At 35.7% G+C, this 68,747-nt stretch overlaps 7 protein-coding genes across 7 annotated transcripts; 1 reads left to right on the top strand and 6 right to left on the bottom strand.

Moving 5' to 3' along the window:
• Positions 1–25,396: 25,396 nt before the first annotated feature.
• On the bottom strand, positions 25,397–26,992 carry LOC117780934 (protein snail). Its single transcript, XM_034617629.1, has one exon. The coding sequence runs from the start codon at positions 26,864–26,866 to the stop codon at positions 25,655–25,657; it is 1,212 nt and encodes a 403-aa protein (XP_034473520.1). The 5' UTR covers positions 26,867–26,992; the 3' UTR covers positions 25,397–25,654.
• Positions 26,993–36,511: 9,519 nt separating this feature from the next.
• On the top strand, positions 36,512–37,295 carry LOC117780551 (mitochondrial import inner membrane translocase subunit Tim17-A). The gene has a single exon (XM_034617118.1). It carries the CDS (start codon positions 36,635–36,637, stop codon positions 37,166–37,168), a length of 534 nt encoding a protein of 177 aa, XP_034473009.1. The 5' UTR covers positions 36,512–36,634; the 3' UTR covers positions 37,169–37,295.
• Positions 37,296–39,981: 2,686 nt separating this feature from the next.
• Positions 39,982–40,825, bottom strand: LOC117781495. Its single transcript, XM_034618266.1, has 2 exons — positions 40,331–40,825; positions 39,982–40,270 (listed from the first exon to the last, which is right to left on the bottom strand). Exons 1-2 carry the CDS (start codon positions 40,640–40,642, stop codon positions 40,127–40,129), a joined length of 456 nt encoding a protein of 151 aa, XP_034474157.1. The 5' UTR covers positions 40,643–40,825; the 3' UTR covers positions 39,982–40,126.
• A 16,710-nt stretch (positions 40,826–57,535) lies between these two features.
• On the bottom strand, positions 57,536–58,761 carry LOC117780824 (microfibril-associated glycoprotein 4-like). Its single transcript, XM_034617491.1, has 3 exons — positions 58,609–58,761; positions 57,905–58,549; positions 57,536–57,847 (listed from the first exon to the last, which is right to left on the bottom strand). Exons 1-3 carry the CDS (start codon positions 58,737–58,739, stop codon positions 57,736–57,738), a joined length of 888 nt encoding a protein of 295 aa, XP_034473382.1. The 5' UTR covers positions 58,740–58,761; the 3' UTR covers positions 57,536–57,735.
• Positions 58,762–60,077: 1,316 nt separating this feature from the next.
• Positions 60,078–60,977, bottom strand: LOC117781056 (ficolin-2-like). Its single transcript, XM_034617776.1, has 2 exons — positions 60,353–60,977; positions 60,078–60,296 (listed from the first exon to the last, which is right to left on the bottom strand). Exons 1-2 carry the CDS (start codon positions 60,727–60,729, stop codon positions 60,179–60,181), a joined length of 495 nt encoding a protein of 164 aa, XP_034473667.1. The 5' UTR covers positions 60,730–60,977; the 3' UTR covers positions 60,078–60,178.
• A 1,399-nt stretch (positions 60,978–62,376) lies between these two features.
• LOC117780239 lies at positions 62,377–63,132 on the bottom strand. The gene is made up of 2 exons (XM_034616686.1): positions 62,890–63,132; positions 62,377–62,798 (listed from the first exon to the last, which is right to left on the bottom strand). Exons 1-2 carry the CDS (start codon positions 63,096–63,098, stop codon positions 62,564–62,566), a joined length of 444 nt encoding a protein of 147 aa, XP_034472577.1. The 5' UTR covers positions 63,099–63,132; the 3' UTR covers positions 62,377–62,563.
• Positions 63,133–64,269: 1,137 nt separating this feature from the next.
• Positions 64,270–64,895, bottom strand: LOC117780238. The gene is made up of 2 exons (XM_034616685.1): positions 64,702–64,895; positions 64,270–64,635 (listed from the first exon to the last, which is right to left on the bottom strand). Exons 1-2 carry the CDS (start codon positions 64,890–64,892, stop codon positions 64,401–64,403), a joined length of 426 nt encoding a protein of 141 aa, XP_034472576.1. The 5' UTR covers positions 64,893–64,895; the 3' UTR covers positions 64,270–64,400.
• Between the last annotated feature and the right edge of the window lie 3,852 nt (positions 64,896–68,747).

Raw genomic sequence — 68,747 nt, 5'->3', positions numbered from 1 at the left:
CAGACAGACAGACAGACAGAGCTGCCTGCTGCACAATCGCAATCAGTCACCCCCATCAGAAAGGCAGCCGTGAAACAAAAGGCGTGGTGTTGCTGCATGTTGCTGTTGCTGTTGTTGTTGCTGTTGCAACTGCAACTGATGCTGCGGGTGCGGGTGCTGTATGGACCTTGGCCTCGGTATTGATTTCATGTTGACGCTGCAATATTTTCTTAATGAAAACAAACAAAAGATGCGATGGAGTTGCCGTTGTTGTTGCCGTTGCTCTTGCCCATGGGCAGCTGTAGGCTGCAACGGCAACAGGCGGCAGCAAAGTGCGTGTTATTAATATTATTGGCCTGGCCCAAAGTCTGACTGGCCACACACGAGTGCCAGCTTCATATGTGGCTGTAGCTGTAGCTGCAGATGCAGATGTAGATGTGTGCTGCCTGATAATTGTGGGCAGCAAGTTCGTGCCAAATTCCACACACCAAAAACTAAGAACACAACAGCTGAGCTGCACGACTGTTAGATGCCCAGTAGCCAACTTAATCATTCGACATTTAAATCAATTGCTTTAATTTAACAATTCATACATTTGAATATTTCGTATATGTCAGTTTTGAAATTGATGTAATAATTGCAGACGGATAAAAAATGTATTTATTTGTTTTTTATTTGTCTACAATTATTACAAGAATTTAAAAATAACATTTACAAAATTTTCTTATGTATATTTAGCTATATTTATTTTTTATATAATATATAATTTAATGAATAATGGAAATTATAAAATATTTAATTCGGACAGTACAAAATTTGATAATTTAATTGCTCAAGACCTAAAGTCTCTCATATATGAGAATACACCGACAGTCAATTAGTTAGATATTGTCAAAAATGTATAATCCTTTTCTAGCTTTTGAGTACTCGGCTAAAAGCACACTCACACAGATCTTACAACTGTGGCCAATTTAAAACCAATTTAAAGTTTAATGAATTCATAAAGAAATCACTCGCTGGCTGCACTTTCAAAACATAATCTGCCGACGTTGAGGAAGAGAAGGAGACGATGGAAGAGAGGCAGAGACAAAGTTGAAGATTGAGGCAGAGGTAGAGGTAGAGGAAAAGAAGGAGTTGCATTCACCTTCTGGTTGTATGGCAGTTTGGCGTGCCAAATCTCATAATCAGTCAATAACTTTTGCCGCCTTTTTCTCGCACGTGGCGACCTCGACTATCGTATTGGCCAGGCCATAAGCGTTTCTTTATGTGCCCCATAATCGAAGTGAAATCAATGGCATTGCCTGCATACCATTAACACGAAAGTCGTCGTTGTGAAATCTCAAGGAAGTGTGGCCCAAAAGACATGCTCCTTTTGGCCAACATCTCGAGAGAGTCGACAGTCGAGAGTTGTGTGTATGGTGTGTGTGTGAGTGTGTGTGGTGTGTGGTGTGTGGTGTGTGTTGCACGAGGCAGCTGTCTTTGGGGCACAGTCAGAGTCCGCTTTGATTTGAGTTAAACAAATTTTCATTATTCGCAACAGATTTCAGCATGACAGTTATTAATTGCAAATATCGCTTAATTCATCGCTTAAAAACGCGACAACAACTTGCATAGTTAGTTCTTCTTCTTCTTCATCTTTAACTCCTTTTTCTTCTCCCACAAACAACCTGCAATCACGACACGATTCAAGCGTTACCAATAACTTCACTCCTCTCTCTCCCTTCTTTTTCTCATCTTAAGTTATGGTATGGATTGTCTGGATTGTGGGGATTGTGCGAGTTGTGTGTATAATTTACATGGTTGCATTCCATTTACACTGATCATCAGTTAATTTGTTGCTTTATTGCATACGAGTATGCTAAGGAAATAAAAGTGAAGGCGCATCGTTTGTTTTGGGTCTTTGGGACATTTTTTTATCCGCCTGCAAGATCGTTACCCTGAATTTCAGCTTGAAGATGTGACAGGCCGAGGAATTGGAGCCAAGGATTCACAAACTAAAGATCAATACACAATAATGAGCTCTATTGTATTTATAGAAATCAAATTACATTTTTTTAAATACTAAAAATTGTTTATTATGTTTTATATTCGCAAATACTTTTTGTTATTCAATGCACTTTACCACAAACTATCTTTTAATTAATTACCTGAGAAAGTGGGTCTCAATTTGTATAGGGATGTGAACCTGTCTTTTGAGTTTGAAAAATAACTGTGTTGTTAAAATTCAGCTAAGAAGCTTGAAGAATGCTCTAAATATTGTATCAGCTATTTAAAATAGGTTTTCTCACTATTCAACATTTAATTGGTTGCATTTATTTAAAATAAAACTGGAGAAATCGATCAAAAATATTGTAAAATGTAAAATAAATTAGGAAAACAAATAATACATGGATTAAAACCGGAGCTGCCAACTCGATAAAATGTAATTGAGACAGTGTTGCAAAACAAACAAAAATCTGGCAATTAATACAAATTGAAAGCAACTTTGTGACTGTCAACAACAATTTGCAAATTAATTTTCACAACTTTTGACTAACCATGGTAAACTTGGGGAAAAAACAGTAACAAAAACAAAAGGGAGACAAAAAAAAATTATAAAAAAGTGCAGTTTGCAGCATAATCAAATCATTAGTGAAAGGTTTTAGGGTACTTGATCGATGGGGCAGCTCGTTAAGCTCCAATAAAAGCACTTAATGAATAAAAACAGCTCAAATATTTTCACAACAAAACTGCAAACTGTAAACTACTCTAGAGTTTGCCAGATCCTGAGTCGACAGACAATCGGCTGTGATCTGTGTGTTGTGGTCTAGTCAAGTCTGGAGATACCAAAGGAGACCAAAGAGTCAAAAGACTCCAAAGATTGATTGTGTTGACTGATGGTGTTTTTTTGAGCTCAAACTGCAGTCGCTTCTAGGTTGCAATTGCCAATTGGCAAATTTGAATGTTGTTGATGTTGTCGACAATAGTTGCCGCAAGTTTAAAGCTCTTTTTTTCTACTATTTTTTGTTTTTTTTTTTTTTGTTCAACGGTGGCAACTGCCAACAACCGGAGGAGCAACGATATCGTGATGGCCCCGTTTTATTGATGGATTAAGGGCGATTACGCGATCGTTGTCAGTGGTCGGTGCCCAGATCAGACCAGACCATACCAAACCAGACAATAGTTGCTAAAGGGCCAATTCGTTTGCTTTGTTGTTTGCCAAAGACAAGACTCAATCCCAGATGACGATGGCGACATTGCGCAATCGATAATCATGAGATTCAGCAAGAGGATTGTGGATTGCGGGGGGATAATGGAAGGACGGACATTAGACATTGGACATTGGACATTGGAATTGAGCTGTCATGTCAGGCGGCAGTTAATCAATGCAGCCAAACATAATCAAATTAACTTCCAGAGAGAACAGCAACTAGCGGTAAAGGGAGGAGGACTGACAGAAGTCTGGATAATGTAGGCCAAAATATCAAAACAAGTAACGATTCTAATACCCTGTATAAGCTTAAAAGTTCCCTACTAGGCTGTTTAGATAAAAAAGAAGAAAGATGTGTTGAACTCAGTGTCAAATTAAAATCTTATTAAGTTTTGCATTTCTTAATTTAAAAAAAAAATTTGTTTACTAACCTTTTTGGATTAGTTATATTTTAAGTTTCGTAAATGATGGAATACGTGATAGTATTCTTAATGTTATAGATCTGCTATTTGGCATGTGATAAGAGTTAACTCAAATTTCATAAAGATCGGTTTAAATTTACTTGCAATTTTAAATAATATTATCTTTTCCTTGAAATCAAATAGAATCAGCTACTGTAATATACTGATAGATATAATCTTCATAATTTAACTATCTTTAGCATTAAAAAAATTCATAGCAATCGCTTGAAATTTACCTAATTTTTAGGTTTTTCCGAAATCAAAAAGGGTCAACTGCAATCATATACTAAAAGATAGAGTTTTCATATTTCATATGTGAATATCATTTAAATGTATGTATGTATCCTAAAAATTTCATAGCGATCGCTCAAAAATCAACGTAATTACAGCTTGTTACAGGGCAACTGCTAGTCGAGTCCTTGCGTTGTTTGCTGTTGTCTAACAATCTTTTGGCTAGCTTTGGGGCAACAAGTGATTTGATTGCCGACTACCCACTATCCACTATCCACAATTCACCATCCAAGTACCCACTGCCCACTGGCCAGGGAATCTTTTTTTTTTTCTGTTTGGTTTTCTGACTCAGTTCAAACAAGTTGCTGGCGGGGAGTTATGAAGTAATGCATTATAATTTGGACTGGCAATTGGGCCCCGTTGAGATGCACCTTATCCAATGTTGGATAGAGGCATGTTTGTTCACTGTGCTGTACATTTTTCCAACGATTTTTCTCCTTCTTTGCATAATTGTGGGAAACAACCAGCGGCCTTTGGAAGTAGGCTAAGGTTCATTATGGCATGCCGAGCCACTGACTCAGTTCAGTTTAGTACATTCGAGGCTCTGTCTCAGGTATTTGATAAATTATGCGCCCAGCTATCGACACAGCAAAGTGCAGAAACTCCTGAGATAGGTAGATATAGAGAGAGAGGGAAAAAAACTTCCTCCCTTTACATATGCGTATCGGAATATCGGACAATCAGCGTGATTAATACCCCAGTCTAAAGCTCAACCCTCTGTCTCCACTGCAAACCTGTTTCTCTGCACTTGGCGCCTTTGACGCACACTCCTCACACACACACACACAAACACACACACTCGCACACACACACACACACTCGCACTCACACTTCTTGCCTCATTAGCCTCGTGCGCGCCTTACTCAGTCCGTCTTGCTAATCAATTGTCGCCGTATTAAGGTCGCTGGCTCCTGGCATTCGGAGGAATCAACCGGAGGGAACTTAGCCGACTCGGGTCCGCTGTCCACCGAGCTGAAGTCTGAAGTGCTATCAGCGATGCTGTGACACTTTGGCGCTTCATTTAAATCATAAAACAAGTGAGAAATGCAGCAGTTGAAGCTATGTGACTTCTCAATGCGCTACAAACTGCCAATAAAGACAGCTGTCTGTTTTATTTTCTTGAAAATATATCACAAAATGATATCCAGAAGAAATTTTTAAAACTGCCCAGATTCTAAAATATTTTTCAAATTTTCTTTAAACATTTTTATATATATTTTTTAGCTAAAAATATTGCATACATTCTAAAAAATTACAGAGCTTTGTACTTACATCAGCAATAAAAGCACTTTCAAAGTTGACTTAATTAGTTTCTTATAAAAAAATACCATTGTGCTCTGCAGCTTAACTTTAAACCTATTTACAAATTTTCTGAAGATTTTTAAAACAGCTTTAAAAGCACATTAATGATTAAAACTCTTTTTAAGTTTTTAAAATTAGTGTTTGATTAATGTCCTATCGTAATAAGTAGATTCTCTTCTTTTTCTCTGCGGTTGAAAGCATTCAAAGCACATTAAAGCTCCTGTCTGTTTGAGTTTTAAGCTGCAATATATTCTCAAAATATATTTTGTTCTCACTTTTATCAGCTGACAGCTTTAAAAAGCACATTAAAGCTCAACAGTTGATGAATTGTCTTAACTAGGAATCTGTTTGAATTTAATTCTTTTAATTTCCAATTCAAGATTCAGTCGAATATTATTGGTATATCGATGGCACTCAATCTCAATTCGTAGGGTGTACACTGTACGCTGTACACTGCACAGTGTGTCCAGTGAGGCGGATGACAGTTTGCATTTTTTGGTCGCGTTGCTTTTGCTAAATGTGACACTGAGGCTACTGTTCGTAATGGTGTTGGCATTAAAATGGATTACACACTGAAAAGCTGAAAAGCGGCTGACTGCGCTTTCGCTTAGGCTCACTCCATCTCCATCTCCATCCATCTCCAACTCCAGCTCCATCTCCACATTGGCCTGGCCTAAACCGAACTCAGCCAATCTTAACTGAAATGGCCATGAGTCTTGGCCTGGCTTTGGCACCTGTGCCGTTTCAACTGCCTCAACTGGTTCTGGTTTTTATTAAAAAAAAAAAGGTGTTCCTTGTTGGTGCGTCCGTATAACACCCTCTCTCTCCCTCCCCCTCCCCCTCTCCCTCTGTCTGGCACTCTCCTAGTGTCTCGAGGCTTAGTGCAAAGCGGCATTTATTCACGGCATTTCGATTTCAATTACGATACAAATTGTCATTAATGTTGGAAAGTTGTTTTTGCACATATACAAAATATGCATAGAGGGGGCAAATTGGTTTTGCTTATGATTTTGATGGAGTGGATATATTTATGAATATAGTCATAGAATTACAAATAATCTCAACCTGTGTTACATTTGATTGACTTTCAGACGTTGCGGGTCATAAAGCTCTTCCCCTGCACTTCTCCTAACTTCACCATGTCTACAGATGCATTAAAAGCTCATAAAGCACTATGATTATTTCCACATATATACACATCAATATATATAAATAAGTATGTGTTCCATATGTGCACCCAAAAACCACACCTCAGAATCAACGAAACGCGATTTACTTGACTTGCTGCCTGAGAGCTACTCATAAATAAAACATTTTTTAATTTCCCATAATTTCGAGAGCGAGACGCATAAAATATAATAAAAAACAAGAACAGCGAAAAAAGCATTGCTATTTAACGTTAGTCGACAACTAAATACCCTTTCTGTGGCAGTTTTATGTTTTTGAGGCTAAACGATTCGAGAAATTTTTCAGATTGATATTTGGAAAACAGTAATTAATTTTCTTCGCTTTCAACTGAAAATTTATATATAATAAACAAATTTTTTAAATTTATTTTGATTTTTCCGATTCTATGATTCTATATGTTACAGAAATCTGATCATTTTAAAGAAAAAAGACTTTCAGCAAGTTATTTTTAAACCGAGGAAAGCGTAGAAAATGAATTTTAAAAAATTAACAAGTGAATAACTTTTTATCAACCTAATCATAAAATTAGGTAAATTTTTTAACTTATTAAAAAAACTTTTTTAAAGGGTATTAAAAAAAATTTACGAACTCGAAAAAAATCAAGAAATTACGTAGAAGCAAATGATATAGTTGAGCACACACACAACACCACCGAAACACATGATGATGAAAGGCATACGCAATCGAGACTAACCTGCGACTTGTCTTGTTCTTCTGTCAATGCGACCCAACCCAACCCAATACAATCCATAAGAACCGGACGACGATGATGATTCCGGAACTCGGGGCAGGCACGAGCAGCCAGCACCGTTATGCCTCATTGCCACACCGTTCTAAGTAACTAAGTAAGTATATAACATATGTATAACCCCAAGGCAACCTCAGGCCCATAGCCAGAGATCTGTGGCGATCCTCACCTTAAGTCAACGAATCGAACGGACAGCGCCTTAATCGTGAAAATAACAAAATAAAAATACAAATAAAATCAGCTTTGTTGTATTTGGATTTGGGACTGAACTGTCAGCGTTTCGTATGCGGTATTGCGTACTTGTTGTTGAAAATATGTTTTCGCTGATCGTAGCCCCTTTCCTTCCCCTCCCTACCTGGAAGATGACAGCAACGACTTGGTACTTGGAACTTGGACGATCGCCGGTGCGTTATTGAAGCGAAACAAGTGTTTAGTCACCCAAAGAACGCGCGTTTTGCAGGTAAAATGGGTGCTCCGATGACAAGACGGTCTTCCCCCGTCCCTACTCCCTTGTCTTCTGGTGTGGAGCACACCCCAAAACTGCCAGAGCATTCCTTACGTATCCACAGCTCTCTCACTGCGTGGCCTGCCTTATTTGGTTAGGCTTCATTGAAGGTGCACCTTTGTTACGCTCAATGACCGATCTGTTTGTCTTCCTCTTCCTCTTTCTCTTCTTTTTCGTCATCTACATTTGCTACTTTTTTAGCTATCGGTAGTACCTTCAACGATCTTGTTTGCCTGTTCAGTGTCTTGAATCATCGTTTTGGGTTTGTCTCTGGGTCAGTTTTGGTGTGTATAAAGCATGTGTCTTCTCTGTATGATCAGCAGGTTGGCGGAGAGGGATCGCAGCTTAATTTCCGCGAATCAACCACATAATTAATGTTGCCAGCGGTTTCCGGTGATTCTTAATGGGTTCAAGGAGTGCGTGTTTGGGGGAAAAGGGGTTAAAAGTATATACATGAAAGAATCAGGTGAAAAGTGTGAAGAGTTTATTTGAATTTAAGTTTGGTGTTTATTTTCCAAGTTATCCTGCTTAGTTTACCAGTTTTAAATAAGTAGATGAACAATTAAGGAAACTGAGACAAAGACAAGCTAAAGAGAACTAGAGAAATGGTGAAAATAAAGCAGAGGGAAAAAAGAGATATGTAGAATGAATGACAATTGTTTTTATTTCAAATCTTTACGAATATGCATATTCGAAAAAAGATCATGTCTATTTCCATAAATTCTTAAAACTTGGCAACCGCATTTGCCTAGACTTCGCAATAGTAATTTGTACAAATATATCAAATCGTTAAAGCATTCCAAGAACTCGTATGATATACATACACACGAACAAACACATTTTCTTATCTTTTTTTCTTAGTAAAATATTTTGTTAAACAACTTCTGAGTTCATTATCCCATCGTGATGAGTTTTCGGCACTTATCAAGACCAAGGTGCTTGTTAAATGTGCCAAGATTTCAGGCAGCGTGCCAAAATTCTATAAAAAACTTGATCTGCTTATATACTATACATTCTGCTTATGTATATATGTTCTACCAACATGGCAAGGTTGGTGTCTCTAGATATTATGGATATCACTGAGATAGAAGCGGTCATAAGAGCGAACAGGCCGAAATATACTCGACGGTTATTACTGATCAGTAATCAGTAATAATCGGCTGGCAAAATAATTAATTAATGTTGTTCTTTTATTAATAAAGTAATTGGAGATGTAATAAAATAATAATACAATTTAAGGCCAATAAGTTTATAACTGAAGTAACAATCACTTCTTTATTACTATGTTTGACGATCTTATTAAAAGTGATCTTCTTAGCTCCTTATTTTCGTTTCCGTAGAATTGTACTTAAGTATATTTTCAACAAAGTTCGAGGATCACTTAAATCATAAACGAAACTATATTAAACTTATATTTACAGTGTCTGGATCAATGATCGCTGATCCGAGTCAAAGATTTACGATCGTTTTTCATAATTTATGCTGCATTTTCTTGTTGAAACATTTCCGAATACCATTTCCGTTGTCTGACCTCATCCTCCTCTCACTTTCAATTGCAAAATGATCGGAAAAGCAGAGAGAAAGAGTGACAGAGAGAAGAAGAGAGGACAGGGAACTGCCAGCTGGCTGGAATTGTCTGGCAGATATACACGTATCTGGCCGATCGATCTGGGTAAGCGCATCTACCATAAACCTTATGACATTTTTATGTTAATGCAACTTTAAGGCGACTCGAGGCCTGTGGCGCCGCCGATTGTTGATCGTCGATCGTCGATCGTCGCCCGACCGCCTTGTTTTTATTACCTTCTAAATGTTGCGTTAAGTCCGCCATTAAAACGATTGCCGTATGTTTACAGATTTGTCGTCATAATTGCTTTTTAATGCCTTATCTATGGAGCTGAAACAAAACTGAGAGTTGGGTTGCTGCCAGATCATCACCATCACCATCACCAACGCCACCGCCACCGCCAACATCATTATTATACATCATGATCATCATGATCATCATGATCATTAGACGCGACACAAGTCGAGAAACGCAGCCGTCGTTTAATTGTTTCAATGAGCTTTTGATAGCATCTCGGGTTGTCATTGGAGCTACCTGGATGTTGAAGTAGTTCCCTTATCCATGATCTATACGAATTTACGCATTCGATTAAGGCGACATCATCTTCCTAACTTAAAAGTGTGTGGGAAACCATTTGACGAAAGATGCTGCGCATTTTGTATTTCGATTTTTCTGTTCCCAAAACACAGCTGGAATAATAGTCAGATCTCTAATTTACACTCCCTGTGTAGACTGTAATATTTTATATATATCTCAACACCTCTTAACCCCACAAGTCAGCTACCAGAGTTATCCAAGCTATCCGAGTTATCGCAACTATATCATAAATCAGTAAAAAAGCCGCTTTAAATTGCTTAATTATTGGACATGCACGGCCGTCAAATTAACCCATATGAAATAAGTCATTTCGCTGGGTGTAATACACTCGTATTAATTTCAATTACACACAACATACAATGCAATTATGCGTTATTTTTATACACATTGAAGAGAGGAAGGAAAGGAAAGGAAAGGGGAACTGCAAAACTCGCTTGGGTCTCTCTGTCATGTATAGCGAAAATCTGGCAATTTATGTGATCAGCGTCTGTGATTTCAATCAGCGCCAAAGTCGCGATTAGACTGAACTCTAGAGAGAGCAGGGAAGTGCGCGGAGAAGGGGAAATATTTTCAGAAAATTACTCAACACCTTCGCGGCGGAGAGAACTCCAAACAGACCGGACTTGAAGCAAAGCCAAGCCTCAGGGCGCTTGGCGTTTCAAATTTCCTGGCTCACAACTCTAGACCAAGTAAAAAAAAATGAAAAAAATACTTTAATTAAAGAACACCATAAAAGTGTCGCCCGTGCGATCGTAATTATGAATTTAATCTCAATTAGAGCGTTTATCTTGATTTTTCAACTGGTGTGGAGTGTGTGCAACTGTGTGTGTGTATTCAGACTTGTATGGCTGGCAATTTGTTTGTCCAACGTTTTTTCTGCTTTTTTGAATTTATTTGCATTATCCTGGTATGAAAAGCGGGTCTCTCGGGTCTCTTTTTGGTCTTTGGCATGGCGTCAAGTATTTTTTTTATATTTTTTATTTGCTTGGACATGTGCAAACACCTTTGTTGCATTTAACAGATAAACATTATTCAACTAACTATTTTATACACGCTGTTTAGCTGCGTTTCCACTTATCTATCAATTGCTAACAATTTTATTATCATTTTTTTTTCGCTTTCCACTTGGCATTTCAATTTGTCTTCGATCGATTAACTTGTATTTTGAATATGGTTTATGGGAAATTTAATAGTTGCAAAGTTGTTTAAAATTCATTTGGTGGGGTTAATAGAGTTAAAAATAAAGATATCAAGATGGTTGTAATTATATTAAGAAAACTTTTGACTTTGAATGAGCTTGAAAGTGTAAGAAAAAGCTCCGCTGCTGAGAATGAGGAAACTTACAATTTCATTGAAGAACTCAGGACTTTAAAGAAGCTTGTATATGTTTGATAATTAAAATTGACAAATAAAAGCTGTTCAATTTAATTTGATATTAATTACATACAGGCGAAGATTTCATGAGTTTAGAAAGTGTTTATTCCTTTCCTATGATATGTAGTTCTATAGTAGCTGGAGTGAAAGTAGTTGATGGTTTCCGTGAGTTCAATTGAACGTCACATTATGTTTTTAACTGCCTTCTGAGCAACTCTGTATTATATGTAGGTAATTTTGTTGTGTCTGCGTTTGAGTTTGATTAGTTATATGTCAAATAAAAATCATAATATATGATGCATTAAGTTGAGCAAAAGAAAGCTTGAGACTGTCTATCATTTATCAAAAGGAGTCCACCTACTCGCACTCGTGCCTAAGCTCAATGAGTACCCGTACACTCATTCATTCATTCAGTATTAAAAAAAAAATAAAAATGTTTAATAGGTCTGCACAAACAAACGATTATTGGCTTGTAATTTTCAACTATTAGTAACATTTTGCGACGACAACAAGCGCAACATGAAATGATCCACAAACCACAATTCTTCCTCTCTTTCCCTCTCTCCATCGCTCTCTCTTGCTCTCGCTCTCGCTATGTGCGTGTCTGTCTCTGTCTTTGTTCCAACTGTGCAAATTTGACGGCTAAAATCAATTTGAAAACGATTTAAGACGAGGTTCCTCCTTTTGGCCACGTAGGCGTTGCCCAACAGCTGAAGAGGAAGAGTAAGAAGAAGAGGAAATGCCAATATGACACGCTCCACAGTTGGCCAGTGTTGTCTTGGAGTGGGCTGATGGGTGGGTGGCTCAAAGGGGGCGTGGTGGGGAGGCACTTGAACTGCGTATCGTGTTACCAAAGCGGGCTAAAAAGGCACCGGCAACAAAAAGGCATTAACCAGCTATCGACGCCACGACGCTGACGGATGGGCCAATGCCAAAAAGCTCTCTGCTGCCTAGAGACCCCCAGTCTCAAGATCCGACTCTCCGAGACCCGGACTCTGTCTGAAAGATAACGCGAAGACGCCGACGCCGACGTCAAAGACAAATGCGTCTTGTGGGTTCAGGAATCGCTGAGATTATTACGATTTTCATAATAAATTGTGGCAAATCAGGCGCGCTGGCATTATAAGGCATCATTAACAACGACAACAACAGCCACAGCAGCAACAACAACTAGCTCTCTTTGGGGCATGCCACAGGTTCCCGTTCCCGTTCCCGTTCGCGTTTGCGTTCGTCTTTGAGGATGAGGCGCAAGTTTACACTGTAGGCCAAAGCGTTAACAAGTTGAGCCTATGACGTTGCACGTCGACAACAATGTTGTTGTTGTCGTTTTTGTTGTTGCCAACTCATAACTGAAAAACGAATGAGCGACCAAACAAGTGGGAAGTTCAGCCCAACGATCGCAGCAACGCACAGTGGGGCCAATAAAATTTTTAGTGCTAAATTTCGCAGCTAACCCTTTAACTTTTAGTTCCGCAACCACACCTGTAATGTCCGACCAACTTTCAACGGATATAACTTGATCAAAACTGAACCGATTTTCAAACGGAATGTCATTTTGATCATAGTTTAGCCTCTTAATTCATTCTGCAATTAAATTTATTAATTAAAAAAAAAAATTAGATCATGGGTTCGATGCTAGGGTCCCCTTTGATATTTGAAAAAAAAAAAAAATTATTTATCTAGATCATGGGTTCGATGCTAAGTCCCCATTTTGATCATTTTGAAAATTCAAAAAATTTGGTAATATTTCTCAAAATCTTGGTTGCGATTTTCAATGCTAACTTTTAAATCTCAACTTTCACTTTTAATACTCTAATATTAGTATAAAATAACACTTTAAATTTGTTTTTGATACCTTTCATTTTTTTGTAAAATATCATGTGAATTCTGACATAAATTTTGACTTGTAAAATTGTTAGATCCAAAGTCTGTCCATCTTCAAACTTCCATAACTTTGTCAAAACTGAGCCGATTTTCAAGCGGAATGCCATTTTGATCATTTTTTGGACTCTTGATTCATTCTGCATTTAAATTAAGTTACTTTTGTTTAAAAAATTCTTTGCCGCTAGAGCATGGGTTCGATGCTAAGGGTCCCCCTTTGAAATTTTGAAAATTCAAAATTTTTAATTTCAGTTTTCACTTTTAATCAACTCCTTATATCGAAATTAGTATAAAACAAAATTTTAAATTTGATTCTGAGATTCTTACTTTTTTTTGTAAAATATCAAAATATCTGACAATAGTTTTGACTTGTAAAGTTGTTATATGCAAAGTTTGACCAATGTCAAACTTCCATAACTTTGTCAAAGCTAAACGGATTTTCTCATTCTTATCACGGTATGGCCTCTTAATTCATGATGCATTCAAATAAAATTAAGTTTGTTAAAAAAAAATTTGTCTTATAAAATTTTGAGACATTAAAAACTTTAAAATTTTGCGTTTTTCGAATTAAGTTATATGCAGTACTCTATTTTTTCAACGCATCTGTATAAAGTTATCAATGCTAAAATTAGTTGCTTAGCTAATAGTTATTCATACATTTTGCGGTTATAGCATTGGCACCACTGTGCAATGCTGGCGCTGGCCAATGTTTGGCCAAAGATCAAGCCACCAAAGAAGGCGCCTGCCTGGTGGTGCCGTGAGCTCTGTGGTGCTGTGTGGTGCTGTGTGGTGCCGTGTGGTGCGTGGCGCTTTGTCGGCTTTTTATGCCTTTGAAGTGGCAGGCGGAGCGGCCAACGCGTCGTCCATTTAAGAGTCAAATGTGTGTGTTGATGACGCCATTGCAAAAGTGTGTGTATGTCTCACAACAACAACAACAACACTGAGAGCATCGTTGCTGCAGCTATTGGAGCAGAAATGTGAACCCACCTAGGAACCAACAGATAACCAGGTGACTTCAACTCCCTCTACTCGACTCCATCTCCATCTCCGACTCCGACTCCAAAAACTAAAAGCTGAAAACTCAGCCATGTGCCGCATTTACTTGTCAATTTGTTTTTGGTCAACGTTTAAATAATGAACTCATATTTGCAACATTTGCCTGGCTGTTGTGTGTTGCACATGCGGCGCATGTCATGTTGCATTATGTGCTTGCCAGTTAGGTTTGTTGTTGTTGATGTTGTTGTTGTTGCTTGTAGCACATCGAGTGAGAGTTGGGTCTCTGCACTTGCCGTAACTCTACTCCAGGAAGACTTTTGACCGACCGCAAAACTAGGAAATGTCATTGTGTAGCGGAGACAGAGAGAGAGAGAGAGAAGAGAGAGAGAGAGAGAGAGAGAGATAGGGTGTTGTCTGACACGGAAGCCAGTCCAACTATGGCTGCTTTTCTTGACAATGCGTAATTTTGTTTGTGCAACATTTTTAAAAATAAGCACAGAATCAGTCGAGCACACTCCACTGTAGGATATTCTGTGCCTAGTGTTTTAAATGCTACTATTTTCGGGGTTTCGTTTACTCCCTTAAAGGAGCGGTAATGATGATTCGACCAAAAAAAGGAATTACTGAGTATTCACTGTTTCTTCTGTGTCTGTGTGTGTTTATTTTTATTACATAACTTTTAAAAATTATATCGATAATCTGATGGAAATTCTTCGGTTAGGCATTAAAACGAAAAAACTAAATTAAGTTGGCTTTTGACTTTTAAATTTTTATTAATTCATTTTCAAAGTTAGCTAAAATGTATAATACAATATTAAATCTTTGTTTGATCGATCAAATTGTATATAAATTATTCTAGATTTTTGCAACCCCATTTAGCCTAAGGCTAAGTCACACTCACTTGGCAATTAATCAAAACTCCAGATCAACTTTACAGATAAGAAATAGGTTGACTTTGAACTATATATTGTACTTTTATATTCGTATTTAAGCACTCAAGACTTGAGCAAAAGTTGCCCAAAAGGCAACTGCAATAATTGGCGATTTTATCGGGCGTCGTTGGCGACGCCATCAAATGACAGTTTGACGGTTCTTAACTCGATGTCAATGTCTTTGGTGCGACTCATTGGGTTTATGTTTATTTGTATGTTTATGGCACTGCTCTATGGGCAATCTATGCTAAATTATTGAAATAAAGAAATCAGCGAGGTACGCTGTTAACATTTTGCCTCGGGGGCGTTTGCATTGTCAGGCAAATTTCAATTTGTTTAATGCGATGCCTGAACCTGGACTTGGCCTGGGCTCGCTGAAATTCTGAGGTTCTGTAACTGCAACTGCAACTACACTGTAAACCAATTGTCTAGGATCATGATATTGGTCTCAGAGCTAAGAATTATAGTCTACAAATTGCGTTCAGAATTTAATAATTGTATACGAATAAATGGTCATAAATACTCAAGACAATAATTAAAAATTTAATATTTTTATTGTTGTTTTATTTTGATTTATAAATTTCTTACAGTCTTATATATATAGATATATATATAACGTATGTTCATTGAATATGATTTTCCTTTTTTTAAACTGAAGCGGCAACGCTTTCCACGGAACAACAGATTTTCGAAGCTAGTTTTTCTTTCAGTGTAGGGGACTGGAAAACTGTGAACTGGAATGGGGCTTGGCCACTTGTTTGCATCAATTTGAATTTTAATTGAAAACTTGAAACTTTGTCCGAACTCGCCCCGGAATCTGAGCTTGATTCTGGCGCCAGTTACTTTATTTTTTTTTGCAGTTTGCAGTGGCATGTGGGTGCAATTGGATATATTGCCACAATAGACTCGATTTTTTTTCGCTAAATGTCTAACTGTTCACATATTCGGTTTACCAGTTCCGCTAACACAGGTTACACTCGCATTTAAGGTGTTAATTTGCGTTTGTTTCCATTTGCAGAAATGTTAATTCGATAATTAATTGCATTCACCTTTGATATGCTAATTTTAAACAAGAACACAAATCAATTTAAAGTCAAAGCACATAGACTCAATTTTACTTACTCGAAAACTATACAGAAATTATTAAAATTGCCATTAAAAGTCAACTTGAGTGAGCATGTCTTAATTTAAAACAAATAAACACGAGCTATATAGTCAATATAAAGTTGTGCATACTTATTACTCAGATGGTAATAAAGTTATACGCTGAAGGTCTTTATTGATTTTGAACATTATTAAATAATATAAATATTTTTGTTTGGATATCTTAATCCCAAAAAATGAGAATGAGGTGGAAAACTGCTGTCTGATTTAATAAATATTTTAAATATATTTATTACAAGAAAATTAATTTTATATTTAAACTAAAATTTTTAGTGTTATATATATTATTAATATTTTAGTTTATATCTATAAAATATATATATATATATAAACCATTTAATAATAATTCTTTACACCAGAATAAAAATTCTAATTTTTAAAAACAAAACTAAATAAAACCAGTTTAAAATGAATCAATGTTATATTTCATATATAAACCCTACTAGTTATTAAAGAAATCCTTTAATTAAGTTCATAATTATGTACATACCTCAGAGTCCATTGAGAGTTTCTGTAAATACTGCTCCCTTTTTCTTTCTCTGTAAACCCTTTAATTAATCTTTATGCACAGCCCCAGACAAACAACGTATAACCGCTTATCAAAACACGATCAAAATATAAATACACTGAAAAATGCAGCCAAAGTCAGGCACGGACATATAGAAAAAGAAAGAGAAGGAGAGCAGAATGGTCACTAATAAATGTCGGACACACCCAATAAATTCTGTAGAATGCACAATCCTTTTAAGAATTAAAGGGAATAGAGAAGGCCAAAGGGCAAAGGGCAAAGGGCAAGGGGAAAAGGGAAAAGGGAACGAGGCTAGCCAACTGCCCACATCGAAATGTGTAATGCGAGGATAATGAACCCCGAGTTTTGAGTTTACAACCAAAAAGTGAAGCGAATGAATTCAATAGGGAAAACTGAAAACTACGGGCCACAGCACTTGGCATTTGACCAACTGTTGTTCTTACCAAAATTGTTGAAAAGTGAGCTATGGCCAAATGCTTCATTCTCCCCCGCAGTCCGCAGTCCGCAGCACGACGAACTTCAGGCGCACGAACGGCACAGGACCGAAGCGTGTCGTGTTAATTGCCACTAACTAAGCGGGTTGAGAAAGAGCCAGAATGATAACCAAAGACACAGAGAGAGAGAGAGAGAGAGAGAGAGAGAGAAAACGTTATCGGGGCTGGACTTGAGGCAGAGGATCCCTGAAAACATAGCGCCATATGGCGCACAGTGTGGCACTAAGAAGATGTATCTATTTTGGCTAAAATGAAAATGAAATTAATTACAAACTGACCAAAATTTGATGAAGCCGCCGACAGCAGGGAACAGGGAAGAGGAACGGGAATGATCCTAGACCTAAAGCGATCTCAATGAAATGATCATTGGCCTCTAATTTAGGTTTGTTGAACTGAAGAAGCCGACACCTGATGTTTGATTCCGATATCGTGGATAGCCAAAAAAAAAAGGCGTTGTCTTCAGTCTACGTTGTAAAATTTACGGTTTCACTTTCAGTGTTCAAATCAGAACAGGTAACAAGAGAATCGATGGATCGATGGATCGACAGAAGGGAAGAACAGTTGTGCAGTTGTCGAGTAGATAAAGTTAATTACACATTGGACACGTTTTACCAATTTACAAACTGTTAGTTTATGATGTGTGGCATACACACTTCTCCCTCATAAAATGCATCTTAAAGAAGACAACAGGAGTGCAGAGGGAGGGGGAAATGTAGACGTCATCGTTGTGCAAATTGTTGTTGTAGCGGAAACGGAAGAAAGTCTTTCTTTACATTCCCCCAGTACATATATATAGCTCATGCATATTTCAATAGTTTCAGCTTAACTCAAAGCTATGCACGTCATCCAGCTGGAACTCAATAGATCATGAGTCGAGATCTATTTGCATAGCAACCAATTGTCTAGCTCCGAAGAAAGCACAATCTTTACTTTCTAGTACGGTAAAAAGGCGAGGAGAAAAGAGCTGAGCAGAGGAATCTGATAACATGTGGAAGGGTTCAACACGTGAATATATCTTGCAACAGATTTTAGCATATATTTTAATGGAATTTTATTGGATTGCATGGCATCGTGAACTACCGTTCTATGCACTTCTTGAGTCTAAATACAGCAATGTTCTATGTTGGGAAAGATTGTAGAATGTACACTGAACCAAATTTGTGTTACGAAATGTGAGTTAAAAAATATTTATGCAAAACTTATAGAAATGGACAAGCTCAAAATATTACAATTGTTTGAACACTGACCAGTTTTTAAATACTTAAAACTGCCATAACTTTGTTAAAACTCAAACGAATTCCTTGAGGAATGTCATTTTTTTCATGTTTTTATCTCAAATTTTATTCTGCATCGAAATTGAAAAATTATTATTTTTTCGGTCACTGTCCAATTTTATCGATCATTGTCCATATTTTCCGAACCAAGCCGCTTGACACTTTATCTAAAACTTCAAACTGCGATAACTTTGTCAAAGCTTAACCGATTTCGATGCGGAATGTCAATTTCGTTATAATTATATCTCTTATTGAATTCTGCATCAAAATTGAGAATTTGAATTTTTTTTATTACCTTCCAAATTTTTTTGATCACTGTCCATATTTTCCGACCCTTGCCTTTTGAACTCTTTACTAAAATTCAAACAGTCATAACTTTGTCAAAACTTAGCCGATTACCTTAAGAATTGTGAATTTTGTCATTATTTTCGCTCTAGTTTGATTCTGCATCAAAATTGAATTTTCTTCAGTCACTGTCCAATTTTATCGATCACTGTCCATAATTTCCGACCCAAGCCCTTTGACACTTTATCTAAAACTTCAAACTGCCATAGCTTTGTCAAAACTAAACTGATTTCGATGTGAAATATAAATTTCGTTATTATTTATCTCTAATTAAATTCTGCATCTAAAATTGTTCATTTATATAATTTAAAATTATTCCATATTTATCGATTTATCTATACGAAAGTGTCACTTTTGATAATAGTGTACCTACAATGTAAGCGTAGTCTTTCTTTCTTTCTCCCTGACTCTCTTGCAGATCAACGAATTGTTCTGCCCCTTCTCCGGCATAGATGGGGGGCAGGGATGGGGGAGAGGCAGGCCTGCTTCCAATAACGGAAAGAAAGTCACATACATAAATCATTTTTTGTCGTAGGCTTTCTGTGCAGTCCGTTTGTCTGTCTGTCCGTCTGTCTGTCTGTCCGTCTGTCTGTCTGTGTCTCATTTCTGGATCGATCGCATACTATTGCTAGTTATTTTTGGATCGGATTGCCGCATTGCTCATCGTTGGATCGCATCTTTATTGGCATCTTGTTGGCAATGTAACTCACCACATACGAGATGTATTTTATACTGTACATGCTATCGCATCGATTTGCGTGCGATGTGTGTCAAGTAGATGCAATCGTGGAGGGAGCAATGGAATCGATTTGCCTGCAAATTAACGAATCGGATATGCTCTGGGTATACGTGCTACAAGAGGCGCTACTTTCTACCCTTCAATCAATACACTTTATGCAATATTTATTTTTGGAAGTTTTTCTTTTTTTTATTTCGGTCTTTTATCAAATTCAAATTGAAACTCAACGATGCGTCCGAAAAGCAGGAAGTAATTTCTTTTTTGGCCGCTTATCGACACTAATTATAAAGATACGAGATATCTGACAAAAATCATAGCCACAATTAACCGTTTGCAGAAATACCAACTTGTCAAGGGCAATCAGTGTGTGGCAGAGTCAAAGCACAATCGCCTCTGGATCTTGCCACAGTCTCTCAGCATCTTTCTCTTCTGTTGCTGTTGCTGTTTCTGTTGTCTTTGGACTCATTGATCATGTCCCTGACGATGATGAGCCATAGGAAACACAAAACGACATGTCAACTATAACCACCCATCGATCGACGACGTTTGCAACGACTCAGCAACAACAACAACAACAAAGAGAACAACAACTTGCAACAACGACAAGTAACAACATTTATCAACGCTTGACGATCTACAGCAAAGCCAAAAGGCACGAAGTGCTAGAAAGAGAGAACCAAATCACCTAGAGATGGACTCGAGAACTTTTCGTTCCTCTAAAACATATATAGTATATCATATTAAAAGCTCGATGAAATTATGTTATTAAATAATAAGTTAAGTTTTGCATAGTTAATCAATGTATTTCTTTCGTTCAAAACAAATGAAATTATTGAAAAACCTCAAAAAACATACAAATTATTTTTAGATGAATTTATATTAATTTTTGAACTTCAAAAGCATTAATAATAAAATCAAAATAATTTTATCATTGCTGTCAAACTTGAAAATGTAAAAAATAAGTCAAATAACTAATTTCACTTATAAAAAAAAACACGAGCAGCTAGTCTAGAAAGTGTTTTGACAAAATATAAATAAATTTTTTTAAATATTTTTTTTTAATCCATTCAGTTTTAATTTTAAGCTTAAAGACATTTCTCATAATTTTTCTTAATTGTAATAATAAAATGTGATGCTAAAAAAAAATATTGAATGACAGGTCTTCCTTTAAAAATAGTTTTTAAAATATTTTTTTTTTTGTCATCTTGGTTGCCTAGTTTTATTAGTAGACTTTCTCAGCTCTCTTACGTGCTGTTTCAAGCTGTCATCTCTAGTTGAAGAATAGCAACAAGTTGATGTTGCAGGACTGAGACTAAGACAGAGACGAGTTGCAAGAGTGACTCAACGAGTTGCACTTAGCGACAACTAACGCCACGTTTCTTGTACTCGTATGAAACTCGAGCCTTGGGGCACAAAGAACTTGATCGTTGAGCCTAGAACTTAATGCGGTCTATGGCTCGCTTTACAGTTAAGGTCGCTCACATTGACTGACTGACTGACACTGGCTGAGATCAGTACGCTGACAGGTATGTAAGTCGAAGGGATTGGGAATGGGAAGGGGAATGGGAATGGGTGTCGAATGCTGGCCACGATCATTTTGCATATGCCAAAGCCATAAAGTACATGAGGAGTACTCAAGATGATCGAGACAGTTGTCCACGACTAACAACAACAACAACAACCACAACAACAACAACAACTGTCAGCTGCAATTTCTCCACTGGCATTTGATTTATGCGATGCGATCGTTGACGATCGTTGATCTTCGCTCACTTGTCCGCAGATAGATCATATCTCATTTTGCTCCACATCTTGGCGCAGCGATTAAGCAATATGTTTTTGGCCATGTTAAGAGTCTGGCAGCAGCAGCCCCCACATGAGACACCCAGCTTCACTGGTATTATACTTTTTTTCTCATTTTATTTATTTTTTTCATTGCTTATCTACAATCTACTCTGGCGGGGGTTACGAAATCCGAATCCAAATCGAAATCGAAGGCAAATGTGAATACGTATACGAATGCGAATGCGAATGCGACGAGTGCACCAGAGTTACCAAGATTAATGTTGATGCTTTTTCAATTACAACTCTGGCAGCATACAAATTTGGAGTAAAACGTAATCGTCGTAATCTCAGACGTCCTAAACGACGACAAAGACCACGACCACGACGACGATGACGATGGCGATGGCTGCGACTTCAGCTTCAGCTTCAACTATAGACTCAGACTCAGATTAAGAGTCAGCTTCAGAGTCAGATTTAGCCTAGGCCTGGTCTGTCTGAGTGACTGCCTAAGTGGCTGCTGCGACTGTTGTGACTCCACTCGGATTCGTACTGCATTTCCTAATGTTTATTTTGCATGAGCTTTGTATACCCTATACAAAAAAAGCAAACAAAATGGGCAGTATCATCAAAAGTAAAGCCAAAAAGTAATTAGAAATTTATTTTTAATGTATTTATAGAAATATATACATGTTGCTTTTAAACTTTATAAATTGGTATCCTCTGATTGATATTTATAAATATAAGTTGAATACTTAATTTTTCTTAAAAAAAGAGTAGACAAGTCTAAGATATGGATTTTAGTTAAAATAATAAAAAATATTTAATTTTTATTAAACTTTAATATAGTTATATCAAATTTTGATTTTCAAACTGAAAAGATTAGAAAAATTATTATAACTGATCAATATTAAAATACAAATGATAATTTTTAGGAACAGGGTATGAAGCTTTCAAGCGCTCTATCTGATTATAAATTAGCAAATTTTTCATAAAATTAAGACTGCCTGGAAAAAAAAAATTGAGTTTAATAATTATGCAAGGCTCCATATATTTACAGCATTAAGTAGTAGTGACTTTTGAAATACAGGGTATTTTTTTGTCGAGTACTTTATGCTCCATCTGATTTCAATCGGCATTAACAACAAATGTTGGAAAAATCATTGAAATTTAACTACACTTCAAAAGTACAATTCTTAAATGCTTTGTTTCAATTAAAATAAAAATTGTAATTTAATAAAAATGAACAAATGTAATTTAAATTTAAAAATATATAAATGTTATTGTTTATATATTAACTTTCGAGTTCATTGGAAAACTTTCTTATGCTACAGGGTAACTGCAAGTCGATCACACTCACACTGTGTGACATGCGCCCCTCACGATTGCCTCGACTGTCAGATCCCCCGCGTTGCTCTACAATGCCGGCAATTACAAATGCTGTGACTTGTATCATGACCAGCCATCGATTTGTATGGCCAAAAGTCTCGTATGTTTGTTAGCTGTTTTGCGAATTCGATCGCATCTTGTTCCCGATTGACTCGACTCGGGTTCCTCTGTCAATTGCAATTTGTTATCTGCTCCCCAAGCAGATCTGCAATAAGCTGCAGCTTCAGGTGGCTGCCAGCTCCTCTTCTTTCTCTTCTCCCTCTTTTTATTCCTCTTCCTCTTGTTGTTGTTGTTCTGCTATGTGTTTGGTTAGTCAATCAAAGGATTTGTCCTGACTTTGTGGAAGATGAGTTGACTGTGCGCCCTGTGATGTCTGTGCAATGATTAGCTACGAGTTTTGCGGCCAAACAGGACAATGCCAATGAAAAAGCCGGCCCAAAAGGATGCCGCAACAATAAGCCCAACAAAGGCGGCTCAGATCACACAGCTCAGCAGATGAAGCCAAAGAACTTCGACATTCGCAGTTGTAGGTCAGTAGGTGACGCGGCAACAAGGCAGACAACAAGGCGACAGGTATAAACACTGCAAAAAAAATTTGTAATCATAAAAATAACTCAATTTTTAAAAGACCTTTTATTAATAACTCTTATATAATACCGAATAAATATAAAAGAATTTTAATTATTATTAAAGGATTTATGAAATTAAAACCAATAATAATTATTTTATTATTGCAAAAATACTATAATTACAAGCAATTTTATATATTTGAAACATATTCCATCATTAAAATGATTATTTATTTGAAATAATGTAGATTGCAATTAATTATCGAAATCTTTGTGATGTCGATTCAATCATCTTATTTATTAGAGTACAGAGACATACTATAGTAAAATAAATTTTTGAAAACAAATAGTACAATTTTTTATATCGTTATTGTATTATTTTAAATTGTAGCACTTTGAATAAACTGAAAGAAAAAGAAATACACACATATAATTATGTAGCAAAATTTTACCGTGACCTCAGCCAATGAAAAGCGACAAATTGGGAAATGAGCAACAGCTTTAACTACCAAGAACTCCGTCTAATATTATTAACACTTTAATAACACATTTGACAAATATTTAAATGATAAAAATAAAATTTTTAATTAAATTTTTTTAATATATTTTTTATTTTATTATTATTTATTTTTGAAGATATATTTTCAAAATGTTCTGATTTTTTTCGCAGTGTGGAATGCTGTCGTTGCAGACAAGCAGACTTGTCTTGCTTTCATCTGTTCTCTAAAGGTGTGCAAGGTGTCTTTTTCTCATAGCGGTACTCCCATTGTCTTTGTCCTTTCCACATCTTCGACTTCTTTTTTTTTTGCAATTGCACATGCGACGCGCTCTGATTACGACTAAAAGTAAGAACATAGTCAAAGAAAATCTAAAAATGCAATGATAGTTTATTGTTTAGATATTTGTTGTGCTATGTCAAGGTGTAGTTCTAGGAATGCGTGTGTTGTGTGTGTGTTATTTATGGTAGAAAGGTGTTGGCATTGCTGCCAAATGTCACTAATGTACGTATCCTTTAAGAAATTCCTTTATTCCTTAAAAAAATTGCCGCCTGGCACATGCTTATAATCCCAGTAAAAACGTGACTACTAACACAACCTGTAGATGAGCTTATCAAGAGCAGGAGACACAAAGACACACAAGTAATTAAGTATAATCAACGCATTTGTTGCATTTGCATTATCAAACAGAAGAAACTAGACAAATGTTGTCCAAGTGTCTGTCGATAAGACTCGAGTCCCAATAACTGTCTATAGGATCTGTCTTGGGTCTAATTTCTACTGTCTGCCGTCTGTCATGTCAATCATCCAGTTCAAATACGGATTTCGATAAGCAGCCGTCCTTCTTGTCGTGATATTGGAACGTTTATCACCTGCTTCAAGGACATGTGCCGGGTATCCTTTGGGTAAATAACTTCAGCAAAAGGATTGCTAGCAGTTGAAAGAAGCAGGAAACCTTTTTGGATATTGTCAAAGGGCAGCTAATTAAATATTTGCGTTTGCAAAAGGTGCAAAAATACTCTCTGATATGATTTGATGAAATATTAGGGGCTGGTTAAAAGGAAGTTCCTCGAAAATGGAAATGGAAAGTGCAGCATTTATTGTTTGCCTCGGAAAAGGTGTTTTTTCTTCTTATAAAAAATATGATATTGTTGTGGTACAGATTGGATAGAGCACTAAAATTGCTGCTAGTCTCCTGCTGTTGAAATATGAGCAAAGCGGAAGAAGAAATTCCATTTCCGTGTCCCCAACAGGAATAAAAGACAATAGTCTTTATCAAAAAGTAGCAAGAGAATAATTATTTTGATTCTCTTCTAATATACAGAAGTGCATTTTTTATGATACATTTGTAAAACTAAAAAAGTCCTCAAATTTCATCTGCAAATTTTTCTGCTATGAATAACTAAAAAACTTTAGTTATATACGCCCTTTATTTTGAAAATTTGAATAGTAAGAAAACCACTTGAAATTTCTTTAGTCATGTTTTAAAATTTATTTTTATAAAAATATGAAATATATATTTGCTTAAGAGCTATCAAAAATCTAAACATAAACATTTGCTAAACATAGTAACTAGAAATAAATGTGTATAAATTAATGGTATTGTAGTTAAATAAAAACTAAGAGCTAAACTTATAATTTGGTCAACTGCTGTCTGATAAATGCGGGATAAATGTACAGAATACTTAGAGTTATGAATGAAATAAATAGTAGAGTATTTTCTATGATATATAGCACCAAAACCGAGTATATAAGTATATATAGCTTAAATGCAAGTTAACTATATTATTGTATGTATTATAGATCCTTGCCAGCGGAATGTGTCTGCTTTGGGCTTCAGCCAGTGTTGAGCAATGCCAGTCTAGACAATTGTGATGGTACAATTGGAGCTGTGCTTGTTGAGCAGGGACATGCGGGAGAAGGACTTGTGGCACTCCTTGCACTCGTACTTCTTCACATCCACATGGGTCTGTTGATGGGCCCGCAGATTGGAGCGATCGGCAAAGGAGCGTGGACAGTCCGGGCACTTGAAGGGCTTCTCTCCGGTGTGGGTGCGAATGTGTCCCTGGAGCAACCAGGGACGGGAGAAGGCCTTGCCACAGATGGGGCATCTGCAGGGCAGTGTGTGTGTGCGAATGTGCATCTTGAGTGCCCCAATTGTGTTGTAGAGCTTGCCACATTCCTCACACGAGTGCTGCTTCTTCTCCTGGTTGCACTCGGCGGCCGGACAGTGGAACTGACGATGCTTCGACAGACCCATCGATGTGGAGTACATCTTCTGGCAGTTGTCGCACTTGTAGCGATAGTTCTTGGCTGCCGTTAAGGAGGAGTTGCTGCTGCTGCAGTTGGAGCTGGAGCTGTTGGAGGCGGCATAGGAGTACGTGGAGGCGGAGGAGGAGGAGGAGGCCAAGCTGCTGCTGCGTGCCTCATCGAAGAGGTGGAACAGCGCCGGCAGCGGAATATCATTGCGCACGGAGAGATCCTCGGGCTCGGAGCTGACATCCGAGCCGGGACTCGATGGTGGCGTCATCTGTTGGTAGCTGTACACTGAATGCGGTGAGGCCATTGAACTGGCCGGTGATGGAAATGCGGCCGTATTCAAATGTGGCTGATAGCTGCTCCACAAGGCGGAGATGGGATTGCAACCGGCGGCCATCACAAATGCCGATTGATAGGGATTCGTTGTGTAACCGGCTGTGGCAGCTGTCAATCCACGCATGTGTATATCAGTTGGCTGATAATCCTGCTCCTCTGCGGGCGGCGAGAGCAGCGCCGAGCTGAGCGGAGAGCTGACACGGCGTGGTGCTATTGGTGTCATCGGTGTCATTGGAGTCTTGGACAGATTCAAGACATATTCACGCTTTGTCGGCAGCTCATATTCCTCAAAGTCTAGCGCGCTGGCTTTGCGTTTCAGCGAAAGATCCTGTGGTTGCTCCTGCTGCTGATCCTGCGACTGATGGACTGGCGCAAACTGTGAGCTCTTGGTCAAAGCCAAGGCCTCCGTTTGCGGCAGCTCCTCCACAAAGACAATGGGACGCTTCTTAAGCGGGCAGCTCTTGTAGTTGACGGCCATAGTGAAGATCGTTGTGTAAATCCCGAGCACACTTTATCGAGTTGTAGTATAAATAGTTGACGAGATCAAGGCGAGATCGTGATCGAGACGAGGCGTATAGAGACGAGACGAGAAACGAGAGTTGCTTACTCAACGAACGCTGAGGTTGCTGTGACAGGTCGAGGGCCGAGCGTGCTCTTTTATATGCACGGCCGCTCGCTCTCCGACCGTTTTTCGTCTGGCCCATTTGGTGGTGGTTCTTCCTCAGTTCACACACGAGCTAGGTAGCAACAACAACAACAGCAACACACACGAGCACACACACTTTTCCCATACCCTTATTGCGTGTTTCCCATTTGTCGCATTCTCTCGCTTCTCTTGTTCTCCCTCTCGCTTGCTCTACCTGCCGCTTGAGCTACTACCTGACAACGCTCTCTTTGGAAATTACTCTATGAAATCCCTTGAAACGCAGGCGCACCCTCAGTTCTCAGTTCCTAAGTTCCTGAGTTCCTCAGTTCCTTTGGTAATGATCCAGGCTGCCTGATCGACTCTCATAACTTATGACAGCTTCTCACTTACAGTGCTCTCTCCTCCTCAGCAACCTCATCGAGTTCACGAGCTTCTCCAGTTTCCCCCCCGGTAAATGTTTCTTTTTTTCATTCAACTCCAACCACCTCTTGTCAATCCATCGCAGGTATTGTCAGCATCCACGGAATTTTGAGTTTCGCTTTCGTTTGTGTTTCTATTTTTAAGTTCTGGCATTTTTCACGACTCAAATTGAATGATTCCCTCACTTTTCCCACTTTCCATCGGGGGTAGTTTCATAGTTTTCGAAACACACATTCACATCTGCCACATGGAGGTGCCTCATGCGGCAGGGGGAGGCAAATTGAACCTGAGCTCTGCTGGCTCTACAATTGTATTGACATTGCACATAAAAGTAATGCTATAAATAGTCAACAGATATTGTAGCCATCTATTAGCTCGAGGGGACACTTTGCACTAACTTATTATACCGTCTGCTTCAAATTATAGCGATCACTTAGTCGAGTGTTTAAAAGCAGGTTGGAGTACTCCCAAATCGGTTGTAGATTTCTCTAGTTTCTTTCTCAAAATTGGATACTTTGCGCTTATCACAACCTTTGGCAATACTGTAATCCTCAAATGGTTTTTATATTATACTAGATTGTTGCTTTTTCCCAAGAATCTTTGAGGCAGCCTGCTAGAATTTTGTAATCCAAAATGTGACTGCAAAATAACCCAACTGTCTTTCCTGTTTACTTAACAAACGTGGGATCCTCTCAGACTGAAGCAGAAATCTGTATTCCCACAGTGGCTGAAATAGTAACAATGTGTTTCTTCAGGACATTAAAAAAGTTATATTCATAGCTCTCTAGTAATATACTTCTCTAAAAAGAGGTTCAGTTTGGCGCTTAAAGAACAACGAAATTTTTTGAATTTCTCTATAAAATGTTAATAATACTAAGTCACTTGCTAATTTTTTTTAAAGAAATATAAATAAGGTAGTACTCTTCCAGCACTCTCCCAACCCTCCCAAATTAAACTAGCCTTATTTCACACACACAAACAACTGTCCCACATTTTCTTAGGACTTTCTCCCACTCTGTCAAACATGCATGTAACAGGGAGGCCTTCGATTTGTTTTTACCCATATCCTAGGGACTTTCAAGCCTCTGAAAAACAGTCCAGCCCGCATCCTGGTAAATTGATTTCCCAGTCATCAAAAAAACCAAATCACACGTATGCATATTCCCCGATCCTGCGGCATAGCAGTTTCCCAGGGAAATGTGTGAAAAAAAACCTAAGCAAATGTAGCAAACCCAAAAGTTTTGATAAACCCAAATGATGACAAAAACTAAGAGGAAACTAAGAATTCCAAGTGCAAAATACCAATTTCCCAACTGCCTCAACTGACCAATCGCAGAACAACAACTTTCCGCCTGTCTGGCTGTCATGGGTGTGATGGAACAGGAGAATACTGTTTGTAAGTGATGAAGTTGTATTTCCATTTTGTATTTTCCCTATGATGGATTTCCCTCTTCACTGTCCGGATGTGGATCGGCATTGGATTTAAAGTAATTTCCCAGCTTATCCAATTACGCAGTCAGCGAAACTCAAGCAAAATAAAGCGACGATTGGTCAGTGTGTCGATCCCGAATCCGAGACAGGGAATTTCTCCCAGTTCCCAGGGCGATCCCCGATATTTCGGTTATTACGTGTGTTATTCCACACAATTAACAAGCATGGCTTCTTCAGTCCTACTACCTGATTATTATGATGATCACTATGCTAATATTCTCGCGGAATTGCCCGCGGTACCTAGCGAAATAACCGGCGATTTCATTCATCGGTCGGAAAAGCCCAGACATCCTTTGGAAACCCTCTTGCACTTGTTGTCCTCAAGTACCTGATTGAATTCCCAAATGGTTTGTCCCTCTCATTAGCATTAGGAGTAGGTAGATATTTTGCTATCGCAATATTTCCATAACCACATTTCATTCATCAGGTAATGAGATCGGAAAAACCCCTTTTCCTGAACTCTCTGCCTATCTGGCTATGATTCCGTTAGAATCTCTGCAGGTGCTTCCAATGGGTATTTTTCTTGTATATATATATATATTTTTGCTGACAATGATCCCGTCCCATTTTTGCACCTTGTGTTCTCAGCCTGCATGTTTTGTTGGCACTCACAATGCTCCGAAAAGGTAATGGACTCTATTGTTGAGAGAGCAGTTATAGTTCAGCAGCTGATCGAAGTAAATGGAGCGCAAACAGAAAGAAGAATGAGTTCTATGTAATAAATAAAAGTCTTAGTTTATATAAATGCATGTAATCAATTTACTGTTAAATATTTTTAATCAACTAAAATCAGTCGAAAAAAATATATTATTATTTATTTAGCCACTCACTATAAAATTTACGGGGATAGTTTTGTTAAAGTCTAATATTCAATCGAAAATATATAGATTTAAAATCTAAACTGTACATAAAGGTTTAAGCTTAAGATTAAAGACACAAGTTGAATAGCATAAGAAGTGTTTAGTTAAATCTCATCACTAAAAAGAAAATATAAACTTTGTTAAGTTATCACTGTCCACGCTAGTGACGAAGTATCACGAAAAGTGTCCGTTACTTTACCTTAATTTACTTTTATAAATAATTTCTCAACTAAAACCTTTTTAGACAAAAATTAATTTCATTTACAATCAAATTTTAAAGAAAATGAATGTTAAAATCTAATGTTTTGATAAGGCTGAGTATGTAATCATTTAGTTCATAGCTTTGATAACACTATTTAATGTACTTAGGCTTTTATTTCCCCACTCTTTCTAGACTAAATATATATTTTAAATTTCATTGCTCAAACTCTTTAGTTTATAATCTCCTACTGCCTGAAGTCTTGCAATCAGGTTCAGTACTTTCTACGGTTATTACAGCCTGGCCCGGTGCACTGGCACACCTTTTGCCAAAAAGATAAATACGAATAGGAAAGAATGCCAGCAAAGAAAACAAACTATGACCCAAGATATACGATGTGTGATGTCGTTGACAATGAATGGTTGATTACTACCCCCAGAGCAGATCTTGGAACAGACTTGCTGATGTTGTTGCTTTTATTTTTGGCACGGACAAAAGAACTACCAATCCATAAATCGAAATCGAAGCCAAAAACCGAGACTGAAAGACGGAATGAAGAAAGAAGGCAAAGAAAATGAAATCACTGCCACGGGCCTTGGACCGGGTGCATTGCACAATCAATAGTAGACACAGGACCTCATGACACAATAAAGGAGGGACACATTGGAGTAAATGTTTTGAAAAGCCAGCGAAAGGAATTGCTTCCAGGAATCCCAAAGAACATAAAACGATGTCGGCGTATCAATGTCCTTAGCCAGAAGAAATCAAAAAGTTGGATCACCTGGCAACGCACCGAGATCTGTCTGTCTGCCTGTCTGTCTGTCTGTCTGTCTGTCTGTCTGTCTGTTGATTATTATGTGCGGGTGCCGTTTAATCCTCCACAGTGCGTGCTACCTGTGACCCATTGTTCTGGCCCAATTGTGAATGACCCCGCAAAACGGGGAACCCTCAAACTCCCCTCTCCCCCAACAGACAACCCAGACAGTAGAAGAAAGAAGCTCTGCATCCTACAGAGCTGCCACTTGCCATCTGTCCTTTCCTGCATTGACTTCGATTCCGACTCCGTCTCCGACTCCGACTACGACTTCGGGCCACATTCGTGCAGGTTTCGTGCCTATTCATGCTTCGTTATCCTGTCAATGCCTGGGCATTATCTACATTGTCTGTGTCAACGCGTTGTCTTCACTATTCTTCTACTTTTTTTAGTAAGCCTATTTCAGGTATATTACCGTGTCCTATTTTAGTACACTAAGCATTCTGTTTAGCCTATTAAATGTGTCTCCTAAAACCAAGTGTATAAATATTTTATAATTGTGTTGCGCCAATTAAATTCCAGGAGGTCTTCAGGAAGCGGAAAAAAGCTGAAAATAAGGCAATCCGTTAAGTGGGATATAAAGGGAATATTAATAAATAAGGCTCAGATTTATAATAATAGCATTTTCAAAAAATTTGTATCTTACGTGATATATTCATACTTGTATCAGAATTCCAAGTACATACTGTGTTAAAGTTAAATTTTAAGTGGTTTGCAAATGTCAAGAAAATAAAGTTTAAGAAAAGAAAAAAGAAAAAATAAATTGGAAATAAATATTGCCTAAATAAATCTAGTTGTTATGTTTGAGAAGATTTCAACAATTCAAAATATCTTCCAATAGAATTCTAAACAATCTCGTCCAATAAACAGAAATTTTGAAATGTCTCAAAAAGAGCATAAATAAATAATCATGAGAAAGACTTCAAAATTGTCTATTAAGGAAAGTTTATCGTAGACTGTCAAGAACTGATAATGTCATCAAATTTCATGCATTAAGCAGAAATTTTAAGCCCTAGTCGCATGAGAATTCCAAGTCTAAAATATCCAACAATATCAGAATTATCGAGCCCTAACAGAATTAGATTGGAAATTTCGTAATTCGTAATCCAGGACCTTAAATGTTGTTTACTTTTAAAGAATATCGCAAGAAAATCAGCTATGCAAAAACACATCATTTTCTAAGAAAAATATCATTAAAACTAAAGTCAGAAGTACAGCATGTTCTGAATCCAAACTGATGCAATCACAAAGCTAGTTTAGGTCGAGCATAACGCCCATATTAACAGCATTTTTAACACCTTTCGAGCAGCAGGAGGACAACGCTTGACAGACTGCAAAAAATATATATAGAAATACCCAAAACAAAAAAAAATAAAAGAGAAAAACTCATTACACCGGTCTAGGTCTGGGTCTCAGTCTCGGTCTCGGTCTCGATCTCGGTTTTGGGCCAAGCCCAACAATGCAAGCGGAAAACCAAGGAGTAGAGCTCAAGGATTGCATCTGCCTCGTCCAGGCAGGCAGCACAAATCAGAATCAGAACCAGAGAGAACTGTCAACCTAGAGAGCTCACAACTGATGATTCGGATGCGAATGCGGATTTGAATTCGAATTCGGATGCTGGGCTAATGTTGTTGAGGGTGTTGGTGTTGTTGGTGGCTTGGCATTGACAGCTGCTCCTTTGGCGCGACTCTCTCGTCTTGGCCAGGGATTTCTTTTTTAGTTTTTGCCAAGACGTGCATCTGTTTGCACAGCCCATGAAGTGAGAGAGATGGATATAGAAATAACAAGAGAAAGAGAGAGAGAGAGAGAGAGCGACTCGGACGTTGACTTGCATCTGCGGGCGCACAATGGGCACAAGGAACAAAACGTTCAGCGTCGTCATCAAAATAATCACAGCAGTCGAAGTTGGAGTAGGGAAAGAAGAGAAGAGAAGAGACGAGGGGGAAAAGAGACAAACACAATAGTGCACCATTCGCTTCCTTGCAACGTGTGTATTTTGGCGGCATGCCACCATCCGAGCTCGAGTCCGCATCCGAGTCCTCCTCTTCCTCGTACCTGAGTCCTTTTGTTATACGAGCATCTCGCCTGCCTTTTGATTTGGATTTTTCCTATTTTTTTCAATTTCATATTACCCTCTGTCTGGGGGAATGCAACCGCAATTGTTTTTGCATTGTTTGTGCACACATTTTGGCATGTGCACAACATTTCAATGCTTAGGTAAATGAGTTTCTTATCCCGCTTCTGTTTCTTTTCACATTTGCTCGCTCCATTTCTTATGCAGATGCGAATCCATTAAATGCAAAATTGCATAATACCAGCTGCTGATTTTCTGTAAAATATTGCAGGTGCTCTCTAGAAAAAGTTTGATTCAACTAAAAAAATTTAGAAAAATATTGAAATAAAATCATTTTAATAGAAAGATGATAGCCAGCAGGGACTGTAACAATAATTGTTAGAAAAAGAATTTTAAACATTCAAGATATTTGTGAATTAATATAATATTTATTTATGTTAACTCTCATTTTTCAATTTTAATAAACCATAACTTTTAATTATATAATTAAAAATATATATAATTTGCAATTTTTATTACAAATAGAGGAAATTATCAATATTTTAAACTTAAGTATTAAAAACAAAAATAATTATAATTTGTAACTAGAAGTATTTTGAGTCTCAAAAAATTAGGATGTGGTTTTTCCGGGAATATCTAACAGTTTCTTAATAAAATCATATAATTAAATTTAAAATTATATAATTAAAAAAAAACGTATACCATGCTGAAAATATATGTAGGAAAAGAGAGAAAACAATGATTTTATAGTGTAGTTTCGACCTAATGAATTTCGTTTGATTTCATACAGTTGATAAATATCTAATTATTCCAAAACTCTTTAGACAAAACACATTCCCATGAAATAACCAAATGAATTCGTGTGAAAAACCAAAAGACTGACCACTAACCACTAGAATATTCCAACATCCTTCGTAGAAATTGCCAATCCTTTGAATAGTTAACATAATGTGCCCACATTAACAACGAGAAATCAAAATCCGAAAAATACATATTCCTCAAATGAAGATGATCTTCTGGGGAAATACAATGGGCCCAGTTGACAAGCTCGCGTATTTACAATTACAAATTACACAAGTTTATCGGAGAAGGGGCGTTATTGGACTGACAAATGATCTGTGATCGGCTCTCTCCCTTTTCCCCCATTTTGGATAATCAATAAACGCGTTAAAGTGAGAACAATCAATCCAGCACGTTCTAACGATTTACATGTCAACTTGACAGACAGCCAGACTTATAAAGAGACCAAAGACAATGGCTCTGAGGGTTTTTTGGAGACTGGCGCTATGTGTGTGTCCAGGTGTCCCTTATTTTCTGATTTTGTTTTTTTTTTTGGTTTACTTTCATTTGTCAGCGGCGTTTGACACCTTGTTGTAAAGACCATTGCAAGTTGAGATATCCATCTATAGGCACACCATACCGTACCGTACACAGAGAGAAAAGATATTTTATTTCGTACAAAACTTTCTTCTAAAATTGAAATAACTAAAATCTCATTTTTAATAAGATAGCTTAGGTATTTACCAATGATTTATATTCTTAATGTATATTTTCGAAATTGCAGAAATTATTCCGTTGTATATAATCTTAAGTTTTTATGATATTTGAATTTATAAGCTTGATTTTAGACTCTTTCAGCTTGTTCATTGAGTCGCAGCTGAGATCCAAACTTGTATTAAAATCTTTCGTACTTATTTCTAGCTATTCCAGAGATTAATCTTATTCAAGACTCTTAGTTTTTAAATTAGAATTGAAATACTTGGCAATGACATTATTATGCTAATTTTCAATAGATGGTACTTGTATCAAATATACATTTGAAGTATTTAAAATAATTTTATACGCCTTTATTTTTCTCTGTGTATCATATCGTACTGAGAATCGCGCTCTATAGACACAGTTGGTTCGGCTTTCAAAGTCTCGTATTCCTTTTGCCATGCATTCAAAAAAGTAAAATATAAAAAACAAATTTGATTATGCTCGCGTGATAATTATGGAAATGGAAACTTATGGGGCAATCGAGGCATCGCAAGCTTCTGGACTCGATGACAATCGGTCTCATTGTTTCCGTTTCCCACCATTTCCATTTACCTATTGTATGAATTGCGTCTTCGGCTACGCGACCACTTCCCCACCAAACCACTTCCTCACCGAACCATCGAACCACCGAACCACCTCAATCAACCTTCCAGACAATCATCCAGCTGCGAGCTGGCAGTAAATTTTATGGTTAACTACGCTCGACATTTGTGCTATTTAACCTTTTGTGCAACGCTTATCGAAGCTCTTACGATCCCAAAGTCGAACTTCCCCCCCTTCCCCCATCACCCCTAACCCCTTTTGATTAACCCACGTGCGTTTTGTTTACCTCGGGACTGACAGACGGACTGACGGACTCACTGACTGGCCCTGTTTTAAGTGATTCTGTGTATATACGTAGTATGTTAATTCGTGCCAAGTGTTCCAATAATAAATACGAGTAATTTTGTTTGTCAACTCAACTTAACTCTACTTCAATCACTGTAAAAGGGGCGATCATAGTGATCATGACGATCATAGCACGATAATGAAATTCAACGCAAAGTCTTATCAAAGATTTATAAATATAACCATATTAACTATGGAAATTGAAGCTTCTAAAAAACAGTATTGTTTTATTTAAACATATTCAATTTATTTGCATTCTTTAAGTATTTTTTATACTCCTAATACTAATAATCTTTTTAATTCTTTTAGTTTAAAATTTAAATTTATGTTTATTTTTAGTTCATATAAAATTTTTAATATTGATATTACTTTTGATTCTTACTAAAAGCTCACATTAATTGAACAAAAGTTGTAAAAGCTTTATATTCCTTTAATTCGAAGTTTTTAGCTCTTAAATTTCTAATAATCTTTTTTATTCTTTTAGTCTTAAATTTAAATGTATGTTAATTTTTTCTTCAAATCAAATTTTTAATATTGATATTACTTTTGATCCTCATTAAAAGTTCACATTAATTAAATAAAAGTTGTAAAACCTTTATATTCCTTTAATTCGAAGTTTTAGCTCTTAAATTTCTCAGAAGTCCTACATTGTATCCTTAATCACATTGGAAACACTTAAATTATACATACAGTAATAATTTCTCCGCTCATTCAAAAAGATATAATTTTTTTGGGGTCTTAAAGTATGGTCTCGATTGACACTTAAAAAAATATTTTAATACGCAAGTGAATTTTGGAAACATTCACAATTTATTTCGAATGCATTTATGTTCTCTACGGTCAGAAATGTTTGTATTTAGCCTTGAAATCTGCATATATTTAGAATCCTTTATGTTTACTTGGGCTATATTTTTAACAAGATTTTATACAGCATATATTTTGCATATATATAGAATATTCACTTCTTCCCCATCAACGTTATTCTGTTCCAACTCACATTAGCTATATTTTGAAACAGTTTTAATTATCTACAATCACTTAAACTACATTTAAATGAAAGATTATGAAGGATTTCAGTTTAGATTATTTTGAAACTCGTCTCGTTTTTGAGGTAAGCTTTGAGACTTAACTCGTTTGTAGTTTAAAATTGTATATTGTCGATTTAATTTCCATGTTACAAGCACGTTCCACTTTCCAACCACTCAAAATCAACAAACACAAATAATTGTCAAATTTATTAAAATTGTTAAATTTCGCATTTTTACTGCCGTTGTTTGTGCAGTAATCAAATTAGGTCATCCAAACTAAACACAATATGGAGGAGTATTCCCGTGAACCTTGCCCATATCGCATTGTCGATGACTCTGGCGGAGCTTTTGCCATGGGCTGCATTGGCGGCGGCATCTTCCAGGCCCTCAAGGGATTCCGGAATGCCCCACAAGGATTGAGTCGTCGCCTCATTGGCAGCATGGCGGCTGTCAAGTCACGTTCACCGGTGATCGCTGGTAACTTTGCTGCCTGGGGCGGTATGTTTAGCACCATTGATTGCACCCTGGTGCACTTCCGCAAGAAGGAGGATCCGTGGAATTCCATTATCAGTGGTGCTGCCACTGGTGGCATTCTGGCAGCTCGCAACGGTCTGGCCTCAATGGCTGGCAGTGCCATCATTGGCGGCATATTGCTCTCATTAATCGAGGGTGTTGGCATTCTCTTAACCCGCATCTCGGCCGAACAATTCCGTAATCCTGTGCCACCAACGGATCCACATGATGCCAATATCAATATGATGGATGCGGATTCGTCCAGTGCATTTGGCTTTGGATCACGCACTCCAAATGTTAATACCTAAATCTAAATTTGTTCATAGTTTTCACGTAGATAATATTATGACATGTTGCTCAAGTTGATCTCAATGCGAGCGTAATGGCAATATAACGTATACTACTCCATATAAATAGGGTGGAGCTTTTGGTCAAGTTTAGCATTTTTATTTTAAGCCAAGAACGTTATACGACATTTTTAATATAGGTCTAACCCTTATGAAATGAATTTCTGCATCACTACAAATGATCACAATATTAACATCTAAATAATTGAAAGAATCTATTACTGAAAGCTCCGATCAAATGAACTAGATTTGAAAATTAAATTTTTCTGTAGATTTTGAAGCTAACATGAGAGTCAAGGGGAAAATATTGAAAGTATGAAATATATGGAAAGGACATGAAAAATATTTAAATTTCTAATATTGATGCAGAATCAAAAAAGAGGAAAAATAATGAGAAGATTGAAAAGATATAATGACGAAAATCAATAACTGAATTTAATTATCAGTTAAGACATTGAGTTTAAACAGCATTTAAATCCATTTAAATTGAAGTCAAAGAAAACGAATTTATCAACATTAATTTTTGAAATTCCTAAAGTGTTAAGATTCGGATAAAGCATGAATTTCAATGGGAATAACAAAGAATTATTGAATTTTAGTAAACAACTGAATAAAGAAATTATGTGGAATTCGAATTAGATCTCAACCTTTTAAAGAGTAAATTGTAGTAAATAAATTTATGGAGAGTAATTTTTTATTTGCTGAATGGTTGATAATTTAAAGGTTGTTTGTAACTTGACTTTAAATAGCGTATCCTTTCGTTATGCAAAGTACAAGTGTCAGCAACAGGTAGATAAAGGAGAGGACAATGTACACACTCAACATGCATCATTCCACACTCAATATTCACACACACTTGACACGCGTCGAAAGCAACAGGCTGTTTTTATTGGCAAATGTTTACCTGTTGAGCTCTCAGTGTTTACCTGTTGTCCCGCTGAGCATAGAAGAGGGAAGAGAAGAGAGAACAGATGAAATGAGATGAGATGAGATGAGATGAGAGGATGAGCCTGCGCCGGCGCATAGAGTCAAGTGTGTCACAGTGTGCAGTGGTGATTTGTGGGTGTGGCAAGTAACTTTACAACCTGTGCACTTGAGATGACCACAGTTGCGAGCTGAGAGAGTCTCATAATCATCACATTTCCCTAACAGGCTACTGGCCACGTGTTCTCAGTCCTCTACTCAATTCTCAGTGCTCAGTCCTCTGTCCGCATTTCCAGCTCAGGTACATAACAATTCAGGCGTTTTCCCAGCAGCGGACGAAAAAACCAATAGCAAGGATTTCCCTCACACATGGGACAACAAACGGTGGGAAAATGTCGCCCAGTTATAAAATCGCATTTTATGATAATGTTGCTAATATCGTCGATAGTTGTCGAAGCGGAGCTGGAGGAAATACCACATGGAAATTTCTTGAATAACCAGGGAAAGAGAGAGAGAGAGAGAGAGACTGAGACCGAGACAGAGACAGCTTGGTCCCCGCCTTTTGGGAACTGGGAAGATCCATTTAGCACGAACCAAAACTAACAACATATGTAACTTTGACTCGTGTGTTTTTTTCTTCCATCTACCATTTTCATTTTTCTTTCAAGCGCCGTGTAATGTGTGTGAAATTCTTGCCGCTTTCCTTGAGAAATTCCTTTAGCACGCCTGGCGCTATGGGAAAAGCACATTTTGCCGTAGAAATGCACATTATCATGTGGCACAACAACAGATCGCACCTACGTCTTGGTACGTGCTCTTTACCAATGTTCATACACACACATGTCCCAGTTAACAGTTCCCAGTTGCCGTTTTTCGGCATGTTCCGCTTGTTTTTCCAATCATCTCCCGGCCATACTTTGCCAAAAAGGTAGAGGCGCTAAAATTTGTTTAGCAAGGCTCAGCTGGAGTTTACCTTTGGCGGGAATTTACTTTTAGCCAAAAACATCAGCCTGAGAAAGTCGAAGGTGACGCAGAGGTGAGAGAAAGGCCAAAATTGGCTATCACTGCGCTAGTGACGAAAGGCGACCAGCAATATATGCAGCAAATTTGGAAAATTTCCTATGACTGCCCGATGTATTAAAAATATATACATGTGGGTCTATAAATGAAACTTTATAATCTGATGACTTAAATTTCAACAATTAGAGTAACTCCAATTAATACGGTTAAGGTGCATTTAAACCAAGGCTTTTATACCATTTTAAACTAGTAGTGTTGAAATAAATTGTGTGTAATTTTTTTTTTGAACCGAACCTTTTATTTTTAAAAGCGGTTCGGCTAGGTTCGGGCTTGCGGAGTAAATATTTTCAATGGTTCGTTTCATGATCCGGTTCAGCTTTTAGTTCCGAACCGGTTTTCAGCCTTGGTTTAAGCTCCTCTAAAAAATATGACTCGATTTTTCTGAGCTATTCACATTTTGAACTAAAAATGTGTGTTTTTTTAAAAACGCGTAACAGGCAGAAGGAGGCGTGGCAGACCCTATAAAGTATATATATTCTTGATCAGCATCAATTGCCGAATTTTCACTTAGAACTCCAAGATGTTTATATTTATTGCAATTTTGATTTATTCCGACTGCAAGTGGACAACGTTCGTTTCGATTAATCACGAAATTCAGACCGGGTAAAAATTGTAAGAAATCTTGAGAGCTCTAAAATTACATATATAACTTGTGAGTCATTATTCTTTAAATGAAGCTGAATCATGGATATATATTATATATGTTTTATAAATAAACTTGTGGGTTATGAATCATGGGTATATATTAAATATGTTGTATAAATATACATAAAAGAACTAAAATTTGGGCAATGATTTATAAAAATGAGTTCTGCTTGTAAAATGTAGTAATTATCATATCATGTGAATAATGCATTAATCAATCATGGGTATAATAACAGCAAAATCTAAACATAATGGAAAGGAAGGAAGATTTCAAAAATACATTTCCTCTATTTCCTCCTCTATTTCGTCCTCTATTTCGTCCTCTATTTCCTCCACTACTTCCTCTACTTCCTCTATTGTGTCACTATAAGAAAGTTGCATGTTTAGTAAATTTGATTTCGGAATAGATCCAAGCTGAAATTAAATAAATAATAAAATATATATTATATTCATTATATAGCATCTAGTATATACCTGAGTCAATAAAATGTTTTTGAATTGAATGCTGGTTGTCATATTAAGCTCGAATGGGCGATCTGGTTGAAATCCTCTCGCTTTTAATGAATCCAATAGTAATGGAAGAAATTTCTCATCGATGTAATTACAATGACAAGTTAGATCCTTTAATGATGAACATTCTTTTACCAATCGCAAAATGTTAATTTGTTCTAAATTTCTCGTACATATTTTCTCTAATTGCGTTTTGAAAAGTTCATCAATTGAACTTGATGGTATGTCCAAACAGTCGAGGTGTTTAAGAGCACGAAGTTTAGATATACGTGACATTGCTGTTTTGCACAAAATTAAATGATCTAAAACCAGAACTTGTAGCTGGTGTTCGTATCCGCTGTCTAACTTGAATATTTCATCTGGCCTATAAGGGCGAAAGTGTATATGACACAACACAATGTGAGTCACTTGCGAAAAGTGCGGAATAAATAAATTTAAATTAAAAAATTTCAATTTCTCCAATTTTTTACAATATATAGCCAAACGTCTTAGCGTTGCTTCTTGAACATAATCGATAGTTAACACACGAAGATGTGCAAGTAAAGTGGAGATATCCTCAACGTCATCGGTTTTAATAAAATAAATTCTTAGTTCTTCCAATTGAATCAATGTATTCAACTGCTTTCCTGCCAAATAAATTTATTATTTTATTATTCTGTAAGATTAAGGCTTACATACTTTGGTTCTCGTTCAAACTATTGCAGAAAATGTTTAGGGAACGTAGATTTCAACATTTGATCATTTTAAGCTTTATTTTAATAAAGTTATCAAGATCCATCATTATTTTCCAAGCATATTACGATTGCATTTATAGTTTTTGGGACTTAAAGTTTTTTTATCCTCGAAAGTTTCAAGTTGTTCGCAGATAAGTATTAAAATATCAAAATGAAAATCTAAAATATTAAGATCCATTTTATAGTTTATTTATTCCGACAGCGAGTTTAAGACGTTCGAATCGAGCAATCGCGATATTCAGACTGAGTAATTTTGAGCTGTAAATAGGAGAATAATAATAAAAGGGAATTGAATTATGAATATGAAAATATATATGGTGTATGAGTAATGCGCGTTCTTATATAAATATATAAAGTGATCCTGAAATAGACGACACCATATCAGACAAAACAAAAGAGTTACCGAGCGTTCGTCGGTCAAATGAATAGGATAGCGAATTTATTTATATAAGATTGTATGCTGTACATCTGTCCAGGTAGATTTATACATTTTTGGAAATTCTACCTTTTCAGTTAAATGTCGTTTTTAACAATGTTAGTAGTGACTTGTAATAAATTTGAATTAGGCCAAGATGTTAGCTGAAATATAATAAACGTTTTAAAATAAGTATATCTTATATCTTGATACATATTTCATTTACTTGACTCATTACCTTTGATTTCGAGTAATTGAAAAGTGGTACATTTAGTCGGAATGGTCGATCAGCTTGAAAACCTCTCGCCTTCAATATATCCAAAAGTGTAGGGAGAAATTCCTCATAAGTTTTGATGTCATCACCATGACAACCAAGAGTATTTAATGACGAGCATTCATTCACCAATCTCAATATATCAATTTGGCTTATGCTTTCCGCCCATATATGTTCTAATGGCATTTTGACAAGTACATTAACAGTACTTGATACAATTGACTTACATATCAGGTGCTTAAGAACACGAAATTCAGCAATACGTGCGATTGTCTCATCGTCCACCAGTAATAAAGACATATCGAAAACTTGCAGATGTTCATTGTATCGGCTATTTATATAGCCTAAAGTATATGTGTGTTTTATTCCTAAGTGTATCAATTTCGGAAAATATGGTATGATTGAGCAAAAGTGATTCAATTTCAATATCTCCAAATTATGGCAATGTTCAGCCAAACGAACTAGCGTTGTTTCACAGGAATAATCAGTACTTAATACACGAAGACGTCGAAGTAATGTGGAGAGATCACTAACATTATCAGCGTGAATAGTATCAATACCGAGTTCTGTCACTTGAGTTAGGGTATTCAATTGAATTCCTGAAAATTATCAATATATTCTTTTAACGGCAAGTTTACTTATTTTAAACTTACTTTCACTCTTATTCAATTCACCGTAACGTAAGTGTAGAGATCGTAGATTCGTTAAACTTTGAAATGATTTAATTATGTTATTATTAGGCCGCTCTTGTTTCCAGCATTCCATTGTAACATCCTTGATTGTTTTCAGTTTTGGTAAATTTTCTTCAAGTTTTTTAATACTTTTTACTTTGACCGTAAATGTTATGTTTTCCAAATTGGGACAGAATTTAGCAGCGGTCTCTATCAAGTCTCCTGAATCAATACGAGAAAACTTAAAATTAACGATTGATGTTAGACTTGGACCCCACCATTCCAAAATAAAGTCATAATGCTTCTCCTCTACTCCATTCTCTTCAAAAACAATTCGACGATGTACTTCATTACGGTTGCAATAAGCAAATACATCCCACAGTTTTGGATGAGCTCTGGCAAAGTTTTTCAAATCATCGAATAGTTCAAATTGATCGCAGATAAGTATTAAGATATCAAAAGGTAATTCAACAATATTAATATTCATTTTATAGGTTTAATATTCCGATAGCGAGTTTTCTACGTTCGAATCGAGCAATCACGATATACAGACTGAGTAAATTCGAGCTATTAAATGAGAGATTTATAATAAAAGAGAATTGAATCATGAATATGAAAATATATATGGTGTATTAGTAATACGCTATTGAAATTAACATTTTTAATAACACAGTTCGAAGATTTTGAAATATATATATATTTATTTATATATATACGTAAGAGAACTTGAAATTTATTATTAATTTATAAAAAAAATTCGGCGTATGTAGATGCCTACATTTATAAGTATGAAACAATTCAAAAACTTAAAAATATGTAAAGACACAAGTAAAAAAGTGAAACATAAAGTTTCGAGAGCTAACTGAAATATAAATGGAATACTTGATAAGGTTTATCAGTTAACAAATAACAACCCTTCCAGACAAGACTGGACAGTCCCTAGTCTCACACCTACGTCAACGCCTGGTGGTGTGAACGCCTGTGTGACACGGACTACGAAAACACACACACACACACTCGCACACACACACTCGCACACCACACATAGACAGACACATGCCAAACACATGTGTTTGACCAGGCAACAAAATACCTCAGTGCAAACAACAACAAAGTAGGGAGTAAAAAGAAGAGGCATAATATGATGGAAGAAGGTCCTGGATTTTTGCATGCTGTGCCCGCATGGCGCTACATTTGAGCCATTTGGTGAGATGGCCAAAAAGAAGAAGAAGAAGAAGAGAATGAAGTGGTAGATGGTGAAATGTTTACAGTTTATATACAGATTGCAGATAGCACAGGGAAAGAACCCGCAGTTAAAATAAGCCTTGGCACATGTCAATTTCAACACAAAAACTACATTCTATACAAGCGACTAATATAAACCTATTTTTGAAAAAGATTCATTTGTAGAAAAAGTTGCTTTTATAAACACAATAAACATAAATATTATGTTAAACCAGTTTTATTAATTAAATTAAGTCTTTTACGGACTGACTTTTCTTTGATATTCGGCAATAATATTTTTCAATATACGTTTTTTGATGCGATAGAATAATAATTTTGATTTCCAAAAATGGATACTCTCAATATCTTTTAAATTTTTTAGAAAGAATGATAACTAAAGTGAAAAATAAAATGAATGTATGGAAATTATAAAATCAAATAAGTTGCTAATGCAGAGGTTGCTTCACTGGAGTGTTAAGGTTAATTATAAAGAGTGTGTACTGTAATAATAAAATAAAGACATTGAGCCTGCAAGATGCGCTTTAAAGGAATTTCGCCGACTTGCTGGCAACTTTCGATATGTGTATTGCATTAGAATTTTGTATTTTGTTTTTGCATTTGATTAGTACATTTTGTATGCCAAGAATCGTTCGAGAATCGGCGCCAAAAATCTCATGCATATAAGATACAAAATTCGTATAGCTAGAGACAAGATTCTAAGTATGTGGGGATTGCAGGCGGGCAATGCATTGAGTATTCGAGTATATTCGAGTACTCGCACTCGTATGGTGTTTCTGCTATTAGAATATTTTAAAATCTTGGAATAAACTCCGTTGAAGTTCATGGGCAACAATTTTCCATACTATTGGCGACTACTCGTACCGACTGTACAAAAGTATTTCCAACACGAGTTGTCCCTGAAATTAGGAGGGGGCAATGCACCAAGTCATCTGATATTTCTCTCTGACTTAGAGGGGAGTGTACTTCAGCTCCGGCTCCACAATATTGCAATAGTTTAGAGGCAATGACTCCGCACACTCCACATACTGCCGATTCTCAATTTGCATATCATATATATGCAATGTGCATATATATGTTTTTGGGTATTTTGTGACTTTTTCGTTGGCTGATGAAATCATCTCCAGGCCCATTTGGGAAAGATTGGACTTTACAGTTGACCTTAGCCCAAAAATTCTTACAGCCAGTGTTCAATTGTGGGTCATTTCCATTGAAGTCATTAATATAAAAATAATTCAGTTGAAATTTAAATATTGATGATGTACTGCAGCAGAACATTTCAACATTTCAGGTGTGATAAAATGCGTAAGCAAATGATTTCTTGGAAATTTTAGAGCTTCCAATGCCACAGACTCTGTCTGCGATATATTCTCCATGCGACTGGAAAAAAAATGAAAGTGAAGTTCAAGTAAAAGTGGAACAAAATAAGCGAAAGTTGACTTGAGGCAAAGAGATCAAAAAAGATTGCCATTTCTTAAGAGAAGAACTTAAAAAAAGTGTTTATTTGTTTATATATGAATTTGAGATCATAATTTTTTATTGCAAAATTAAGAAATAAAAAATAAGCATCTTAATATAAATAAAAAACATTTTTTAATAAAATTGGTTTTAAAAACAAAAAAAAGTATAATTAGGTTTTAATTTTTGTATAAGGAATAATCCATGTTTACAAAAATTGAATAATAACTTAATTTTTGATTTTTAAAATTAAAAATGTATATGTTAAGTTATTATTTCATAATCTTTTCGGAAAAATAGTTCAAATTAATATTAATAATTAAAATAATTATATTTGGTGATCCTTCATAGAATGATTGTGAATTTTAAAAAATATCTAATTATCCGACAATGTGAAGTACATTTCAGAGTACATTTTAAAATTAGTTGCAGAATAAGTTGCACCTAAGAATTCTGATGTATTATATAATAAAATTATATATATTATCAAAAAATTATTCATACAGATATATTTATTTTGATATATATTGATTCGACATAAGACTGAAAACTACTTTTTTCAATAATCAATAATCTATTAGAGTTTATTTGAATAACAAAGTTGAATAACCGATTTCAATTAAAGTTGAAAGTCGCAATTCTTCTTGCAAGTTGAGCGCTTTTCTAAAAGTATTTCTTGAAGACATTTTGTTGATGTCTCTTCATTGCTCTTCATCATACACTTTGTCTCTAGAGACACAAAAGAATTTCTCGACTGGAAGTTGAAGTTGGAGTCATGGGCATGAACCTGATACTGATATTTACTGGGGATACTAGATATTGGATACTGTCTTTTTACAGTGAGCGCAAATCCGTTACAAACTCGTGAAACGGCTGCCAGAAGACGCAGCTTCTGCTGATGTCAGTTGCAAGTCCCGAGTTGCAAGTTGCAAGTTGTATGTTGGAGAAAAGTTCGTGACATGGCATCAACAGTTTGTCATTAAACATTTCGACAATAATTTGTTTTGTGCTCGTATTTATATGCACACTTGAATGTATTTTTTATTTGAATTTATTTTATTTTTTATTCGCGCATTTCTTTAGACTTCCCGAATTTTTTGTAACCGTAGACGCAAACGGAGTCAGTCAGAAATTGTTATGGCAGGTAATTTACATAAAAGATAAGTGGATGCAGCACTACTTACAATTCTGATTAGCCTGGGAGACCGAGAAGAGTGAGGTGAGACTGAAGAGACAGAGGAGGCAGAAGAGACAGAAGAGACCTGTCTATTGTTGAAAACGTAGCTGGAAAAACTCGAACCTCGAAATGAGCCTTTTGTTATTGTAAATACACTTTGTGACTTTTGGCTTTTGTTTGCATTATTTTTTTGTGGACTTCGACTTCCTAAAGGTATTAAAAATATCAACAACAGCTAAAAAAAAGATAGAAAAGAAATGTACAAAACTATAGAATATTTAGCTACTTGTTGCCGTGTTTCAATTGTTATGGAAATGTGTGTTGTGCTCAGGTTGCGTATACGACGTGTGTGCACATACTCATAAGGCTCATGTGTGTGAGCTCTTGACAGTGACTGCCACCCTCTGTCTCTCTCTTTCTGTCGCTCTTTCCATTTCATTCCGTCTCTTTAAACAATAGAGACAGGCCCTGACCCGCTTAGTTAGCGTTATCTGCATCATTTCGAGTCCAAGTTAGAGTCGTAGTTGCGCCAATAAAACAAATTAAAGTCAACAATTGACGGCAGTTAGGACCTGAAGCTACTCGCCTTGAATAAAGCCAACTTGAGTTACAGCTAAAAAAAAAAAACCAACTGTGGCTGATCGTCTGTTCATTTGGGTCTTTTCTGCAATGGGCCAAGTTGACTGTGCCTCTTATCAGCGACCCCATCGATTTTCAGTTTGTGGGGGGAAATCATTTGGCAATAATATTTGTTGTGCTGCAATTGTTGGGTGCCAGTTTTGCATTTGCCTGACAGTGAATAATTTGCCATTTGAGTTCGTTTTCGGCGTCGTTTAATTTGGCTTTAATGACTTTGAAAAGCGCAAATCCAAAACGCTTCAAGCCCTTTAACAGCTGCAATTTAAGCCACATTTTTCAAGTGCTCAGAAAATAGTTAAGGGGCTGCAATGTGATTAGGGAAATGGAGGTAAAAGATGCAACTGTTCAATGGCTTTATACTGATTTCGTGGACGTTTATCAATTTTTATAGTAATTTTATAAGTTAACGCATTTATACCGCAATTACATAATATATATATATATTTGTATTTTCATGATTCATTAGCCGTTATTGATTAATAGACTATAGCAGGTTAGACAGCCGATACAATGACCATTTATAAGTTATTGATCGATCTTTTTTACCTGTGGATGATAAGACAATCGCCCGTATATCAGAACTTCGTGCTCTGAAGCACATGATTTGTAGAACTATTAAACCAAGTAAATAATTATTTTATTTCAGCTAACATTTTGGCAAATTCAAGTATATTACAATTGACTAATTTATTCATGTTATGTCGTTATTGAAACACTGATATATATTCAATTATATATTTAATATCAGCTGTCATCTTTCCCGAATTTAAATATATTAAAGATCATATAAGTCTTACAACGACTATTTTGTGATGTTTAATTATTAATTATAACTATTATGAATTATATAAAATAAATATATTATTATCTTTCATTATTTTACATGCATCTGTTCGGAATGTAAATATATTACAAAACAATAACAACTTTTTGCATCTTAATAGTGAATGCTAAAATCTAAAAATAAATTATAAATATATTGCTTTCAAAATTTTATTGAAATACATGTAATGAGAAACAATAAATTTGAATAAATGTTACTATTATCTTATAGTATAACAATTATTATCTGCTTAAAGGGACTTATATATTTATTTTAAATTGACTGTCAGACATTTTAGGGCATGGAAATGCTTTCATTAACTAGACTTTTACCATTGTAAAGACCTTTTTATAAATAACTAAATTTTAAACATTTAAAAATAACTAATGAAAGAATTTTAGTGATATAATACTTCAATTAATCATAACCAATTATTACATTATCTTTATAAACAGGTAAAAGTAGCAATTTAATAACAGAACAATAGAAAGCACTTGACAAATCTCAAGTTGGCACTTGAAGTCACTTGCTGCCTACTGATAGCCCAGTAACCGACTCAACAATTCTTATCAACAATATTTATGCCGTTACACACACTTACACAAATACACTCGCACACACACACACACGCACAACAGACGTCTGTTTTTCTTATCAAAAATGTGTAAAGAAATTTCTATCGATCGACTTTAGTGTGTACCTCGTCATATGAGCGGGTGGCGCCTCCGTCTCTCTCCCTCTCCCTCTATCTCTATGTCTTTCTCCCTCTCTTAAAACTGGGATGCGGGATGCTGATGAGTGTGTGTGTGTGCGTGGGTGTGTGTGTGTATGAGCCAAGTTGGGATACGCAGTCAGCGAGCTACGCGCGCTTTATGTTTGCCTGAAACTTTTGGCATTCTTATCATTTCCCAAGAGAGGCGTGTGAAAATCTATGCCGAGTAAAAGAAGGAAAAAACACAACAAATGCGTGTGACGTCACAACAGCAAGAGGAGAAGGAGAAGGCGGAGCAGGAGCAGGAGGAGGACTAGGCACAAAACAATAGCTCAAAAATCTAGTACACTTTTTTATAGTTTTTAATCGGTGTTGCGAAAACCTTTTTTTGTCTGCCAAATCTGGCGATTAAAGTCAGATTGCGGAAAAGCTTCATGAGCTTCAAAACAAACATGAAATTTAACTAGATGTTAACAAATTATACCTAATATTGTTGAATTAAAATGAACAAGATACATTTAACACATATTTTTAATTATTATTATTATTTTAATTAAAAAAAAAGATCATGAGTTTCAAAGCAAACATGAAATTTAAATACATATTAACAAATTATACTTTATATTGTTAAATTAAAATTAATAAGATACATTTAACGCATATTTTTTTTATTATTTGTAAATGTATAAAACCAAAAAATTTAATTATTATTTTTAGTGTTTTTTATATAATTTTTAAATTTACGTATTTTTTTAGTTTTTCACTACAAACAGATTTAAAGGTTGTTCACAAAGCTGGCAACACAATTTATGACAGTTGGACTAAAAGTTAGGGAGAGTTTGAGAGAGAGAGAGCGAGAGAGGGGGAGTGGCAGTGGGAGACAGAGAGCGTGCACATTTCGGGACTTTTAGGGATGCTGTCTCCTGTGCGCTGCGTCTCTGTTTGTCCCTCGATACGAGCCGCAAGTTTGTCGCTTCGCAGTGTGCGTGCTGCTACGTAACCACAGCAAACTTGCACCACTGAGCCACCCACTTTCCCTCGCCCCTCTCCCTCTCCCTCACCCTCTCTACTCCCCCTCTCTCACTCGCTCAGCTTTTGAGTGAGCTTAGTATGCGTGATGCTGTTGGGAGTTTTGTTTGCCTGTTCGCCTAAAATGCGTGTCGTTGTGATAATGTGTGCAACAGGGTTAGTTTTGTGTATGTGTCTCTCTCTCTTTTTCTCTCTCTCAGAGTGTGTAATTCTGTGAATAACATTCCGAAACAATCATTCACACACACACAACCTTCTTGCTGTTCTCTGTGCGCCGAATACATTTGAGAAGTAAAATCTACGCCATGTCGCGCACTTGAGCCAATCTCGCTCTCTTTCTTGCTCTCTGCACTTATATATTCGCCATAAAAAAATACTATACATATAGTAGATTGTAAATCCCTATCAAAATGGGATTATCCCAGTACAACTCTGTTCACAAAGTGAAAAGTGACTCCGCAGCAAAAGGAAGCTGCATGGAGCCAGGACTCAAGTGAGCGCAACTCCAAATCCACCACTCAATGGCAGCACACACACACACATACACACACACAGCGAGACCATTGCACTATGGGCACTCTTCACATTTTTTCGAATAAATCAATTTAAGCACCTTTAACTTAATTTTGAGACCTTTAATTTTCTTGATCAAGTTTTCTTTATTAAAGTTAAAAAAATACTTGTCAGCTCTTGATCTTCATTTCGATTTTAATGCTAAGGGTCCCTCTTTGAATTTTCTAAAACTTCAAATCTCAACTCCTTATATCCTATTAATTGTGTACTAAAAAAAACACTTTAAAGTCGATTCTGAGACCATTCATTTTATTGTAAAAAATCAGACTAAAACGGACAAAATTTTTCAATGGTAAAGGGGCTTAATCCAAGGTTTGACCAACTTCCAATTTGCACAACTTTGTCAAAACTTAATCGATTTCCAAACGGAATGTCATGTTGACCATAATTTGCCTTCTAAATATATATTTGCCCTCAGATTCGATTATAAAGCATAGACTCCCCCCTTTGAAATTTTGAAAATTAAAAATTTTAATGAACTCCTTATATCGTAATTAGCATGAAACAAAACAACAAGCGAAATGCCATTTTGATCATTCTTTGAACTTTAAATTCATTCTGCATTTAAATTTTTTTTAAATCGTCAAAAAAATATTTTGCTCTAGATCTAGTAGCGCTGTGGGTAAAACTGAAGCTTCTTACTTGTAGAAATTTGAAATAAAATCTTACAAAGTGAAAAGTTAATTCTTGTCGTCTGCTTTGAAATTTAACTTAACTGATTGATTTGTTCTCAAGCTATTAATTATTTCCAAGAAAATGTCAAAAGTCACTATAGTGCAAAGCCTGTGGCAGTGACAGAGGCAGAGGCAGCGACGCTGACGGCGACGCCGCGTTGCACGCACACAACGAGAAATGTTGAATTTTGGCGCCTTTGTCGACCAGGCGAGCAGCATTGAAAATAGGGCGAGAACTAAAATAAAATGTTGCCATGACGCACAGCAGCTCTCTCTCTCTCTCTCTCCCTACCTCTTTTACTCTCTCCCTTTCACTGCTTGTGTGTGTGACTCGTGTCCTTGCCTCGTTTTGTGGCACAAGGACTCAAACAGCAGCTCGTTCTAATTCCGTGACCTTGTTTCCCAGTTTCTCTCTCACTCTCTCCATCTCATGCGCTCGCTCTTTCTCTCCCGCTCTTTGGATGTATCCTGCGTATTGCAAATTACTTTTTTCGATGCCACACTTTGGAATGCGACACCGGAAATGTTGCTTGCAACACTTTGCTGTTCGCCTGGGATGCAGGATGCTTTTTGCGTTTGATTTCAGGGACAAATATAATGATTGATGGAAGCCGTTGCTATGGCAAAAATGTCAGACAGCCGGAAAGTGAGAAAGATATACAGACAGAGAAAGAGAGATAGAGCGAGTGAGTGGAAATACGGGATTTTATTGCATGCAACAGGCTGAGCATGCTCAACAGGAATGAAAGTATTCGGAGTGTGACGTCATCCTTCGAGTGTTAAGGAAAACCTTGAAAGAGTCAAACAATTAGAGAACTCGAAGAGATTGCGAGAGATGTGTACTTAAATACAATTCCCTATATGAATTACCTTAATTAATATTGTATATATACATAACAATTTTATTTATGATTCACTTCAATTCATTCAATGTTTAATAATAATATGAATAAAATATATATATTTCAAATCAATTACAACTATCAACGAAGCATTGGGGTTTGGTCAAACTTGAACAGATTATGAAGAATTTCTACGAGATATATAACAAGTGAAATGACTATAGTCGAGACCCCGACTATGGACATACTAATCAATTTTTTTTTTAATTTTTGTTATTCTATAAATTGATAAATAATAAAATTAGACAACGATAGCATAAACATGATTCAGTTCCCATTTATCATTAATTACCCACAAATTTAATCTCAAAGTTAAATATTCTCAAGATAAACTAATCATCAGCACAATATCAAGTTAATGAGTCAAGTAAATACTACATATATTATATAGTAAAATATAGTATTTCCTGTTTTAAATCAACTTTACTATGCTTAATGTAGTGTCTTATAACTCTTAGCCTGTGTTCTATTTAATGTGAATACAAATGTTTGACCATTAAGGCAAATGGTTCTACGAGTAGTTAACCCCCCACTTAACCACTAACCTGCTCCCCTCTCTCCCCATCACTTCCCCCTTCACCCTTTCCTTTATATTAAGAGTTAGTTTCATTTATAGCATTCCATTAAAAATATGAAATTAGACTTTAAATTTGTATTTTGTTATTGTTGTTGGTTTTGTTGCTCTTATAGTTGTTGTTGTGATAGCCCTGGCAAAGGTCAAAGGTGCAGGCAGCCACTGGCCAAGCAGCCGGTCAGTTGCACAGCGGCAACATGTGGCAGCCACAAACAGGCTGCAGCAACTCTGTTGTACCCTTGCTAAGGGTATTATCATATTTTCACAAAGTGTGCAACAAATTAAAGTGGGTGTGGTGGATCCTATAAAAATATATATGTATATTGTTGATCTGGGATATGAGCTGGGTCGGCATTTATTTTAAATTTATTTATTTAATTTGACGTAAGCAAAAAGCATTTAATTAAAAATATATTCAATAAGTTAAGATAATATTACAAATAAAAACATTATAACCCAGGCACTAAATATGTCGGAGCTGAGTGGATTATATGAATACATCGGATGGTTGCCATAGGAACGATTGTTGGGAGATCAACCTAAAGTTTTGTTTTTTTTTTTTTTAACAATTTTTGTTCAAATCGGCCTACTATATCATGTGGCTATCAACAATTTTTTTTTTTTTTAATTTTCAGTTCTTAGACATAAATTTATTATGATAATCAAAATATGCATTTAATGATGTTTTTTAATATACTAATCAAATTTGACTAAAATCTGACTACTGTATCCGTCTTATTAAAAAAAAAATATTTTTGTTTCTAGAAATATTTCAACCAATCTCAGAGACAAAATATATTTATTACCAAAAAGGTATCCTAAAAATCGGCAGTTTAAATAACACCATTTTATTATTTTTGATAAACTTTGTTGCTTTTTTAGATGACTTAACTAATCTATAAGAAATATAGCATATCCTTATAAAATTTGATTAAAAGCGGACTTATATATTATATAGCTGCCAGTAGATATAAATTAAATACAGGCTCTGCAAGGGTATCAACTCTTCGGCATTTAAGAGACAATATCTTTCTTGTTTAATACGTTTTATTTTTCGATTTTATTTTTGGGTGGGTGGGCACAATACGCCTGGTTCATTTGTCCGTTCGATTGCCCCTTCCTTCTTACTCCTTGCCACTGCCACTGCCACTGCCCCTGACTCTCCTCACCCCTCCCCGCTCCTTCCAGGCGATTGCTGCACGTTTTACTCATTTTACTAACGTGATAATAAAGTGCAAATAATATACCTCAGTTTGCAGTTGCTGTTGTTGTTGCTGTTGCTGTTGCAGTTGCTGTTGCATTTGCAGCCAAAGACAATTGTTGCTGCTGCAACTGAGATCTGTGATACGCTGCGGCTGTTGCAAGTTTTTCCGCAATCGATGCAACAACAGCAACAACAACCACAACAACATCGAATTATCGCTGATGGAAATGCACCTGACGCTTGATTTGCTGCTCTTGTAGTTGTTGTTGCAATTGTTGCTGTTGCACGACTTTTGTGGCTGAGACTGGAAACTGAAGCTGGGGCGTTGGTCTTAAAGTTCTAAACGCATTTGGTTCAAAATTAGTGATGTAAAAATACATCGAAAAATCAACAAATCGAAAGCGATTCATTACAAATAAAATTAATCTATTTTCATGTCACATCAAAAACTCACAGCAGTTTGTTTGAAATTTTGATGAACAACCTATATAAATAAATAACCTACAATCGATCCTTTCTGAACAAATGAACACTAAAGTTGACTTAGTTCACTTAGCGACCTCTTGAGTAAAAATTCCGTAGGAGTCTTATTTCTTATTCTGAATAATGATAAAAAAAAATATTAATCATTGACTTACAAAAATAATAATGAGGGAATTTTAATCAGTACGAGTGTTATTTTCAATTCTTATTATTATTACGCTTGTACTTGCAATGCTTAAGTGTAATAAAAATAAAAGTTTTGCGAAAACTCGATATTTTTAACTTGATGTATTAATTGCCGATTGATCGATTACTGAATTTTTTTTTTCAAATTTTACATTTTGTTTTTAAACTCGAATCATTCGATTTAATTTGAATTTACATCACTAGCAAACTGCTTTATTCGCTAGCCTTATGCCTGTCTCTCTCCCTCTCTCTTTCTTTCCTCTTTCTTTCCATCTCTTTCTTAAAATTCGCAACCTCGTTATGCGCCAATTACTTGGCAAACAATTTTTACCTTTAGCCTCAAGTTCAAATTTCAAAATCAAAAAAAAATCCGCAGCACACTAGAAAAAATCGACAGAGCGTAAGAGGGTGGATAGAGAGGGGAAGAGTGAAGGGGAGAGAGGGTGGAGATGGGGAGGGGAAAGACAGAGGTCTGAGCTTGGGTAATTGCTTGGTTGGGGGCAGGTTTTCCCATGGGTAACCTGTTGATTTCCACTTGAGAAGCCCCCACAGCCAGCAACAACGGTAATCACTCACTCAAACAGCAACAACAGTTGCACTCTCTCTCTCTCTCTCTCTCCTCCACTCAATGTTATATATCCTCCTCTCACTCTCTCTCTCACTGTCTGCCTCTGTCTGTGCTTTCTTGGCAAGGTGTTAGAGTCGTCTTCGAGTTTGCAGAGTTCGCAGAGGGACACGAACTTCAAATCAAAGCCAAGTTAAGTGCTAGTTATGGCTGACTCCTTTCCCTCTCTTCCCCCACGACTTCGTCTAACAACCACAAAGTGTTGGCTGTCTTAAAAAGGGTCCAAGTCTTTGCAGATTTGCATGTGGCAAGTTCGCGTTTTTGGTATGCCAGCTAAATTATAGAGAACATTGCCAACTAACTAAGAGGGAGGACTGGCAAAATGCCATAGAAATACTTAGTCATAGATGCGAATTGGGAATCTATAGCCTTGGCAACAGCAGCAGCTACCATAGGTCAAACTAAGCCACAATTAACCAGACAGTCAGACAGGCAGACACTCCGAATAATTGACCTCAGATTGAACAGACTTTTTGCAACATGTGGAATGCAAAATATTCAACTTTTAATTTTCACTTGGCCACAAATAGTTGCAACTTGAGAGTTCAGTAAAACTGACAAAGGAATTTTAAAATCAGTTCTTATTTAAATATTATGAAAGTGCCAGAAAGAAGTTAAATAAATTCGTTGTATTTTGTCATTTGGAGTTAATTGATAATAACTAAAATTTGGCATTTATTATATTAATATTAATTCTTTTTTTATATTAAATTAAATAACATTAATTAAGAATTTATGGCATTAGAAAAAAATTATTTAAGAAATATTTAAATTCTAATTTCAATAATGATGGTAAAAAATATTTCATTATTAAAATGTAAAGGAAAGAAAAAATAAAAAAAAGTTTGACAAGCAATTTGATCTAAATCAAAATCTAATTAAAATTATTCTGCAAGCTAGAAAATTTTATATCACATTTAGAAAAAAATTAAATATATTTTAATTATATATGTATTAAAAGACTTTTACAAAGCTAAGCAATATGTTTAATAAATGAACCACTGCGATTTTTGTCTAAGTTTACACAAAAAACATTAATTGTTATAAAAGTGTAGAAAAATAAAACCGTGAAAAAACAACAACAACAAAGCTTTAATACTTAATATATTGCTAAAAAAAAAAAAAAAGGTTTCATTTTTAAATTTGATTTGATATTTGGTGAAAACGCTTGTTTTTGATATTAAAATTAATTATTTATTTTTAAAGAAACACAATGAATCGTTGATCTGATTCAAAAAGATAATTACATATAATCTTTTGAATATCATATAACTTCTTTCATTCTTAAACTTCACTCTTATGCTTGGAAGAGTTTTCTCGAACTAATAAATTGCTTTAAACAATTTTTTCAACTTAAGATATCGCTCAATTCTCAATTAATCAAACTTATCTGGAATAGGAAAAAACACATTTAAGTATAATTTTTGTTTGGTTTTTCTATTTTCTGTTTTCAAATTGAAATGCGATTCCATTCATGGAAAAAGGCTCGTTATACAATTCTGCGAAATTAGAGAACAACTGTGCCCCCAATTGACAGTGTATATTGGGGATAGAGAGGGGAGAAATGGGAAGAGAGGAGGGTATGTTGCATGTAGATGTGGCAAGTAATTGTATGTGCCACACAATCCGATCGACTCTTGACTTTTAGATGCCTGCCGCCCACAAATTAGCTGGCCAATAAAATTGGCAATTAGCAAAACATTTGTACGCACTGGCAAATGTGTTAGTTGTTGTTGCTGATGTTGCAGTTGCAGTTGTTGTTGTTGTTGTTGTTGCTGATGTCTGTTGATGGCCAAAACGTGAGCGAGGCGTGAGCCATAAATACGATTGCAAATGGCAGCAATTAACGCCAACTGCGAATGCGACTGCGAGTTCGGATCCGAATCCGAAACCGCAACCGCAACCGAATCTATATAGACAGAAATTCTCTGCTCTCTTCCCACCTCTATCTTTCTCTATATCTTTCTTTCTTTCTTCAGCTCTCTTTCTGCCCCTCTCCGACCGTTTTCATAAACATAAAAAGCCAATTTCAATAACATTTTCCAACTGCAACATGAGGCGGCAACAGCAGCAGTAATATGTTGCTGGCAACATGGCAACAGTTGCAACAAATTTGTTGTTGCTGTTGCTGCTAGAATATCGTTTATTGAAACATTAATTGCCCATGTGAAAAACAATTTTCAAATAGTTCAACAAATTTTCAAGACAAGCAATGTTGTTGTTGCTGTTGGTGTTTTGTTATTGCTGTTGTGTGGTTGCTGTTGTGTTGTTGCTGTTGTTATATGCATTTTCTTATTCTTCTCATGTTGCTTGCGACACTTGTTTAAATTGTTGTTGCTTTCGTTGTGTCTCAGTTGTTGTTGCTGTTGTTGTTGTTGTTGCTGTTGCTGTTGCTGTTGTTGGGGTCATCGCCTATTGCTCAGCTTTTGCTTCCTTTTGCCACTGCGATAATTGAAATTCGATGTTATTTGCGTCTATTGAAATGAATGCCTACGAACGCTGTCAATAGAAAACACTTACAGCTAGTCAAGAAAGTATTTTGACCCAATAAAAATTCACAAATTTGATCTTATATTTTTAATATTAGTTACATTTGATTTAAAATAATTATTTCCTAAAATACATGTACACTCAAAATACGACTATCAGATACTCTACGCCCGGTTCTTTAGATACCCTAAAATATTATTACATATATATACTCATTAAATTACATACACACAAGAAGCCAGAGAGACTGAAAGATAAATGAAAAATTAGAGTGATAAGAGGGATAAAGAGAGCCAGAAAGCAAAGAGACAACTAGCAAGAATGTTGATTGCTTTTATTTGAATAAGTTCAATTGTATACATATATTCGAATATAGATTACAAGACATTAAATTTGAATGAAGAAACTATTTTTTATATAGTAAAGACGAAGTATTCACTTCTTTGGTGAAGAAACTATTTTTTATATAGTGAAGACGAAGTATTCACTTCTTTGGTCGAATCATCATTATAGCTCGCTTAAGGGAGTATGCGAAACCCCCAAAATATGACCAAAAGATACCACGGGTGTTGTCCCTATATTTGCCAGTCAAGTGGCTGAAAGAATCAAAGTTTGTAAGCAATGCTTTAAAGTATTTTGAAATCCATTCAAACCTTCCACCACAGCTACGGTACCACCAGCCGCCAGTGAGTTCCTTAGCGCAGTTAGCCGGCCAAAGATCATTGTCCCGATCAAATGTTGAAAATTGCATGCCTTTATAATTTGAAAGGGCATCACCAGCAATTCCATGAGCTTCTCCCAGACTGTGTAAGACATATTGTTGCTTCTCGTCGCCAATTGCAAATTCATCGTATGTCACAGGGCTCACACGCCCTTCAAAGTCCTCAAGAATTATCAGTAGTTCCTGTCTCCTTTCTGCTGTCAATTCATGGATTTTGTCTAGCCCCAAGAAGAACTCACCACTCAGCTCCCCGAACCCGTTTTTGTATTCAGTCCAGCTGCGATTAAACTCCACAGAACCGTCGAATCGCCTCAAAAGGATCGTCCATCCCCCTTCGCGGGTTATCGCATCACAGGCAACTTCAAATGGTTGCCGACTATAGTTGGGGAGAAGTACATTGTAGATTCCATTCCACTTGGCCTCAGTACAATTGATTGGGTTAAAGCGCGATTCTAGTAAATCCAGTTTATCAACAAGTCCTTCTATCAACTTTCCCTGACGCTCCTGCTCCGCTCTAAACGCTTGATAATCGGATTCCTTGACAAGTCCATCTGTCTTCAGTCGTTCCACCTCCGTTCTAAGTAATATAAAATATATACTTTTGGTTTGGAAACATTTCAGTTGTAAGTATCTCACCTAACAACGGCTAATTGAGAATTTATTGAAGTAAATAAACTCGTAACATTACATTCGCCAAGTGGATTTGCATCAGAGAACAGAGATAATGAATTTATTGTTAAGCACAGACAAATTATTTGGAACCACATTTTCCGAACGATCTTTTCTAAAAGCCCGACGACCGAAGACTGTCTGAGTCGAAATCTGAAATCTTGCGAAGAAGTCATTTCTAAAAAATGAACATATATATTTAGAGCATATACTTATATACCCAATCACGTTTCTATATCCATAAAAACTTGGCATTAGGCCACATTTGCCTTGACATTCACTTTCATTATATATAACATATATATTGAGAACAAAAATATATACGCATAAATAAAAGAATCGAGAACATTGTGAGCAATTATATATAATAAACTATATATATTTTAGTCTCTGAGATCAACGTTTATGACGGACTGACAGACGGAGTATAAAAATATGTAAATGTGTAAGAAAAGTATATATATTCATTGAATCGAGAACAAAATTAAGTTGCGTGGTACTCAGAGCAATCTTTTATATATAATAAGCATAGTGTCTATATATATTTTAGTCTCTGAGATCAATGCGTTTATACGGACGGACTGACAGACGGACGGGCTAAAAAAAATTATTAATTTACGTATATTGGGTTGGCAAAAAATACTTAAAAAATATGTAAAAATGTGTAAGTAAAAAATATAAAGTATATATATTCTTGATCAGCATCAACAGCCGAGTCTATGTAGCAATGTCCGTTTGTCCGTCTGTCCGTACGTCCGTCTGTAGCAAGTTTCAAATTTGTCTAATATTTTTGACACGCCCGCTTCCGCCCCCGTTATTGGCGAAAAGCCGTCCATCCGTCTGTATAAACACAAGGATCTCAAAGACTAAAAGAGATACAGTAAACAAATTTGGCACACAGATTTCTATATGTCCCACGCAGATCAAGCCATGCGCCAATCCGCCCCCGCAACTCGCGAAAAACCACCACACCTACAGTTTTTAAGCTAATACAGTTTTTATGGTATTATTATTATTATTTTTATTATTATTAACGTTATTTAGTAATATTATCTAATAGAACAGCAGTTGTGGCGATTTAATGTTTTCAAAGTAATACAAGTAATTTCTTTAAAGGACTTCCATATATATTGAAATACGTAACGGGTATCCTATGGTCGGAATCTCGCCTATAGCCTTTCCCACTTGATTTCTTTTGAAAAATTTTTTTTAGGATTAGCAGTGGGAAAAACGAACTCTTAACTTATAAAAAATGTCAAACAAAATAGATGGAATTTAATCTTTTTTACAATGTTTTGAATTAATTTATTAACGATATAAAACATGTCCAATATTAATAATTTTGCTGAAATTGAAAATTTAATTCATGACAGTAGACTTTAGGGACTTTGAAATTACTATGTTTAAAACAAATTAAATTATTAAAGGGAGAAATAAATAATACAAATAACAATTGATGTTTTTATTTATAATTCTTAGCGAATATGCATATAAAAATAAATGCATTAAAATCTGCTAATGAGTCGAGTCGAACTATTTACTTTCTTGGGCGAATCATCATCTGTGCTTTTTTAAGGCTGTAATCGTGATTATGAAATCGGAACCAAATAATGCCTTTGCCATGGGTCGTGTCGTTATATTTGCCGGTCAAGTGACTGAAAGAATTCAAGTTAATCGAAGCTATTAAAAACAATTAGATTGCCATAATTACCTCGTGTGACAATTATTGTACCACCAGGCGGCAGTTCGAAGCTCTGCACAGTTTCCCTCTTTCCAGGCATCATTATCCCGATCAAAAGTTGTGAATTTCATGCCCTCATGCCAGAAAAGTGAGTCACCAGCCGTTCCACTGGCTTTTCCCAGAGTGTGTAACAAATAGCTTTCATCCTCGCCGCCGATTGCAAATCTATCATACATCTCATACCTTTGGTTTCCTTCAAAATCCTCGAGGAGTACCAACAACTCCTGACTCCTCTCTGCAGTCATCGCATGGATTTTGTCCAATCCCATGAAGAATTCGCCATCCGGTTCGCCGAATCCCTTTCTATAGGTATTCCAGTTTCGATAAAAATCAACACTACCATCCATTCGATTCAAGATGACAGCCCAACCACCTCCTTGACTTTTTGCATCGCAATACACTTTGAATGGATATTCACTGTACCGAGGAACGAGAATCTCATAAGCCCCACTAGTCTCCGAACTTCTAGTTGCTTCGCCACAATTATATCCATAGGGTCTAGAGCGGAATGCGACAATCTCTTCAAATGGATTCGTTTTGTTGGATGTATTTGGAATAGCATCGGAAAGTGTTATATAATTATTTACAATGAAAAATATTAGACAAGCTATTTGCGACAACATTTTGCGACTTTTTCTAACTGAGTAATGTAGAACATGGAACTGATTGATCGTTTTTATAACCGAAAACTACTTAAAATGGGGAAAAAGGGTATAATAGTTATGTGTAACTGAATGTGATCATAGGAGCTACATATGCAGATTTCTATATATACTATCAATTTTCATTTAAAATTCAATCATCTTCGCATCGGCCAAAAGGAAGAAGTAGAATTCTATGTAATGAATTAACATTTTGTGTTTGATTTTTTGCATAATTTGCTATATTTGAATGAGTACAGCATCTCTTAAAGTCGAGCTCACTCGACAGGTTTCTTCAAATTGGTCATACTCTATAGAAAAATGCCTTATGTAAAATATTTGTTATGAATTATAATTATGTGTACTTTTAATATGATTTGGTTGTGATCGAATTCGTTACGTTAGTGAAACGTAATAAAATCTATTCATACTTATATAATTGCATTTTACATTTGTACTTTGTGTCTATAAATTATATTTTAAAATAAAGCTTAAGTGTCCGGATTTAACTGTCGCACGCTGTATACAATTTATTAGAACAGAAGCTTGAATAAAATTACCAGATAACAGAATATGCAAGTTGGTTCAAATCGGTTCACTGTACCATAAAGACGATATTGCCGCAATCAGTCGAAAATTGAATACATCGCACTGTTTGGATCAGGGAATAACACCGAAACCGGTATCGGAACTGTAAACCGAAACTAACCGTTTCATTTTAAGTGCCGAAATTAAACCGTTACCGAAATTAATTCTCTTTCAAGAACCGAAAACCGAATCGCTTGTACCGGCACGCTTGTGGTAAAATTGCTTGGTCAAATAGTTCACCGACTTTGAACTGTCATAACTTTAACAAAACTTAACTGATTCTCAAGTTGAATGCCATTTTGATCATGGTTTAGCTTCTAAAATCATTCTGCATTCAAATTTTATTTAACTCTTAAAAAAAAAATATTTTTGCTAGATCTCGAATTTGATGGTAAGGGTCCCCCCTTTGATATTTTGAAATTTCAAAATTTTAAATCTCAGCTTTTCACTTTTAATCAACTTCTTATATCGAAATTAGTATAAAACAACACTTTAAACTTGATTCTGAGACCTTTCATATTCTTGTCAAAAACCATGGAAAATTTGACAAAAATTTTTACTTGTAAAGTTGCTAGGCCAGACGCTTGAGCAATTTTGAACTGTCATAACTTTTGCAAAACTTAGCCGATTTTTAAGCGGAATGCAATTTTGATCAAAGTTTGACCTCTTAACTCAATCTTTATGCAAATTTTCTCCATTTAGACAATTTTATTATATTTCGAAAATCTACATTCATTCTGCATTAAAATTTTATAAAATGCTTCCTCTGGATTTAGGTATTTACTTCGATTTCAGAAAAGAAGTATATAAATTTCATAAAATTAAGAGAATCTTAAAATCTAAGATATGTTCATACCAAAATATATACGGAATTTTCAAAATATATACAGAACTTATGCTTGGTTTACACTGCGTCACAGCTCAGCGTCAAAGTGTCCGATATATTGCCGATTTATTGGCATTTGTCAGATTCGGAGACTCCAGGTCCTTCACAATTTTTTCTTTTTTGCTCCTCCTCCAGCCTCTTTTTATTCTGCTCCTGTCTTTCGCGCTCCAGCCTTTTTCTATTCTGCTCCTCTCTTTCCCTCTCTAACTTCTTATTCTCCTCCTTTTTCCTCTTCTCCTCCTCAAGCTCAGCACACATCGGATTTATGGCTTGGTAGTCGTCATTGCATTTTTGACGAGTTCTACAAAAAAAAATTTAACAATGGATATGCATACAAATTCAGATGCGAGAAATTGTTATCATGTATAATAAAATATAGTATGAGTATTTACGGGCTTGAGTAACAGTAACAACAGCAATCCCAATTGCAAAATCCATATATGCAGCAAGATGCAGCCCATCTTCCATCAGGACATTTTCCAGATGTTGCTGACGGAAACCAAAAAATTCCATCACAGCAGTGAAATGTTTCTGCCTCGATTGATTCCATGAAAAGAACCAACAGTTGTAGAAACAACAACATTAGCCATATATATGACATTCTTCTATCAGAAGAGTTTCACAAACGACTGACGCCCCAACAAAATTATATACAACACTTTTTCAGCTTCATTACTTTATGTTAAAATATTTTCCAATTATTTAGTCACACTTAATTGTAAATTTTCTAGCTATTTGAGTGAATAGTTCTTTGTTAATAGGTGAAAGAGGTTTATGATATTTAGTTTTATACCAGGGCTGTAATTTCTGACTAAAATTTTGAGCGGTATCTTCATAAAATACTTATATATTTGATTGATTTAAAAAAATGTCCGTTCGGAAAAATAAAATATATTCCTTAGTTCTTTGTTTATTCATTCTGCATTCAAAATTTAATAACTTTGTAAAAAAAATATATTTGCCCTCGGATTCGATTTTAAAGCATAGACTCCCCCCTTTGGAATTTTGAAAATTCAATATTTTAAATCTGAAGTTTTCGCTTTTAATCAACTCCCTATATCGTAGCTATTATAAAACAACACTTTAAGCTTGTTTCTGAGACCTTTCATTTTTTTGTAAAAAATCATGTAAAATTCAACAAAAATTTTGTCTTGTAAAGTCGCTTAATCAAAGGTTTGACCAACTTCAACCTGTCATAGCTTTATCAAAACTGAACCGATTTTGAAGCGGAACATCATTTTGAACATTGTTTGGCCTCTAGATTTGTTCTGCATTCTAATTTAATTCAATTGGTGAAAAAAAATATTTCCCCTCAAAATCTTGGTTGCGATTTTTAATGCTAAGGGTCCCCCCTTTCAAATTTTGAAAATTGAAATTTTTAAATCTCAGATTTTCACTTTTAATCAACTCCTTATATCGAAACTAGTATAAAACAACACTTTAAACTTGATTCTGGGACCTTTCATTTTCTTGTCAAAAATCATGGAAAATTTGACAAAAATTTTGACTTGTAAAGTTGCTAGGCCAGACGCTTGAGCAACTTTAAACTGTCATAACATTTGCAAAACTTAGCCGATTTTTAAGCGGAATGCTATTTTGATCAAAGTTTGACCTCTTAATTCAATCTATATGCAAATTTTCTCCATTTAGACAATTTTATTATATTTCGAAAATCTAAATTCATTCTGCATTAAAATTTTATGAAATGCTTCCTCTGGATTTACTTCGATTTCAGAAAAGAAGTATCCCGCATTTATATAAATTTCATAAAATTAAGAGAATCTTAAAATCTAAGATATGTTCATACCAAAATATATACGGAATTTTCAAAATATATACAGAACTTATGCTTGGTTTACACTGCGTCACAGCTCAGCGTCAAAATGTCCGATATATTGCCGATTTATTGGCATTTGTCGGATTCGGAGACTCCAGGTCCTTCACAATTTTTTCTTTTTTGCTCCTCCTCCAGCCTCTTTTTATTCTGCTCCTCTCTTTCGCGCTTCAGCCTTCTCTTATTCTGCTCCTCTCTTTCCCTCTCCAACTTTTTATTCTCCTCCTTTTTCCTCTTCTCCTCCTCAAGCTCAGCACACTTCGGTTTTATGGCTTGGTAGTCGTCATTGCATTTTCTACGAGTTCTACAAAAAAATTAAGCAATGGATATGAATTATCCATGAATAATAAAATATAGTATGTGTATTTACGGGCTTGAGTAACAGTAACAACAGCAATACCAATCGCATGTTCCATATATGCAGCAATTTGCACCCCATTTTCCATCATAACATTCTCTAGATTTTGTTGAGGGAAACCAAAAAATTGCATCACAGCAGTGAAATGTTTCTGCCTCGATTGATTCCATGAAAAGAACCAACAGTTGTAGAAACAACAACATTATCCATATATATGACATTCCTCTATCAGAAGAGTTTCACAAACTACTGACGTCCCAATAAAATATTATACAATACTTTTTCAGCTTCATTACATAATGTTAAAATATTTTCCAATTATTTAGTCACACTTAATTGCAAATTTTCTAGCTATTTGAGTGAATAGTTCTTTGTCAATCGAAGAAAGAGCTTATACCAGGGCTGTAATTTCTGACTAAAATAGTGAGCGGTATCCTCATAAAATACTCAAATATTTGATTGATTTAAAAAAGTGTCCGTTCGGAAAAACATAATATATACCTTAGTTCTTTGTTTATTTAATTAATCAAAGTTTTAAACGATATTTAGATTAAGCGACTCTTGAAACAAAACTGAACTAAATTGAAATCAAATTTAAAAAAGATTATTTTTTGTTATCTTCATGAAGGACAACTAATTTATATTTTAAATAATTACGGAAAACTGTTAATGCGCTATCAACTTTTGTTTTGCTGAAATGTAAAACAATTTAAGTGACATAAATAAAATATATATATATTAAACTTTAATTTAAATTAAGAAATTCTTGAGAGTAGGAAGATTGAAACACTTAAACATACCTTGAGTTTTAATAGAGCTGACATGGAATATTTAGAAAAGTGACAACAACTTAAATTTAATTAAGGCAATGGAAAAAATTCAACAATTTTTGGCAATAAGCTAGCATAATATAAATTAAAATTTTTTTGAGATAGACTAAAGTTATTCCAGTGGTTTGAATGATTGACAAGTATTTTTGAACTCATTTAATGCTGATGCGATTTCAGCTTCAATTTTAGTTTCAGTTCCAGTTCCAATTTGAGTTGCAGCTCACAGCTTAATCACATGTTGCTCGTGTGGTAGTTGGCAACTTGCAACACCTACAGAGAAGTTGCAACTTGAGATACACAAAACGATTGACAACCAAAACTGTCAACGCATTTGAAAATCGCTTTGACTGAGTGTCATGCCACGCCCCATTCTCAGTTCTGGTAATTGCTGTTGTAGTTGTTGTTGTTGTTGTTGTTGTTGTAGTTGTTGTTGTTGCTGTTGTCACCGCCGGTGGCAATGGCGAACGACACTTGGCCCCCAGTCACAAGTCACTATTCACAAGTCACAAGTCGCATAATGAAAATGTCAACTTCGTTGCTCGCCTGGCGCAAAGTCCACTTGAGAGTCAGGCAAATAAATAAAGCCAGCAAATTGATTGGCAACGGACTGTGTATACCCTAACATTACACTGCATACTGCATTTAAAAAAAAAGAAACATTTAAAGACCTTTAACTTGAAATGGTTTTAAAATTAGTTGTAAGCTATAAATCAAAATTTTTTGCAAAAATAAAGCTATAATGTAAAGAAGTCATAAAAAAAAACATTAAATAAATAAATAAATTAGCTCAAAAAAATAAAATAACAAGATACGCTACAAGAATATATATAAAAATGTTGGTTCAATTGAGCAAGTTTAACAATAAATGTGAAATACCCAAGGGAAAGTGTATTTGAGAGACAAACGAGACAAAAGTTCAGCAACTGCAACGCAAATATCACGCGTGATTCATCGGTGACAACAGTAAAACAGCAATAACAAAAACAACTGTTGCAGAAAACACCCACACACGCACACACACATACTGACACACTCGCGCACTCACACTCACACTCACACACACACACACACGCTAACACACACACATATGCAAATGTGACGGCTGTTGCCGTTAGACGAAGCTCATTTCAGATCGTTTTTTATGCTTGTTAGAGCAACGCCCGCGTCGGTTTCACGTCGGTTAGGGTATCCAGAGAGCGGGGTGTGGCAATAGAAGATTATACACACAGAGAAAAACAATGCACAATCAAAATAATACAAGTGTATTTGATATTTTATCTAAGATTTCAGTAGAAATATTATTAATATTAAACATAATGCACATAAATTCAACTAAAAAGATACTAAAACTTTAAAGTTAATATGAATATAGTAAAATAAAAAAGAAACTAATGCAAATCATAAGTACCATATTTACTTGAATCTTAAATCAATTTTTTTTTTAATTCGAAATAGGTAAATAATACTTAATTATATTGAATTTTGTGTATTTCTATTAAATATTATATTTAAGTTAAACGAGTTTAAGCAGGTTATTTAATTATTTCGTGAAAATCATTAATTTTAATTTTTTTCGAATTTATTTTAAGTTTTTCACATTTTAAAATTGAAGTCAACTAGACAATAACTGTTAAAAAAAAATCTGAAAATATTTATATTGAGTCCCGTGTCTCTTTGGTTAGTTCAGTTAAAAAACCGGGGTTCAAGTCCCACTCTGCTATGCCAAAGTGCTCAAAATTATTTAATATTAAAGTAAATATAATATTAAATTTTAATATTATAAAACCAAAACTAAATTAAAACATTTATTAATTTTTATACATATTGAATTTATTTTTTGAACAGTGTACTCTTTTAATCTGCTTAATTCATATTTAACGCAAGCTCATACATCAAAATGGTTAAATCAAAGTGTTGTTGTAAAATTTCCAAACATTTTTTCTCTGAGTGTAGAGGAGATCGCAGTGCAGATCAGAGCGGAGGCGGGGGAATTTTCAAGTCTGCACTTTTCTTATTTATTAAGCGCACAAAAGTCGTAATTATGCAAAAGCGACAAGAGTTTATGGGCCAACAACAATTGTGGTTGTTACTACAGTTGTTGTCGTTGTTGTTGTTGTTGTAGTTGCTGTTAGCTGCAACACTTTTAATGCCTTGTTGCTGCTTACACAATTTTCCATTTAATTACCAGGCATTAATAGACAATCTTTTGTCACAATACAAATCAAATGTACTTGAACCTCCGCCACAAATCGAATCGATAAACAAAAGTGCAAATCAACAGCAACAACAACAACAATTGCAAGTGGCAGCAACACAAATTTTGGCATTCAATTCGAAATTTCAAACAAGTCGCTGATTTTGCCGTTTGGTGTCTGCGATAAAACCAAGTCTACGATTCAGATTCTGATTCAGATTCAGAATCTCTTATTGCCAACTTCGAAAATTGGCCAACACTCGGCTCGTATTTTATATGCCCTTGCCAATTACACTGAACGAGAAAGAGGGTAACACAGCTTTGACAGTCTTTTTGGCAGCGTTGAATAATAAAAAAATTTTTTTTTTATTTTAAAAAATAAGTACTTAAAATTTAACCCTAAATATAAAGTTTTTCGCAATCTGAGTATTAGAGTTTCAAAAATCAAATAGATTAGAATTTACCAAATTAAAATTGAAATTATTTTAATTTAATTCATCTATATTATTTTGGTGCACACTCCGCGATTTGAACTCTGAACTTCTCTGCCATTGGTCACTTGATTCAATGAGTTCGAAAGATTTTTATTTAATCAGTCTTTAAATAATAATTCAAATTGATTTTTAATTCTTCAGTCCTTTATTAGACTCTTATGTTTATATTAAATTTAATTTATATTAAAAATATTATACTATAAGGGTTATTGAGAATTTTAATTTCTGATTTTAAGAAAATACTTTTATTCGTAGTGTATGTGTATGTTTGTTGTGAATATCACTTTGAAGTTGCTGAGGTTTTAAGGTGCCGCTATCAAAAGTTGCGCTCTACAAATCAAAGTGAACTGCTCCCCCCTTCCCCTTCCCCTACTGCCAGTGTTTAGTTACCAAAGGGTTAGGGCTAACAGTAGCAACAACAAAAACAACAACTACAACAACAATGAAAACAACAACAATGATGACGACAATTTGGAAATCATTTGCATATCGATGCAATGATCATTTCTCGTTTTAGGCTCAGAAGGGAACGTGTTGGCA

Source organism: Drosophila innubila (genome assembly GCF_004354385.1).
Source record: "Drosophila innubila isolate TH190305 chromosome 2L unlocalized genomic scaffold, UK_Dinn_1.0 4_B_2L, whole genome shotgun sequence".
NCBI classification, from domain to species: domain Eukaryota; kingdom Metazoa; phylum Arthropoda; class Insecta; order Diptera; family Drosophilidae; genus Drosophila; species Drosophila innubila.
The sequence above is the reverse complement of the archived record's forward strand: the minus strand, read 5'-3'. Positions and strand labels throughout refer to the sequence as shown.

Bases quoted from the DNA above. Each gene is read 5' to 3' on its own strand.
- LOC117781495 (XM_034618266.1), bottom strand. From the start codon at position 40,642: ATGTCACGTATATCTAAACTTCGTGCTCTTAAACACCTCGACTGTTTG. The intron at 40,271-40,330 runs GTATATACTAGA...ATTTAATTTCAG, and splicing joins AAAACATTTTATTGACTCAG to CTTGGATCTATTCCGAAATC.
- LOC117781056 (XM_034617776.1), bottom strand. From the start codon at position 60,729: ATGGATGGTAGTGTTGATTTTTATCGAAACTGGAATACCTATAGAAAG. The intron at 60,297-60,352 runs GTAATTATGGCA...GAATTCTTTCAG, and splicing joins TACAATAATTGTCACACGAG to TCACTTGACCGGCAAATATA.
- LOC117780239 (XM_034616686.1), bottom strand. From the start codon at position 63,098: ATGTCATATATATGGCTAATGTTGTTGTTTCTACAACTGTTGGTTCTT. The intron at 62,799-62,889 runs GTAAATACTCAT...TTTTTTTTGTAG, and splicing joins TGTTACTGTTACTCAAGCCC to AACTCGTCAAAAATGCAATG.
- LOC117780824 (XM_034617491.1), bottom strand. From the start codon at position 58,739: ATGTGGTTCCAAATAATTTGTCTGTGCTTAACAATAAATTCATTATCT. The intron at 58,550-58,608 runs GTGAGATACTTA...TATATTACTTAG, and splicing joins TCTCAATTAGCCGTTGTTAG to AACGGAGGTGGAACGACTGA. The intron at 57,848-57,904 runs GTTTGAATGGAT...TGATTCTTTCAG, and splicing joins TACCGTAGCTGTGGTGGAAG to CCACTTGACTGGCAAATATA.
- LOC117780238 (XM_034616685.1), bottom strand. From the start codon at position 64,892: ATGTTGTTGTTTCTACAACTGTTGGTTCTTTTCATGGAATCAATCGAG. The intron at 64,636-64,701 runs GTAAATACACAT...ATTTTTTTGTAG, and splicing joins TGTTACTGTTACTCAAGCCC to AACTCGTAGAAAATGCAATG.
- LOC117780551 (XM_034617118.1), top strand. From the start codon at position 36,635: ATGGAGGAGTATTCCCGTGAACCTTGCCCATATCGCATTGTCGATGAC.
- LOC117780934 (XM_034617629.1), bottom strand. From the start codon at position 26,866: ATGGCCGTCAACTACAAGAGCTGCCCGCTTAAGAAGCGTCCCATTGTC.